This window comes from Globicephala melas, chromosome 16 (genome assembly GCF_963455315.2).
Source record: "Globicephala melas chromosome 16, mGloMel1.2, whole genome shotgun sequence".
Taxonomy (NCBI): domain Eukaryota; kingdom Metazoa; phylum Chordata; class Mammalia; order Artiodactyla; family Delphinidae; genus Globicephala; species Globicephala melas.
Genome location: NC_083329.1, coordinates 34,524,559 through 34,596,647, shown reverse-complemented (window position 1 = coordinate 34,596,647; position 72,089 = coordinate 34,524,559). Strand labels below are relative to the sequence as shown.

Genomic DNA, 72,089 nt, shown 5'->3' with positions numbered 1-72,089 from the left:
ATCAGAGCTCTGGGCAGCATCAGACAGCAAGGACGGAATCCACAGACAAATTGGTGATTCTAATGTCATGACAGAGAGCTCCAGGCCCCTCTCTGCCTTGATTTGGAAACAGTATTGATAGTCACCTGTGATTTGGGGCTAATTTTGAAGGAGATAAGCTTCAAAGGAGGATATCAGACTTTCTTCTACTAAGAACAGAGGAGCTAGAACAGCTAACTGGAAAAAAAACAGGTTGAGACGTGATTACAGTTTTTACGATTACAGTTTTCCAGGAATGAGCAAAGGTGTCCCCCAGCAACATTCGGCAGCAATGAGGCAGGTGGCTGGTGCGATGCAATGTGGGAGAAGAGGGAGGACCCTGAGAGAACGGTCACCCAACAAAGGCTGCGTCAGGTGGGACCCCGGTGTCAGGGGCGGGGGGCAGTGTGAGGACAGCAGGAAGGAGCGTGAAAGCAGCCCGGGGCCATGGAAGACACACTCTGTCTACATCCAGGGCTCGCCCTGGCCTCCGCTTGTCCCCATCTTCCACTGCAAAGGTCATAGAGATACTTAGAGCAGACCTAAACTACCACACAAGCAATATAATTTTTATATAAGTCAGACTCTCCTAACACAAATTAGCTAGAAAGATTGTGAGATTGCATTCCATGAAGATATAATAAGAAGAAGAACTGATTCTCACTGGTCATCAGGAAAGGTACTGGGTAGGGCAGTGGCTGTCAAACATTTTCAGTCACGGAAATCTTTATTAGAATAAAAGCTTACACAGAACCTCAATATTTAGACTAGAGAAAGATGAGCAGTTTGGAGGGAACCAGCAGCAAGATCCACTGGGCCTTGAATACAAGACCTTCCGTTGTATTTCCCCCCCACCCACTATGTTGGTCCTGAGGGGTCTCCTAGGAATAACTAGGACTGTGTAACATACAGTTTAAAAACTGCTAGGATGGGAGATGTGGTCTGGTGAAATAGACCCTAAAGCTACGTCCCCTCTTTCTTGTGAATCTTGGCTTTTAACACAGGATCCTGGACCCCAGCCACCCCTAGAATAGAAGAGGGGGTCCCTGTCCTTGGTCGAGACCACTGGCGCAGCTAATGGGTCACAAGTCTCCTGTGTGCCTCTCTCAGGCCGCTTGCTGATGTCCGTATGAGCACGTCCACAAGGGTTAATTGATGCCAGTGTTCCAAGGCTCTGCCATTTCTTGGCATTGGTTCCCAGGCTGCATAACACCCATCAGTGATGGGCGAACTGAAGTGGCATGGCTCCCGCCACTAACACCTCCTCAGCCCAGCTCATTTTGAACTACCTCCAAAGCATCCTCAGAGAGGAGTGCCTCTTCAGAGTCCCATGGTTCCAGGTGCCATAGATGCCATCACAAGGGTGACAGGAGAGCCAGGCTCTGCCCATGGAATAACCAGAGATGAAGGTGACAGACACCAGCCCAGACCCCAAATGACAAGGTCCAGATGAAGGACCCATAACCCCATACTCACGGTGGCTTGCTCAGCGTCAACTCTCCAGAGCCTGGCACAGGAGTTGGGACATGTAGATGCTCAGCAGATGCTTTGCTGAATGAGTAAAAACCCTGAGTCAGGAGACTAGGATTTGCTCTGGCTGTGTCACCAGTGAATGTGTGACTTAGGACAAGTCATTTCTCCTCGCGGGACCTCACTTGCCCAATTATAACACAGGCAATTATAAAACCATATAAGTTGTTCTGTGTGCTGCGAGTTTCTGAAGAAAAGTTTTTCACTAAAAAATGAACATCTTAACTCCTTAGGAATCCATTCACTTTTGTTATTTGGGTGTACATTTGGATTCTGCATACATTTATTTGAAAAAAAAAAGGGGGGTAGATCTTATTTTTAAAAGGTTGCAAAAAAAAAAAAAAAAAAAAAAGGTTGCAAACTACCAAATCAGACGATCTATAAGGATTCCATCAAGTGTTGACATTTTTTGAAACTTAATTTCCTGAATTATTCATTGCCTATTCCAAAGGGATGGTGACGTCAAACTGAAAAAAGTAAATTCAGTGTCTTCTTAGTTCCACCTCCAGATAAAATTGGGAGAGAGATGAAGGTAGGTTCCCATGTCCTCAGCACAGCCTCATCTGATGTCACTGCCCTTGGACACTATTGTGCAAAGCCAGTGAACAGAAACTGTTCTGTTCAAATCATTGTCAACTCATCTGCTGCAGAGCTACGCTAATGCCTCAGGATTAACAGGCTGAAAGGGACCATACAGTCACCTACTAACCTACTTGGTAACCAAGGCCCAGAGCATGAGGATGATTTGCCAAAGACCAGAAGCTAAACTCAGCTTTCCCAGTTCCCAGGCCAGGGCTCATCCCACTAAACAGTAGATCTCACCACTGACTGTACATGACGAGATCATCTGGAGGGCTGTGTAAAGGGCGGTACTCAGGCTCCACCCCCAGGGAATCAGATTTCATTTGTCTGGAGTGAGGTCCAGCAATCACTAATTTTTTTAAGATTTTTATCAAAGTATAACATATATAAAGAAAAGTGAATCAATTATAAATGTATGTGTTAATGAATTTTCACAAACACCCATGAACCCAGACCCCCAGACCAAGAAACGGAAGCTCTCTAGCACATAAAACTCCAACCAGAGATAATTGCTATCCTGATTTCCAACACATAGATTACTTCGGCCAGCTTTTGTATTTTGTGTAAATGAAATATACAGAATATTCTTTTTTGTGTCTGATTTCTTTTGCTCGGAATTATGCTTATAAGATTCATCCATATTGCTTGCTACGGTTGTAGTTTGTTCGTGCTCATGCAGTATAGTATTGCATTGTGTGAATATACTTCAGGTGGTGATCCGTTCTACTGTTGATGGACATTTGGGTGGTTTCCAGTTTGGGGCTATTATAAATAATGTACATTCTAGCACATATCTGTCGGTGAACATGAATGTGCATTTCTTTTGAGTATATACTTAAGAATGGAATTGCTGGATCATTGGATATGCCTATGTCCAGCTTAGTTACTGTGAGACAATTGTCTAAAGTGATTTATCAATATATACCCCCCTCCCTAAATTGTATGAGTTGTTCCACATCTTCACCCATACTTGGTATCATCAGTTTTACCGTGTGGTCATTCTGTTGGGTGTGTGAGGGTATTACATTCTTTTAAGTTCCCCCAGTGATTCTAAAGGACAGAAAAGGATCAGAACCCCTGCTTTATCCCTACCCTCATGACCACTTGGGGCTTTTATTATCTAACTCAGTGCTTCTATGATATTCTACAAGCCAACCTAAAATGTCAGGCCAGGCCACTAAAATAAAAAAAAAAACTTTTTTAAGCTCTCCCTAATTTGTACAAAAAACAAATTGGTGGATAAACCTTTACTTAAATTTAAGTTTTTCAGTAAATTTTTCTTATATTTTTGGTACCCAATGCTGCTTCCCGCTAGTGAATGCTAGCAATCAACAAAATAAACAAGTAAGAAATGAAACAATAACCTCTTCCAATCCCTCACATGGAATTCTGTAATATGTAATTTGGAAGTTTTTTTGGTAACCACAGGCATTTCCTGCTAAGTATACAAGTTTCTCTGTGCTAAAGAGCCCTTAATGTTCTTCACCCTTCTCTTTAGAATTCCATCTTCCTCACAGAGGAAAATGCAACCCCATGTACCGCATAATCCTCTCCCAACTCCAGTAACTGCACCAAGTGTAAACCCCTGACTCCAGTTGGGCCAATCAGACTCTCTCTTTCAGGAATTAGGAATTAAGACTTAAAGGATGAGTTGGTTATTTGCAGCCATACAGTTATGTGAAATTGAAACCAAAGTTGGTACCAAGTTACTTGAAAGCCACATAAAAGCTGGTGTGACACCAGCATGAGCAGAACTTAAGAGTTTATACCAACAAGAGAGCTTGAGAGGGAAATCCAATACGGGTGCACAAAATAATTTCAATTACGAAAATCCAATTTATTTTAGCTCTGTGGTACCATGGCAGGATTAAGGGAGATGGATGTCAACCAATTCTTATCATTAAATCAGAAAGGCATGGAGCCTGAAATAAAGAACCAGACTCAAGAAAAAAAACTCTTAGCATGTTAAGAAGAGTGATCCTGGGCTTCCCTGGTGGCACAGTGGTTGAGAGTCCACCTGCCGATGCAGGGGACACGGGTTCGTGCCCCGGTCTGGGAGGATCTCACATGCCGCGGAGCGGCTGGGCCTGTGAGCCATGGCCTCTGAGCCTGTGCAGTCCGGGGCCTGTGCTCTGCAACGGGAGAGGCCACAACAGTGAGAGGCCCGCGTACCGCAGGAAAAAAAAAAAAAAAAAGAAGAGTGATCCTGAAAAGGTCCTCTTGAATAAGGGATGATAAATGGAAATTAATGGTTCACACCCCACTGATGCTAAATTAACATGTATTACATATCATTGATTTTGGTATTTGATATCATTAAATATCAAATATCATGATTCTGTCATTTGCTGTGCTGTCTTTATGATCTATTTTAATGAACATAAGGTGATTCATAAGCTCTCATCAGCTAATCTATAATCATTGTCCATTTAGTATAATTTTCCTGTACAGTTCTAAATCCTTCTAATATGAATTCTCCAATCACAGGGCTATTTGGTACTAGACCTCCAAAGCTGGAGATGAACTGTTGGATTAACAGCAAAGTTATGAGGAAATCAGCAATGTTTCACTGAACAGATTATTGGTTTATTTTTGATAAGTGTCTCTATCAGTTACGATAGGCTAGGTTTTGCTGTGATAACGAAACTCCAACATATTAATGGCTTAAACAAACAAAGATCTATTTCTTGTTCACACCACCTTGGCCGTAGGTTGACAGAGGCATACGACTCATAGCAGCCCCAAGACCCTGGTGAACAGAGGCTCCGTCTTAGCCTGGACTTCCACAGAGACTGCACCACAGAATAGGGAATAAGGAGAGTCACACACTGATTTTAAATGCTTCCATTCACATTTATTTGGCCAAAATACGGTATACGGCCATGCCGATGAAAAGAAATGGAGAAGGAAAAGCTCACCATGGGCCTGGAAAGAGAACCAGAATATGTGCAACTAGGCTTAACAACTAACACAATGTGTGGGATTACGTTGTTAAACTGTGTGCTTTTCTTTCTTTCAAGTTTATTGAGAGATAATTGAAATACAGCACTGTATAAGTTTAAGGTGTACAGCATCATGATTTGACTTACGTACATCATGAAATGAATATCACAATAAGTTTAGTGAACATCCATCATCTCATATAGACACAAAGTAAAAGAAGAAAAACTTTTTTTCCTTTGATGAGAACTCTTTGGATTTACTCTTAACTTTTTAAAAAACTTTTATACAATTTTTAAAGGTTACTTTCCACTTACAATTATTACAAAATGTAGGCTGTATTCCCCACATTGTACAATACATCCTTGAGTCTATCTTTCGCCCAGTACCTAGTACCTCCCACTCCCCTACCCCTATATTGCCCCTGCCCACTGGCAACCACTAGTTTGTTCTCTGTATCTTATACTGTATGCTTGTAATACAGCTAGCTGTTCTGCTGGTAAAGTGGCTTTTCATTTGTATGATGGAATTAAGTCAATAATTCACAGGGCTCCCCAGGTACAGTGGCACCTGAGTTTATTTAAAAGCTGCTGGCCTAACCCATGGTGGGAATTTCAGTTAGATGGGAAGCTATTGGGGGTTGACTGAGGCCCACATGTGTCATATCCCACAGGCAACCTTGCCCACCAAACCTCAGGCCAGTCCTCTTTCCAGAGCCTGGTGTAAGTGGAATATTGTAAATCTGGCCTCTAGTTTGGGTTTTGGTGGGGATGGAACTGGGGAAATGGAGCAAAATGAATAGGCCACTCTGAGGGAAAAGAATCCAGCCTAGTGTTTGGGTTCTGTTTGACCTACAGCACCCTAGGTACCCCAACAGCTGGGGGAGGTGAATACCACAATGTTATGTCATGAACAGTTTCTAATGCTCGAAAAGCCACATTTCTTTTCTGAGCTGTCAAATGAGGAGGTTGGAAAACAACATTTTTTAGTATAAAACTCTTTCCAGAAATGTCATAGTCAGAATCCCAATGTATAAAATAGATACAAACTGGTACTAAAGAAGGGGTGAAGGACCAGCCCCACATCCCCTTAGACCTCTCAGCAAAAGGCAGTCCCTGAACCAACTTCATGTAGAACTTTTAGCGCTCCGGGGAACATGACGTTAAAATGCCATGATTACGTAGCCTCTAAGATCCTTTCCTGCGACTCTGTTGATCTAGCTTTGATGCCAGCACTTCCTGGTTGGAATCTAAAGAAACATCCAGCACTCACAGCCACCTTCCCTGGGCCCGGCCCACTCCCCGGGCCTTGACAACCGTTATTATTGCAGCTCCAAAGCTCTGTGCCCAGAGCTGCGAACAACACTGACATCTTCTGCCTCTGTTAGGGAGAGGGCAGGCTGTGCCCGTGAGTGAGAAACCTCACAAGCCCAAGCCCTCTGTTTCTTACCCGGGCTCCGTTTCCTCTTCTCTCCTCATCAAGTGCGGCTTTTTAATCATCCCAGTGCCACAAGGGTTGGGAAATTGCAGAGGAAGGAGGCTGTCATGCCACCAAGAACCCCTTGGTAGTTCTCCAGGGCATTAACAGGACTCCCGGAGACACTGGGAACGCCTTTGGAATGTTAAACAAAGAGGCTTTTGTTCTGCACAAAGAAGGGCTGGCCTTGCCTTGGGTGGGTGGGTGTGTCTGAACATCCCTTGGCCATCACAGCCCCAGGGCTTCCCTTGACTTACTGGTTGGTCACCTGTCAGGGTGTTTCTGGTGGACGAAGGACAGACTCATTTTAAGGCTCTTGTAACAACTAGAACACCCTTTCCAGACATCAGTCTGTGAAATGTTGTACTATTTGCCAATAAGCCCTGTCTTTATCTAGGTCATTTGCTTTGTCTTGAGCTGAGCCATTCTCTAGCCGCTTGCCCCTCAAAGAGTGGTCTGGATCCGTAAGCATCGCCTGGGAACTCGCTAGAAATTCAGAATCTCAGGCCCTACTCCAGACCAACTGGATCAGAACTCTCATTTTAACAAGATCCCCAGATCACTAATCTAGTCTAGGGAACTCTACGAGTGCGAGCAACTTGGTCAATGCTGACATCCCAGCTGTCTCGGAGAGGCACCCCGTGTGTCACAGAGACCACTGGTCCGGGAGTCCGGAGACCTGGCTTCCAGGTCTGCCTTGGCCACTGCCTCGCTGAGCGGCCTTGGCCAAGTCACTTATCCCCTCTGGGATTTTGGATGAACTGGGCTCCTGACTCCAAGTGCCTGCTCTGAGGACAGAAAACAGAAAGGCAGCTCTCTCCTGGCTGCTGATAACGAGGTTTTCTTGCCAAACACTTAACAGATCACGGTACCCAAGATCTAAGGACTACCAAAACGAGGAGCTTCCGAGGGCTACCACTGCCTTCTTGTTTTATTAACTGTCCCTCAGCATTTCATTGTTTTATTCCATGCAGTGTCTGTCTATGGCAACTCACTTCATTCAGTTAACTTGGGGGGATGGGGGAGGAGGGGTCTCTTTTGTAACCTCTTTGCACTTGAGTTCTCCCAGCTTACAAAATAGGAATGATCATACCTGCCCTGCCTATCCTATAGGACTGTAGTGAGGATCTACTGAGAAAGCACCTTGAAAAGTATGACGGGCTAACACACAATGCAAGTGGAAAGCCTTCCTGGGAAGGCCTTTTGTAATGTGAATTTTTTTAAACCTTTAAAATATGGACACACCTCCCAGTACATCATCTGCTAGGCATCGACCCTCGGGAGAAAACGCTATTAATCACCACAGCATTGTGAGTAATAGTGAAAAATTGTACATAACCCAGATGCCCAACGACAGGGAACTAGTTAAACTAGTATATGGTGGTACGCCCAGAACAGAATTCCGTGAGCCATTAAAAACCATGCTGAAGACAAGTACTGAAAGATGTGGAAATCTGTTGGTGATTTCGCACTGATGAATGAAAATATAAACAACTGAAAGCACACACGTTGTCTGTGAAAGCTGGTACACTCTGATTATGGGTAGGTTTACGTTTCTCATTTTGTTTATCTGTATTTTCCATAGTGAAGGTGCATTACAAAAGGAAAAAGTGTTTCTTTAGAAAGAAAGGCAGAGCATTCCTTACAAATTAGCTTCTAATTCGTACTCATCAGTGGAGGAAGCCCCCTGCGGCTGGGGGAGAGGGACCCAAAGGACAGGGTTCCACGTTGGCCACATTGCTGGCCTCACACCCACCAGGTGAGCAGACTTTGACACCCCAAAGCACCTGCAGCGGGTGAGGAGAGCTACCTCTTGCATTCAGGGACTCAGAGGGGAGGGGGAAGTAGGAAGGAAATCAGAAATTCTTCCTGGAGGACAGAAACGGAAACTCGCAGCCCTACCAAAAGAAGGGCAGCAGAGGTAGATGGTGTGCCTCCTGCAGGGCCAGCTGGCTCCACTCTAGAGCCAGGCCAGGGGCGTGCGGGCAGCGTCTGTCTTGTCTCCTTCAGCTGGAAGCAGGGGGCCAATTCACCTGCCAGGTGATTTGTTTTCAAGAGGAAAGAGGACTTTGATTCTATGATTCTTCCCTTTGAGTTCATTGAAAGTATGTTTGTCTTTCTCATTTAAAATCACTCCATCAGGTAGTGAGCTGCATGGACCTACAGTCTGTCATACAGAGTGAAGTCAGAAAGAGAAAAACAAATACAGTATGCTAACACATATATACGGAATCTAAAAAAAAAAAAAAAAAAAGGTTCTGAAGAACCTAGGGGCAGGACAGGAATAAAGATGTAGAGAATGGACTTGAGGACATTCTCAAGCGGGGGAAGGGTAAGCTGGGACGAAGTGAGAGAGTGGCATGGACTTATATACACTACCAAATGTAAAATAGATAGCTAGTGGGAAGCAGCCATTGTGACCACCTAGAGGGGTGGGAGGGAGACTCAAGAGGGAGGGAGGAGATATGGGGATATATGTATATGTGTAGCTGATTCACTTTGTTATAAAGCAGAAACTAACACACCATTGTAAAGCAATTATACTCCAATAAAGATATTAAAATTTAAAAAAAATATCACTCCAGGGCTTCCCTGGTGGCTCAGGGGTTGAGAGTCCGCCTGCCGATGCTGGGGACGCAGGTTCATGCCCCGGTCCAGGAAGACCCCACATGCCGCGGAGCGGCTGGGCCCGTGAGTCATGGCCGCTGAGCCTGCGCGTCCCGAGCCTGTGCTCCGCAACGAGAGAGGCCACGACAGTGAGAGGCCCGCGTACGCAAAAAAAAAAAAAAAATCACTCCATCTGGAACAGAAGAGAACTAACAGTGTTGGGAGCCCGCTTTGTCTTGTCCGTTATAAATAATAGTGGTGGCGGTGATGGTAGCAGCAGTGGTTCTGGTGGCAGTAAGAGCAGTAATTTGTGCCGGGTATTTTGCATGTATGATTTTATTTAAATCTTCATAACAACCCTGTGAGGTTGGTAGTAGTATTGGGCTGGCCAAAAATTTCGTTCTGGTTTTTCATAACATCCTACAGAAAAAAACCTGAACAAACTTTTTGGCCAACCCAATACAAAGGAAGAAACCAAGGCTCAGAGCAAGTAACTGGCCCAGAGTCACCCAGTGAGTAAGGGCTGGAAGCTGGATTCCAACTAGGTTTGTGAACTCCAGATATCCTTCTTTCTAACATTACACAGTAGAAAAGTAAAAGTGCTACCAGTCCCAGTTTTATTTAAGTTGGTTCTAGAATTGTCTGCAAGAGTCCAATTACACTCAACAAACTCAGGATGCTTTTCTTTTTTTTTTTTTAATTCAGTCTCTTCCTACGTCAATAGTTAATGAAACTCAAAATATTTTCTCTCCACTTCACAAAAGAGCCACTTCACTTTCCAGGAGATATCATTCTTCCACCTGGATAATGTACCAGCCAACATTCCCTGATTTGGCTATCACCGAGTGGGAAGTTTTCCCTGGTCTCTCCCCTGATAGAACACTATTTGCTGATGTGCAGAATTTGATATGACTGGTCCTCTCCAACTCTATCCAAGAGTATTGAGTTAGAAAAGGCTGGAAAGAAAGTTTATTTCTAAGCTTTTATAGAGTGATCTGATGTCCTTTTTTTCCCCAGGGATGAAACTGTGGCTAAGCAAGTTGAAAGACATTATATAGCAGAAACATTCTGCAGTGGCCTAGGTAACATGAATAAAACTGCATGTCCAGGAAACTCCCACCTCTGCTGAGCCAGAAATGTGGGGATTGTCAGGGGATTAGGAGAGAGGTGTCTCCCAAAATCTAAAGTCCTTATAGAGAAACTCCCAGTATCTAAGAAGGTACTTATTAATTCAGTGTATTTATCCATTAGGTGCCTTCTGTGTTCCAGGCATGGCTCTTGGCACTGGTAATTCAATAGGAAGCTTATTAGACAGAGTCTATACACTTATGGAGCTTAGAGAGAAAGAGGAATGCATCAGGAATATTCTCAGCTACAAGTAACAGAAAATCCAATAAGCAGTACGTTTTTAAAAAGTGGAGCTGGGCTTCCCTGGTGGCGCAGTGGTGAGAGTCCGCCTGCCGATGCAGGGGACGCGGGTTCGTGCCTCAGTCCGGGAAGATCCCACATGCCGCGGAGCGGCTGGGCCCGTGAGCCATGGCCGCTGGGCCTGCGCGTCCGGAACCTGTGCTCCGCAACAGGAGAGGCCACAACGGTGAGAGGCCCGTGTACCACATAAAAAAAAAAAAAAAAAAAGTGGAGTAATTTTTCTCCATAAAAAAGTCTTCAGGGGCTTCCCTGGTGGCGCAGTGGTTGAGAGTCTGCCTGCCGATGCAGGGGACATGGGTTCGTGCCCCGGTCCGGGAAGATCCCACATACAGCGGAGTGGCTGGGCCTGTGAGCCATGGCTGCGTACTGCAAAAAACAAAACAAGACAAAACAAAACAAAACAAAAAAAAGTCTTCAGCAGCTCAACAATACCATCAAAGTCCCTGTGTGTTCCCTTCCTTCCACCCCAAATGTTCAGCATGGTGGCTTTTTGTTTATCACCATGTCCCAAGATGGCAGCCACAACTCTAGATATTATACCTATTTTTAAGGCAAAAATAGAGGGTAGAGTCAACCATATCTGATTATTTTATTCAGAATGCAAAGGCTTTCCAGGAAGTCCCTCAGCGGATCTTTGCTTAGATTCCATTGGCCAAAATGATTAATTGAACCAGCCCTAGCTATAAGGGAGACTGGAAATGTATCTGGTGAATGGGATTACAGTGAAGGACTTTGACTAATCATGACTCAACTTCTGAGACTAGGCCATTGCCATCCTAAACAAAACCAGGGTAATCAGAAGAACTGAACAAAACCATGGCATATGGGGAGAGGGGAGGCATGGCAGGTAGCTGACTAAAACTGTCACAGTGAGTAAGACTCAAACCAACATGGGGAGACCCCATCAGAGTTTAACGTCTAAGGCTACAAACACTTGGCCATCCAAGCTGTACATCAGGCTGAAGACGTACCTTGGGATTCCAGGCACACTTTGCTCAGCAGGGAGTATGGAACCAGGGCCAGAAGCAGCAATAGCTGCTGTGGAATCAGTGGTGACAATGTTGTATGTTAGTGTTCTTGTGTGAACTGCTGTCTACATGTGTCCTGGGCTTATAACCTATCTCATTACTTGGATCTAGAGGTGTCTTTTCTCTCTGCTATTACTGCTAATTCCTTGGAATTAGATACCTAGAAGCTTCTTCTTAGACTATGGCTCTCTAAGTGCCCCTTTCTTTACTTAGGCACTTGTTCTCTTCAAAGAAAGAAATATGAACCTAAATTCACACCAAATGGGAATGGTTAAAAAAACTGATATATCTTTACCATGAAATACCATAGGCAATTAGAGAGAATGATGCAATTCTATATGTGCTGATGTGGAAAGATCTCCAAGGTGTTTTGTTAGATGAAAAAAAGCAAACTGTAAGACAACACCTGTAGCATGATAACATGTATATCTCAGATAACTTCCATGGTGTCTGTAAAATATGTCCATAAATGCTGTGACACAACTCCCTCCAGTCCCTCTCTCCTTGAGTGTGGGTCATATTTAAAGAGTCACTTCAAACGAATAGAATGAAGCAGAAGAAGTAGTACATGACTTCAGAGATGAAGTTATAAAAAGTACCATGGCTTCCACCTCCTCGTGTTATCTGAGATTGCTCACTCTGGGGGAAGTTAGTTGCCAGTCATAAGGACACTCAAGCAGCCTATGGAGTTATCCATGTGACAAGAAACTGAAGCCTCCTGCCAATAGCCATATGCGTGGGCCATCTTGGAAGAAGGTCCTACACACACAGTCTAGGCTTCAGATGATTGCAGCCCCTGCCAACATCCAAACCCACAAGAGACCTGAGCTAGAACCAGCCAGATAAGCTGCTCCTGAATTCCTGACCCATAGAAACCGTGAGATAATAAATGTTTGTTATTGCAAGCCACTAAATTTTAGCGTAATTTGTTGTGCCATGATAGATAACTAATAATGACCCCCTAATTTACATAAGTTATAATGAGACAAGTCCTTATTCTGTGTTAGTCACCATTTTAAAAGCATCAACATTAATCCTCACAACAACCCTCTAAAGTAGAGACCAATGTTATCCTTTCTTTTTAAGAAGAAACCAAGGCACAGAAGAGCAAAGTAATTTGCCCAATAATGTACAGCTCTCTGAACCAAGGCAATCTTAGAGTGACTACTTGTAACCTACTATACTATACTATACTGTAATATACTGTCCTATAATGTGTGTGTGTGTTGTGTTGCAGGTCTTTTGGTGTGGTGTGTGGTATGCACATAGAAAAAGTATGGAAGATACATATAAAACTGTTGACCACAGTTACTCCTAGGGACAGAGGTAGAATTGGAGAGAGAGAAGGAAAAAGGGAAATTCTCATTTTTTCTCAATTTTTTCTCTGTACTGTTTGAAGTTTTTTACAATAAAAATGTTTTAATGAAATATTGGTGTAATTAAAAATTTAACTGAGCTGGCTAACAGATGTATGCTGTTCAGAGAAATGAAGTGCTGGGACAAGAATGGGCACATGCAACCAAATACAAGTCATCAGCCATGGATCTGCTTAGGACTGACTCAGATGGGCACTTGCTGTGAATTTGCAGGGGGACGGGGGCACCCCCAGCTCCCCTTCCCCTCCAGCCCCTCCAGCCTAGGGCCTCCCCCTTTTCCCACAGTCCATGAGGCAGGTAGAAGGTACACCCTCCCTGATCCAAAGGATTCTCTCAAGACATGCCCAGAAGTCCTACCACCTCCACAACAGCTGCCCATGTGCTCATCAGGTTGTGTGACATGTGATGTCTTATCTGGAGACCACAAGTGGGACAGTTGGCCAGGAGCCAGGGAACCTATTCTCAGTCTGGGCCTGAACATGGTTCAGGAATAGACTCTGAGAGCAGAGTGTTTGGGGTTTCTACTCTTGTGACTGGGAAGGATTATGCAGCCGGCGTGCTCCCTGCCACTGTCCTTGTCACTGCGGGCAAGATATATTTAGCATCTGACCTGTGCCAGAGCTGTCAGTAGGACCTCACTGCCTTGGTAACTCCAGGGCACTGGTCACAACCTAATCCCATCTATTTTTATAAGCTCAGTTTGTGGAGTAGTGATAAGTGTTATCTTTCTGATGCAACACAGGATCAGATGGGCCTGCCCCAGTGGCCTGTTGGAGTCTGTGCACCAGGTGATGAATGGCCTTGACCTTCTGATATGTGAGAAGTCATACCACCACCTACCCCCCTCCCTGACGGCTGCAATGGGGTAGGAGTTTCAGCCAGCTTTAGAAACAGGGCTGTCACTCATGAGTGCCAGACACCTGATGAAAATGCCCAGGAAGAAGGCTTCTTCCACACCCCTAAAGAAAAAGAAACCAGGGCTTAGATACAAATTCTTATTACAAAAGTCTCCATTGCTTGAGCAGCAATCACAGCAGACCTCATTAATCAATCCCAGTGATCTTTTCCACCGAGTCCCCAAAATTTCCTTGGGAGACCATCCCTGGAAGCCTCTACCAATCAACACCAGTTCTTCCCTCTGAAGAAAACCGTGCACCACCCTTGGGCTGGAGGGACTGAGAAAAAACAGCAGTGGAGACTTGATTAGGAAAGAGGGTGAAACACTGCTGAGTTCAGAGGGTGGTGGTAGGATGAGAGAGCCTGGGTGCATCAGGCGGTAGGGAGGAATTAATGAGGCTGAAAGATGGAATTTGGACATTAATACCAGCTGGTGAAGACACTAGGTACAAGACAGCATTAGAAGGACTGTTTCTTTTCTCGTGTGACCCTGGGTAAATCCATTCGCTGCTCCAGTCCTCAGATGTCTTACCTGTAAAATGAGTGAGTTAGACCAGAAGACTTTATGACCACTTCTAACTCTGACATCCTATAATTCATGATATTTAGTATAGCACAGAATTTGGTGACTGCCAGCTACAGCGCCCCTTAATTTTCTCTTCAGGGACATGTGGAAGAGACTGCTGGTGACTCCTCAGTATCCTTTCCCCACTTCTTCATTAGTATGAGAACCCCAGTCTTTAGCTGAGCAATTGCCACTCAGCTAAAAGACTCGATTTTGCAGGTTCCCAGCAATGTAACTGTGTTCTATCCAATGAGATGTAAGTGGCAGCGTCATGTGGAACTTTGGGGAACTCTTCTTAAAAAGGAAGAGGCGGATGTGATGGATAGCACACTATCTGCCTTCAGGACAGAGACAGAAAGAGAAACAAACACTGGAACTAATATTTAAATGACAAAGACATACATGCCTTTGTCTTTCACCAGTTCTTCTGGATGTTTCATTCAGTCTTCTGGGAGAAAGAAAGCAATTGGAAAAACTTAACTTATTCCACAAACATCGGATACCCATTATATTCCAGATTCTGCTGAATTAATCAGATAAAAATTTGACCTCAAGATGCTTCCAACCCAACAAACACAGAATATTGACTTAATATTTAAAAATTATGTTTAACATTAAAATACAGATTTTTTTTCAGCTTCTATCAAATTATGGAAGAGTCAGCAACATGGAATCTATATTCCCACCTGACAACAATTTGCCGGAGCTGAATAGCTATGCCTGCTTTCACAGGGGTTGTGTTCTCCAGTTTATGACAATTGCCACCACTCACCAAACTACTTTTCCTTTCACCAAACTACTTTATCCATTCCATCATTTCCCACCTGGCCCTGTAGGGCATTGGGGGGTGTGATCCCTGATCTAGAAGCTAGAATGCAAAGGGGGTCATATGTTCCCAGCATCAGAAACAAACATCTATTGAGCACTTATATCAGAAGACTAAATTTGAAATATAGTAGTCTTTCAGATCTACTCTGTGTTGATATTTGGGAAGAGAGAGAAAGAAAAGAGGAGAGAAGAGATGAGGTGGAACAGTACAAAGAACAATAAGATCCTATTTCATCCTTTAAAGCGGGGAGGGAACACTACTTCCTGCTGTTTCTATTTGGCTGCCTGGGACACAGATGTGATCATGGATCTCTAACGTCCATCTTGGACCTCAGGGTGAGGGCTACACGCTAGGAATGAGAGATCAGAGATGTGGAAGGAGTCTGAGTGCCCGAAGACTTTATGGAACTACCACAACCAGTATTATGTGAGAGAATAAAACCTTGGGGGTGGGAAACATTTTTTTCTGTTTCCTGTCTCATGAAGCCAACCCTAATCATACTGATTACAGGCTCAAGTCCAAATCCCAGATCTGCCTGTGTGATCTTCCTGGGAGCCCCCAGTTTTCTGCAGGAGCAAAATCCAGCTGCTACCCAGTTGACAATCCCAAATACGTTACTCCCCCTTCAGCCTCCTGGGAGTCACAGGATCACTCCAGCCACTCCAAGGGGCCACCTAAACACAGGATTGGGAATCAGATCCTACCTGGCCATGTGTATCAATAAGGATGGTTTGGGCAACAGATAACAGAAAATCCAAGTCAACTATTTTAAACAATAAGGACATTTTGTTGTCTCCCTTGACAAGAAGTTCAGAAGTAGAACCGTTTCAGGGCTTGTTAACCCAGTGGCTCAGCAACACCATCATGCACTCGGGCTCTTTACATCCTTCCACCTTGCCATCCATCCACAGTGTATTGGCCTCTGTCCTCACTGTGACCCTTCTTGGTTGCAATTACTCCAAACATCCTGTCCTCATCCAACAAACTCCAAAGCCATGGAGACTAAGTAGCTTTTACTGTCATTTTTCTTGAAGATTGTGGAAAACTTTCCCAAAAGCCCCATCAACAGGCTTCCCTCATGCCTCATTGATTAGAGCTGTGTTATACACTCAGCCCCAAACCACTCACTGGCAAAGAGGGTAGAATTATTATGATTGGGTCAAACCAATCAAGATTTATTCTCTGGGGACAGGGAGGGGTAGGTAAGATCTTCCCTGACACCATGGCTGCCCGATAGCAAACAAAATTGGGGTTCTGCTAGGAAGGAAGCAGGAAATAGCCGTTAGATAGGCAATGAACAGTTCTACCAAACCATGTAAACTTGGGTCACTCATTTTCCCTCTCTGTGCCTCAATTCCCTTATCTGTAAAATGGGAAGAATGCACTAGAGTTCTAGAGCCCTCCAAGTTATCTTCCCAATTGATGATGAGTGTCTGGCTAGTGCTAGTGGCAGAATATGCTTCCAAACTGACTGACATTCAGAGATCACTGCAGCATCGAAGTAGCCTATGAACGGCTAGGAAGGGCTCATGAAGGTGATAAGGCTGTCGTGTCTTTTGTGACTGTAGCCTCCTTCTCCGGGGAGCCCCTTTATAGTAAGAAAACCCCCCTTAAACTCTCTCAGGCCACTGGCCTTTCCAAGGGAATGACGTTGTTCATCACTGACCAGACCTCACCCATCGGCCCAGTCATTCATTCATTCATTTGCCACTTTGGACCTACTGTATATTCTGAGCTCTGCATTGGGCCTCCACTCTGCTCTATCAGGGGACAAAGTGAAGAAGGATTTAGGGGTAGGGGGTCGGGGACAAATGGAAGCAGAGCTGTAAAATCCAGGGACAAGATTTTCCTCTGCCGGTCAAATTCTAGTTCACAACTCACTTCTCCCAGGAAGCTTACCAGGTTCCTCCAGCTTTCCGTTCAACATGGAGCATGTATACTCCTGGAGACACCCTCTGGTCTGCCAGGAGAATGAGAAGTCACAAAATAAATATGATGCATCTTTCTGAAGCATCAGATCATATGAAGTTTGGGAAAGAGGGTAGGTTAATACATGAAACTCGTCAATGGTTTAAAACATTAATTTAGGTTGAATTAACCATGGGCATATTAGAAAGAAAAGATGGTATGAATTTTTTGAAAGAAATAAGATTTCTAAGAATGTCAGCCTTCTTGAGCTTTGGCCCACAGATCACTTAGAGAGTGACAGACATTCATCCTCCTTGGTCACTATGGGAACCAGGAGAGGAGAGTCTGATACCCCATTCGTTCAAATCCCTGGCTCTGTCACTTACCAGCTTGATAGCTCAACATTTGGGGGCAAAGTATTTAACCTCTGGGAGCCTGTTTTCTCTTCTCTTAAAGGAACTCCATTGTTAAATGGAGGGGTTAACCACACTGACCTCACTAAATGAGTTTAAGGGCCAGAAGTGATAGTGCCTGGAAATGCTTAGCATACTCATTTTTATTGAGCAATAAGTGCTTCCTAGTCAAAAAACAACAAACAACCAATATGTGTTAAGCAGCTTCTATGTGCCAAGTACTGTGATAGCCATTAGGGAAATAAAGTTAAGAAGGCAGTATCCATCAATCAAGTGCCTATTCTGTACTGAGCAAGGTCTGAACCAGGTGCTTTCACATACTACAAAGACAAATAAAATGCAATCCCTGTATTTTAGGGGCAAGGCAGGTACGCTGAGAGTGCAGAATGCTCAGTGCTTGGAACTTCACTTCATTGGATCCTCATGACTGTGACAGTAATGACATAACCATGATAGTGTCTTAAACCTACTTCCTTTAATTTATAACAATGCACCCTGTGAATTCTTGGTAGATATATGTTACAATCAAATATCAGAAGCAAAAGGCTAGAGACAACGTGGACAACTACCAGTTACCAAAACCCTACCACCTCTAATTTACCTTAGCTGTCACCTCCAGCCTCCTAGATCATTATATCACTGGTTTTTTGTTTGTTTGTTTGTTTTGTTTTGGGGGTTTTTTTGCGGTACGCGGGCCCCTCACTGTTGTGGCCTCTCCCGTTGCAGAGCACAGGCTCCGGACACGCAGGCTCAGCGGCCATGGCTCACGGGCCCAGCCGCTCCGCGGCATGTGGGATCTTCCCAGACCGGGTCACGAACCCGCGTCCCCTGCATCGGCAGGCGGACTCTCAACCACTGTGCCACCAGGGAAGCCCTATATCACTGTTTTTTAAACTGAGGTATAGTGGATGTACAATATACAAGTTTCGGGTATACAACATAGTGATTCACAATCTGTGACGTTATATTCCATTTATAGTTACAAAATGTTGACTATATTCCTTGTGTTGTACAATATATCCTTGTAGCTTATTTATTTTATACATAGTAGTTTGTTCCTCTTAATCCCCAACCCCCATGGGGCCCCTCCCCCGCTATATCACTTTTGCGCTTTATATCACTTTTGCACTCAGACCACGTGCCACAGTTGGAATTCTGGCTGTGTCCCTTACCAGCTGAGTAACCTTGGGCAAGTCCCTTGACCTCCTCAGATTTCTTTCTTCTCATTTGTAAAATAGGAATAAAAATAGCTCCTTCCTCAAAGGACTGAGTGGTTCTTTCCTGTGTGTTAAGCAGGACAAAAATAGTTCCAACCTTATACAATTTAAGGAGATAATATACCTAAGCCCTTAGCACATTGCCTGGGACACAGAAAGTGTCACATAAATGAAGCAGCGGGGCTTCCCTGGTGGCACAGTGGTTAAGAATCCGCCTGCCAACGCAGGGGATACGGGTTCGAGCCCCGGTCCGGGAAGATCCCACATGCAACTAAGCCCGTGCGCCACAACTACTGAGCCTGCGCTCTAGAGCCCATGTGCCACAACTACTGAAGCCCACGCGCCTAGAGCCCGTGCTCCGCAACAAGAGAAGCCACCGCAGTGAGAAGCCCGCGCACGACAACGAAGGGTAGCCCCTGCTTGCCGCAACTAGAGAAAAGCCCGCGCGCAGCAACGAAGACCCAACGCAGCCAAAAATAAAATTAAATAAATAAATTTAAAAAATAAATAAAGTAGCGGCTGTTATAATAATCATTATTATTGCTCCTTACCGCTCTGCATAACCTTTTACCAGAGCTATAGCACACTGGCTCATTCTTCTACTTGGTGTGAGTCATCTCCTGTCATCTCCCCTGGGATAAGTATGAGAAAACCAGTGGGAGTCAGTGAAACACGGAAGCAAGTGAGTCCTCAGCTAGAATAATCCATCTTTGGGGATGATAAAAGAACCAGCCCTGACCGAGCAGGTGTGCTGCACCCTTCACTTGCCCCTTCAGAGCCCATCCTCAGGTCACTCTCTGAGAAAGCCACCAACACACATCCACAATGACTCTTCATGAGCCCCTTATTCTTCATCCAGAATCTAGAGGGGAAATTCTCCTCCGACATCACGAGATATGAGGCAGTTATGGTGTTTCCCTGGCTAGCTGACACTCAACAGGATGACATCATATTATATAATCATCCCTTACCCCCATGTTAGCCTATTTGAATTTCTTTTCAGGGTGTTTGCATGTGCATCTGTGTGTTTTCCATTTTCAGCCCAAGTGAGCAAACTGTCCTCTGGCTTATTGGAGTGCACATCAGATATTTTTGGTGCTGTATCTCTTCAGAAACAGGAAATAGTCCTTCTTTCTAGATAGAAAGGCAGACCATTACCATATGTTGGTTTCAGAGACCGTTGAGAATTAAGGAAGAAGCTACCAGGGTGGGAAAGCTCACGGCAGTGGTGTCTGGCACAAGTGAACTGACATCGGGCATCTTAACCTGAACCTCACGCTTTTCTCTTCTGCAAAATGAAGGCTTTGGACCCCCACGATCTTAAGCTTGTTTCATTTACCCATTAAACAAGTAACTATTGAGCTCCTGCTGTATGCCAGGCACTGGAGACACCACGATGTCTAAGACAGACTCGGTCCTGCTCTCACTAGAACTAGCTTACGTTCTAGTCACAAAGACGATAAACAAATCACTTCAGGCAGTGAGGACCACAAAAAAAATTAAGAAGGACGATGAGATAGACAGTGCTCTGTGTGCATCAGGGAGACTCACCTTCGATGGGGTGGTCAGACAAAGCTCCTATGGAAGCCACATTTAGGCTGAGAATTGAACAGGAAGGAGCCAGCCGTCGGGGAAGAGGTGTCACGCAGAGAGAACCGTTATAAAAGTTATAGAATTCTCCATGGGGAATCAATCTGGGTCTACAACACAGGTGCCACTGAGCTGGCCCAGATGAGGAAATGCTGTTTTTTCACACACGCTGTGATGACACAGACCTCCAGCCCCTAGGAGGGGGCATGACCTGATCACCTCCCTGCAAAGGTCTGAGAATGCCTACTACGTGCAAGGCTCAGCGCCTCTAAGTCAGAATCACTGCTCAGAGCCAACTGGCTGGGAGCGAGAGAAATGCACGCTGACCTTTCTGAGCAGCAATGACAATGATAAATGAAGGGAGATTTGGATGCTCGCCCTTGACTATAAGAGGAAACAGGCCGATTGTGAACTGGGGCTCATGTTCCAAAGCTTAAGTTTCACCAGCTATACAGTTTCCAGAGCTGTTTGCTCCCACAGAGCACGGCAGGAATTTGGACTTAAGGACTGACCTCCTGGACTTAAGGACTACTCAGCTCTTAGCCAAGATCTCTGAGCTGGGAAAGCTTGCAGCCGCGGCTCTGGGATGGGCTGCCCAGGTGGGCACACGGGTGACAGGCAACGTAAAGGGCCGTGCTGGGAATCAGAACACCTGGGTCACAGTCCCAGCAGAGTCCACAGGAGTCAGGAAACATCTCCAGCCATTATAATCGAAACAAGAGAGCATCCGCTGGGGGCCAGGCGTGGGGTGGGCTCCGCACACGGGGTATCTCATTTACCCCTCGGCACAACTCCTTAGGGTAAGTACTACCGTCGTCCCTACCAGACAGATGAGGCTGCAGGAGGTTTTGCAACTTGCCCAAGGTCACTTTCAGCGGCAGAGGTGGGATTCTAACTTGGGTCAAGCTAATTTCAAGTTACCTGTTCACTCTCTTAGCAATTCATCAGTTACAGGGGAAGAGTAATGATATGTGTCCTACCCACCTCGCGTAGTTGTTGGGAGACTCAGACAAGATGAGAGGGTGCTTTGTAAACATGGATGCCCTGTTCCTGTGTCTGCTGGTCCCAGGGCAGCTCCCAGCAGCCCCGCTGTCTGCACAGTTCCTGCCCACCCCACCTCCGCTCACCGATTTCCACCCTCCCACGCCTGGATGGATGCCCCCCTGCCTCAGTGCTGCATCCACCCCTGAAACTGCTGCCCACGCTGCCCCTGGGCAGTGGCACATCCCTGCCTTTCTCCAGAGCAGCAGCCCTGCCCCCGCCCTGCTGGGAAGTCTTGGCATGCAGCCAGCAGGATGGGGGCGGGTGTGTGGAAAATCTGAGGAGATGTTTTCCCTTCTTGGGAAGAAAGCCAGACTGCAGTTTGCTGGAATTCTATAAATTATGCACCCAGAGAAGATTTCATTTAGGAAGAAAAGAGAAAAAATATATTTTGTTATTTGCTTAGTGAGCTGGGTTGGCTGAAGCCAGGGCCAAACCGCACATAGTTGACCTAACTTGCTGTGTTTGCAGAGCAGCCCGTGTTCCAGGGGATGGCCGGGAAGACCACAGAACAGCCAGCAGTGCTCTGCAGGCCTTTTCCAGCCTGCTTTCCAGCTTGCTCCAGCCTGGGCCTGGGGCTTGGTTTCTTGGGCCTGGAAGGCTGGGGGGCTCAGAGGAAAGGTGGGCAATCATGATCTCTCTCTGCACACACCTTTCTCACGCCCTACCCCTTCAACCCTGTGAAGCTCAACCCCCAGGGGAGCTGACACCGCCTCCGGGAAGCCTTCCCAGGGCCCTGAAGCTGGGTCAGGCTCTTTCTTAGGGGCTCCCACAGCACCCAGTGCTCACCACACTGTATTATCAACCTGGCCACCAGCTAGTCTTCTGCAGGCTCTGAGGGCAGGGACCTGGTCAGTTTTGCTCCCTGCGGTATCCCCAGTGTGGCATTTCAGTGAAGAAATCAACGAAGCCCGCATAGGAAGGGTCACCCAGCTCAGCAACAAGAGTTCCCCCAGCAGAAGACAGGCATCCTGGGTGTTGTGTTGTGTTTTCTGTGCCATGTTTTCCTCCATCTGTTTTCCTGGCCTCATGTCCTACTCTTCTCAGGCTTCCACTACATGCTGCTTGCAATTTCCCACCATTCTAATTCTGCCCCCATCCTTTGCTGACCCCGGCCCCTCTGCACCCCAACCTTTCACCCTCAATCCCAGTCCAACCTGCTCTCATGGAGGAAGGCCTGCTCCACCCCGCCCAGTGCCGCCTCCCCCATTGTTAGAAACCCCTTATCTTGGGTCCCTACAACCCTACGATGCTTATCACTGGGCTGACCGCAAGGCCTCCAGTGATTTGTTTATATAGCTGTCCCAGCACCCCCAGACTCCAGGCTGCTGGGGAGCAGAGGCCTGTCCTAATCCTCTCCCTGTCCCTAGCACTAAACATGCAGCAGCTGTTCAATACATGCTTGCTGAATTAATTAACTAACACATGCAGAAGGTAATAATAGCATGTGTGTCACGGGGCAAAGTGTGATTAAGATCCCGGCCAACCCTGTGAGCTCAGAGAAGGGAGCGATTGCCGCGGGCTGGAGTGGGAGAACACCCTGTAGAAAGAACAACCGATGGAAGATAAATCCCCAAAGGCAGGATGGAGAACAGCCAGAGGGTAGCAGGGGAAAAGTGAGAAGAAGTCTGGGCTGTAAAAAACATAAATCAGATCGTGGCCTGCGCCCTCTTAAAATACTAGTGGCTTTTCCCTATATTTAGGGGAAAATCCAGACATCAAAGCGCATGAGGCCCTATGGATGAATCCAGTCCTCAAACTTTGGAAAAAGGGAAACTGAGTCCCAGAATGACATTTACAGGGATGCTATGATCACAGTATTTTTATTTAAGACACAGCTTTTTGTCTAAAAAAATATTTTTAGCAAATCATATGTAATATTTTTATTATGAATGTATTTGTCTTCAGTTTGAAATCCTTGGTACAATTTTCCAGAGTATTTTCCGTATGTGAACCACGTCCTGTGAACCTTCCCTTATAGAACACAGTGGAGATGTTTGTTTCTTCCATCATAACTCATTTGAAAGTTGCCCTATTTAATGGGTAAGAACCTGTTCTGGGGTTGTTTGTCTTTTCAATTGCTATGGGATCTTAATGTTACTTCAAACCAAGTCTCCTGAGAACCAGGGAAAGACAACTGGTTTGCTTTTTCCATCACTAGCTGCTGAGGCCCCTCTTTGTGCCGACACTGGGCCAGGAGTCACTTGGACGTGTCCCTGCCCACAAAGAACTTATGATCTGAGAGGAGAGAGGTGTGTACTCAATATCAGGTGATAAGATTTGACCCAAGCACTGCGCTCGCCACTTTACATACTTCACTTCTTACTTCCCCAATAATTATAAGAGGTAGACAGTATTACCCTCATTTTATAAATGAGAAAACTGCAGCTGAGAGAGAACAAAGGCTCACCCAAGTCTCACATCAAGTGAGTGGGAGAGTGGGGACCTGAGCCCAGGTGTGTGCTTTACCTCAGTGTAAAGCAAAACAGGTTTAGCTGTACAAAGGAAGAGAAGAAATTGCTGCAACAGTTCCAGGTAGGAGATGCTGTCCCACAATGCACTTAGCCCATCTGAAGGAAGTGATCATAAGTGTTAGTCAGAGCTAACAGTTGTTAATCATCTATGTGTACCACATGCTTTTGTATAACTCTGTTCCTCACAGTAACCCCCAAGGAAGGTAATGAAATGCCACAGCTGCAAAGTAGGTGCTGCAATTCCATTTTACAGTGGGGTCTTCAGAGATGTTCAGAGAGGCTAAAGAATTAGTTCTGGGTCACGCAGAGACAGAGCCAATATTCTAACTCTGTCTCAATGCAAAGTCTTTTTTTTTTAATGTTCCCAGCTTAGAAGAAGCAATGAGCATCTAACCATTCGGTTTACTATTTATGACTCCGGGAAGATCACTGAGAAAGGACCTCAGAAATTGTGCTCAGCAGAGAAGGGCTCAGGCTGAGGCAGGAGGAACTCATGGGAAATACATGGAAGAGTTTCCATCTCTAAAACGGCTGGTGAGAATGGGCCCAGGAGACTGGGACAGACAGATCTCCTGTTACCGCACTGCAGAGCAAGGCCCTTCCAGCTACTATCACCAGCCCTGAAATGGCATGGCCCCCAAATAGGGGCTGGGCCAAAGTCAGGTTACCCAAAGGCACAGCTGATCACCAAACCCATTCTGGATTCAGGGAAAGGTATATAGTCGAGTTTAGGAATGGAAAAAAAACCAGCAAGAGCCACCAAAGGACAATCCAAGATGGCGGCCTACAGAACTGCCAACAGGACAGTCAGAGAGACCAGGAAGCAGACTACCACAGCAAGCCTTGTCTGACCTGCCCAGGGCCTGACACAGAGCAAGCAGGAGTTTATAGCATAGTGGAGCGTCTTCATATCCCAAGCCAGCTAAACCACTTGGGAGAGTGGAGATGGAGACAGAGAGAAAAGGAGAAAGAGAGAAGAGAGAGAGCGATTAAAATGCTGCCTTTGACCCCACCAGTCATTGTACCCCTTGAGCACATGCCCCTGAGTGAATAGAGGTGGGAGGTCAGCTGTCCCTCAGGAGACGAGGTCCCCTCAGACCTCTCTTAGATAGGCGTCGAATGACATTAAGGGTGGTTGTTGTGTTTAAAGGTAGGTATTTTCATGCACTGCAACCTCTAAATGCAAACCAACACCACATTGTAAAGCAATTATACTCCAATAAAGATGTTAATAAATAAATACAAACCAACCAGTTCATCTGGTGCTCTTCCAAAGAAAGAGTGATATGTCCAAATACTAGAAAATAAGATCTCTGTGATGGATTAAGTGAAATTCTGCAAAGGGTTCCTTTCCTAATGTGGAGTCGTAGGGAATTTTGACCATGTCAGCTTTTAATCTTTTGTGCTGACTTTGGATTATCTCCAGGTGGTTGAGACTCTTCTGTCAATGTGTGTAGTACGATGAGGCATCTTCTGAAGGCCCGGGGCCCAGAGCCTGAGGTCTGACAGGAACTGATATTTAGTTCATGAAAAGTGGTTTTGTTTTTAAAATAAAGATAGCTAAATTCCTTACCAGTAGCAATTGTAGTGTGGCAGGTTAGCCCCACTGGGAATGTATCATGGAGGTTCTCCAGGAAAGAAAGAAAAGCATTTTTTCCCCTATTGCTCTCTCCTATCTCTCTTTACTCCAGGAGACCTAAGGTCCCCTGAGGGAAAGTTTAGGGATCTTTATTTTCTAAAGCAAAGCTCTGCTGAGCTATAGACAAGCTGAAACAAGATGGTGGCAGAGTCTTGAAGAAAAGGCAAGTAAAGTTCCTGGAGGGAGAGCATGGTAGACAGAGGAGTGGGGAGTATCTGAGAGACAGGGGTATATACCCTGCTGCCATGTGGTGTCCCAAAGAGGGTTGCCCTTGGGGGGGAGGTGACTGCCAGATGCCTCTGGAGGCTGACACTCAGCACAGTGACCTTAACCTTTGAAGAGGGTTCCTGTGGTCAGTAAAGGGCTAAAGATTTGCAAGGTGAAATAAGACCAGAACAGCTGGAAGTCCCTTCCAAGAAGAAGTCTTGGGCAAATGGCAGAAGACCACAGCACCAGACATCAGCATTGGGAAGCAAAGAAGCGATGCAACAGTGGAACCACCATGAGTTACAGCCCAGTGCCTCCTGCATTTTCCCAGAACCAGGAATCTTGTACCATCCAAAGGAAGGAATGGGGGAGCCCCACTAGCGACTGATATTGGGTTCCCCTCCACCTGAGGAGTGGAAAGAGGGTGCTCAAGCTGTTTGACTTTTATTTCAAAAAGTGAATGAATCTGTCGTTGCTTAGGCCTGAGTTCTCCATAATTTCTTCCCAAATATCATTATTACTGCAATAATAACAATACCTAACATCAGCAGAGGGCTTCTCCAGTTACACTTTCACAGTGTACACTTTCCTGAGTTCTGGATATTATTATCCTTTGGGGTGTGGATTCTAGAAAGGATTTGTAGCCTTCGATTTCATCCTCCAAAGTTGGGGTCTCTTTTTTTTTTTTTTTTTTTGCAGTACGTGGGCCTCTCACTGTTGTGGCCTCTCCCGTTGCGGAGCACAGGCTCTGGACGTGCAGGCTCAGCGGCCATGGCTCACGGGCTTAGTCTCTCCGCGACATGTGGGATCTTCCCGGACCGGGGCACGAACCCGTGTCCCCTGCATCGGCAGGCGGACTCTCAACCACTGCGCCACCAGGGAAGCCCAAAGGACCTCTTTCAGAACACTTTTGAGTGCTTCACTGATGCTTGCCATTATGCATTTCAACCTTTTAGAGAACTGAGTTTCTTTTAATAGCATCACTGGAACTCTCTCTGTGAACAAGAGCCACTAGATGGCCTCCCATGTGTCATAATGTGATGACCAACATGACTGACACAGACTAGGTGCTTAATAAATATTTGTTGAAAATAAAAATGAGTAACTGAATAAATTATTTGATTAAGCTAGGTTTTTTAAATTAACAGACTTTATATCTTAGAGCAGTTTTAGTTTACAGAAAGCACGGAGTTCTCATATACTCCCTCCCGCTTCTCCACCACAAACAGAGTTTTCTCTGTTATTAACATCTTGTGCTGGTGCAGTACATTTGTTATAATTCATTATGCAGTATTGATGCATGATTATTAATTTAAGTCCACAGTTTACAATTGGGTTCGTTCACTCCCTGTGTTGCATGGTTCCATGGGTTTTGACAAATGCATAATATCATGTATTTACTATTACAGTGTCATACAGAATAGTCTCACTGCCCTAAAAATCCCCTGTGCTTCACCTTAAAATTCCTCCTCCCTTTTCCCTAGCTCCAGGCGGTCACTGATCTTTTCACTGTCTCTACAGTTTTGCCTTTTCCAGAATGTCATATGGTTGAAATCATACAGTATGGAGCCTCTTCAGACTGGCTTCTTTCACTTAGCATTATGCATTTAAGATTCCTCCATGTCTTTTGTGGCTTGAGAGTGCATTTCTTTTTAACCCTGAATAATATTCCATTGTATGGATGTATCAAAGTTTATCTATTCACCTGTTGAAGGATATCTGGGTTGCTTCCAATTTTTAGCAATAATGAATTGAGCTGCTATAAACATTTGTTTGCAGGTTTTTGTGTGGACATAAGTTTTCAATTCATTTGGGTAAATACCTAGGAGCATGACTGCTGAATTTTATGGTAAAGACTATGTTTAGCTGTGTTAAGCCTGTTTTTCAAAAAGCTATTTCTAGGGCTTCCCTGGTGGCACAGTGGTTGAGAGTCCGCCTGCCGATGCAGGGGACACGGATTCGTGCCCCGGTCCGGGAAGATCCCACATGCCACGGAGCGGCTGGGCCCGTGAGCCATGGCCGCTGAGCCTGCGCATCCGGAGCCTGTGCTCCACAACGGGAGAGGCCACAACAGTGAGAGGCCCACCTACCGCAAAAAAAAAAGCTATTTCTAGCCAGCGTTATCTCATAAAACAGAGGAGGGAGAGGGTAGTAAGCTATGAGTTGACTTCCCCCAGTGTAGAACTATAAAACAGGTCTGCTTTTATTTGTACTAAAAAAAAATGTTTAGCTTCAGAGCGTATACCCAAGTTCTAGTAAATTTGGATTTAGTGAATAATACGAATTATGAATTAGTGAATATATCATTGCCCCCATGATTTCATTTTGGCCTTTTCAGTTTGGCTGCCAAGATATACTAGTCTGAGAAAGTCCCTATCCACCAGAATTTTACATGGTAGTGGGAGAAACAGTAAATAAACATACAGCCAAAACCCATTCAGGTGGAAGTACTGGAGAGGAAAAGACCACAAATGATCAGGCAAGAAAACAAATGAATTTTTCTATCAGCTTACATGGTGAATCTGCTGGGGCAGCCAAACTAGGATTTGGGGGAGTGGAGTAGGGGTCGGGCCAGGGTGGGTAATGCAGAGATAATTTGCTTCAAGGAGATATTACTAGAAGCTTTCTTGAAATATTTTCCAAGATGTTCAAGTGACCTTATAGCAGGGGAAGGCAGGTAGTAGTTAAGGGAGAAGATTCATGTTTGGGGCAAAGAAAAACTTTAAAACATGAAAACAGAAAGCAAGAAGTCTTTACGCCTTCTTCCTCCGATGTCAGCTGCCTTTCTCTGAACCTCTACATCACAGCTCTTCAGCTGGGTACATCCCTTTCCAAGGAAACTGGAAGGGTCTTACTTTTTTTTACTGCCCCTCATTTTTACTTTGCAGGTAGTTAAGTGCTCAAGAAGAGCTCACTACATCAAAACGGGGAGCTTTCACCAATATGAAAAAAGGAACTCCAGTTTTACCCTCAAAGTTCAACTACCACAAAAGCCCAACACAAAACCAGAAATAACCTCCTCTCGGTAATCAAGTGTTTTTAAGTGGTGTTGGAAAGAAACCAGCATATACATTTTCAGAGCTTCATAATCATTAACTATTCTCCACCATCCCAGAAAATGTGAACTTGGATGAGCTCCAAGCATCTTAGCAACAAGCCAACAGCTCCCAACCAGAGCCCTCAGCCTTCTGATGGGGCCAGAATCCCAGAGACAAAGCATTATTTATCGACATAAACTGTCTTGCTTCTGAAGCTGGAATCCCAAGAACCAAGCTAATGAGAAGACTCCGTGCCAGGATGTCATATTGAGTTAAGAAGGCCAACCCAGTCACAGTCCATTTCTCTGTGCTCAGCCCAGACCAGAGGAAACACAGGGTAAACATATACAGCGGCTTCTGAAAGGCCCCAACACTTGATGCTCGAGCACCAAGACAATCGCTGTCTTCAGCTGGGAGCGTGGGAAAGGGCACAGAACATGGAATGTTTTCTGAACGGAGGGGCAGGACCCTTCATGGAGTAGCAGGAGCTGCCAGCTGCAGGCCTCGGCAGCGCGACGCTCCCAAACTCCTGAGTATGGCAGTCAGGGCTCTTGCTTGATGAGCCTAATGGTGAGACCCAACCCCTCTTTTCTCCTTCTAATCCCACCACTACAAAAGGCTTCATCTAGGGCCCAACTGCCGGCACAGCTAGAAGAGGCAACCTCAGCATAGCAATAGGGGTCCCTCGGTTTCAGGAGGATAAGGCACCTCTCTGAAAACCCCGAGAAGAGGTGACATTTCTCTGCACCCCATCTGGAGTTACCTTTGGTTGTTTCCTAACTCTGAAACATCCTCATATTTTTCCTTCTACTATATGTTTTTTCCTTAATCTTGGGGCAACTTAGAAAGCCAAGCATAGAAGAGGGCTTCAATTTGTGTTAATAACAGCAAATGATCACTGAAATTTACTGAGCTCTATGCATAGCAATGCACTAAGCGCTTTACATCCATCACCTCAATCCTCACAAGAACTCTCTAATTTAGGAATATCAGGGACCCCATTTTACTGATGAGAAAAACAGAGGCTTAGAGAAACTAGGTTAGCAGTTCTCAGAGCGTGGTGCCTGGACCAGAAGCATTAACATCACCTGGGAATTTGTTAGAAATGAACATTCTCATGCCCCATCCCAGGCCTACTGAATCAGAAACTCTGGGGGGCGGGGCCAGCAATGAATTTCAACAAGCCCACGCGTGCGAAAACGTTGAGGACCCCTGGACCGGGTGACCTACCCAAAACCACACAGTCAGTGGGATCCAAATTCCGGCAGTTTGGCTCCAGAGCCCTGCTGCTAACCTCTGCGCTATGAATTTATCTGGACACAGACCTAAGGGGCCCCCCTCCTACCTACAATCACAAACTCCAGATGTAGAGAATCAGCATCTGTTAATAGATGCTTGGCCACTGAAAATGTCTGGTCAGATTCATAAGGGGGAGAAAAGGGAGAAGCAACCTGCCTTTTCTACATTAAGGTTTTCACTTCTCTCTGATTTAATAAGGCTCTGAAACATTCCTCACAGAAGCGAGGATTTCTTGCACCGTCAACACCCCGCCCTAGTCACAAGGGCACTCCCAGAGGCTACACTCCGGCCTTATGGAATCTTCATTTCACACCCAGAGAGCAGACAGAGCAACGCAGAGGAACGAAGTGGGGAGTAGCTGATATTAAACATGAAAAAAATTAAAAGCATCTGTATTAATTTCCTAGGGCCACCATAATAAAGTGCCACAGACCAGGGGGCTTAGAACAGTGGAAACGTACTGTTTCACAGTTCTGGAGGCTGGAAGTCTGAAATCAAGGTGCTGACAAGGCCCTGCTCCCTGTGAAACCTGTAGGAGAAGGATCTTTCCCTGCCTCTTCCAGCCTCTTGTGGCCCCGGTGTTCCTTGACTTGTGGCAGCATAATTCACTTAGCGTTCTTCCTGTGTGTCTTCACATCATCTTCCCCCTGTATGTTTCTGTGTCCAAACTTCCCCCTTTTAATAAGAATATTAGCTTTATTGAAGGGCCCACCCTACTCCAGTATGATTTCATCTTAACTAATTACACCTGCAGCGACACTATTTCCGAATAAGTTCACATTGTGACGTTCTGGGGGTTAATACTTCAACACATGAATGTTGGGAGTACACAATTCACCCATAACAGTATCTGTTTATGAGGGTAGGGGATTAGACTACAGAAGTTTTCATGCATAGTGTTTGCGGCAGGACCATTTCAGGGACTGGTAGACTGACATTAACAAGGCCATCTACCTGAGGGTAGTTTCCATCATGGCTGATGATCAGAACCATCTGGTACTTGTTAAAACCAGAAATTCCCAAGCTGCCTCCCAGACATCCTGAATCAGAAAGAGATTCAGAAAGTTGTGTGTTAACAAGCACCCCTGTGATTCTGATGTAACCAGCCCTTTGATGCCCTCAAATTTGGGAAGCACAGTTCTAGCCAACCCACATGGATGTTCAACATTCTGGCCCTTGTGACAGCCAAGTGCCTCTGAAGTGGTATCCAGACTCCCTCAACTCTCCAGCCACCAAGATGCCCGTGGTAAGTTCTAAGTTCAGATCAGTCACCTCAGGAACCCTTGCCCTGAGGACTACTCCAGAGTTTTCTTTACACTCAGGTCCCAGATTACCTACTTTGGTCCACAGTCAGAACCAAAAGTTCAGAGAAACTGAATTCTAAGCTAGATGATTTCACTGAGTGGAAGCCAAGTTGAACCAGGTCCCCTGGGATCCATCTTCACTAACCCAATAACTTCTCCTCTTCAAGTGCCTCTGCTCACTTGCCCCTTTCTCTCCATCAAAGGGCTTCCTCTGCCAGTACCTCAGCCTGTACAGTAGTCATCCTGGTTGCTTTCATCCCCAAGACTACATGGCCCTTCAACTCAGTTCCCCACAGCTCAATGGCTCAGTTTTTCAAGGTTCCAATTCCAAATTTCCAAAAGAATCCAAGTCCATCCTGGGTTACGTAATCTTACTTCACCCAGTTAACTGTGACTGAGTAGTAGGTCACACAGTACAAACGCAGCACCTCAGCCAGGCCTCTCATCAAGGGCTGTAGGTGAAAGCAAGGGTTCTATGGGTGGGCAGCACCCAAGGCATGTCTTCTACAGTAATACAAAAAAGTGAGTACCATTTTCTAAGCACCTAATAGATGACAGACACTGACCTACATGTAATTCTCACTTTAAACATTCAAGGTAATTATTACAGATACAGAAACTGAAGCTCACAGAACTGAGGTAATTTATCAAGGGTCACTCAGCTAGTCAGGGGTGGAGTAGGAATTCCAACTCAAGTCCACCAGATTTCACAGCGGTGTACTTTTCTTTCTGCCTTCCAGCCTAAGGCAACCAGACCAAGAGATGGAATCATTTCATCACATCAGGGGGAAAGAAATGGGTCAACAATCTCTACCCTGTCTATCTGGCTGGAAAGTGCATTGGGAAACCTCTACAAAGATAAATGTGAACCTTTGAACATGCCTGCTACCACCAGACCCCATCGTGGTGTTTGCTGCAGAGCATCTGTTCACCTCTGCCCTGTGGCTAGAATTGCATGGCCACAGCAGGGGTCTTAGCAGCTGTCCAAGACCCCCTGCAAAGAACTGCCCACTGCTTACAATCTGGTGGTATGGCCACATAAACAGAATCTGAATTCTCAGCCCAGAGCTTGGCAATCCAAGGTGAGTGCTATTTGAATTGCAGTAAACTTCTTGTTTTTTCACTAAGAAACTTAGCGTCCAATGCCAAAATGTTGGTCAGTTGTGTTCAAGTTTGGTGTAACAGAGCACGGACCATGGTCATAGGCAACTCTCAACTGTAATGCCACCCCCCAAACCACAAGAAAGGGGTCAGGCCCACCGAGGTTTTGCCCCAGAAAGGAGGTGGGTTTCACACTATGATGTGGAACAGGCCACTCTCGTTGGCACTTGCAATGGTTCTTTCTTTGCGTCAACTTGGTTGGGTTATGGTACCCAGCTGTTTGGTCAAACACTAGTCTAGATTTTGCTGTGATGGTATTTTGCAGATGTGACAAACATTTACAATCAGTGGACTTTAAGCAGAATATCCTCAATAATGTAGGTGAGATTCATCCAATCAATTTTTCTTTTGTCACTTGACAAAATTTTATTAGGGGCATGGAACTCTGCACATAGCAGAGTTGAAGGATATTAAATAAACAAAACTGGCCAGAGGGGAGGATTCTTAAAGATGGTAGAAGAGGCAGTTAGAACCAGAATTTGGACTCAATTACATGTATAATGAGGTCCCACTAAAAGACAAGGAAATTGATAATTAATGTAGGGTTTTCTGGAAATTAATATGACTGATAGGGTGGAATAATACACAAAATGGAAGGACTTAGAACTGTGTAATAGATGAGGGTCTTTGTAAATATTTTAGGATAGAGTTTCATCCAATCAATTGAAGGCCTTAAAAGCAAAAACTAAAGTTTCCCAGGGAAGGAGGAATTCTGCCTCAAGAAATCCAGCCTGAGTTTCCAGCCTGTTGGCCTGCTCTACAGATTTCAGACTCAATAATTCAGATCAGTATCAACTCTTATCTGAATTTCCAGCTTGCGAGCCTGTTATATTCTCTCCCTCTCTCTCCCTCCCTGACTGATAACAGTCCTTACCCACTGGACTGCTAATGGTGACCTGATGACATTTCCCTCACACTGACAGAGTAACTCCTGCAGCTGGAGCCCTAGGCCAGATAAAGAAAGGGAAGCAGACCATGCTCTGCAGTGCCCAGGTGCAGGTATCTTAGAGTGAGTCCCTCCTTCTTCCACAGGCTCCTGTCTCTCCCCCAGAGACTCAGGTAGCCTCAGAGAGCTCACTGAGGTTGGTATAGACCCTCACTACTCAAAGCATGGCCCACAGACCAGCTGTATGAGCGTCACCTGGGAGCTTATTATTTATTTATTTATTTTTGCTGTGTTGGGTCTTTGTTTCTGTGCGAGGGCTTTCTCTAGTTGCGGCTAGCGGGGGCGCTCTTCATCGCAGTGCGCGGGCCTCTCACTGTCGCGGCCTCTCGTTGTGGAGCACAGTCTCCGGACGCGCAGGCTCAGTAGTTGTAGCTCACGGGCACAGTTGCTCCGCGGCATGTGGGATCTCCCCAGACCAGGGCTCGAACTCGTGTCCCCTGCATCTGCAGGCAGATTCTCGACCACTGCGCCACCAGGGAAGTTGGGAGCTTATTAGAAATACAGAAGCTCAGGTCCCACCTCAGTCCAACTGAATCAGAATCTGCATTTTAACAAGATTCCTCGGTTATTCAAATACACGTAAAGTTTGAGAGGCACTGTGATTGAAGGCAGCCTGAAATTTCAGGACAAACACTGGACCAGGTGTTAAAGAGATATGGGTAGAGTTCCTGATTGGACTCTAGCCAGCTCTGAGTATGTGGGCAAACCTCGGAAGGAAACAGGCATGCTCAGAACTAACTAAAAAGAGCTTACGTTATTGGGGTTTCACTATGTACCAGGCACTGAACTAGGTATCTTGCGTGTATTAACTCTCCCAACCCTCCCATTGAACCTCTGAGAAAGGTACTCCCACTGTCTCCATTTTACAAATGGCAAAAATGAAATACAGAGACGTTAGGCAGCTCGTCCAAGGTCACACGGAAAGTAAATAGTTGAGTCAGGTTTGAACTCAGAAAGTCTGCCTCCAGAGCTATATACTGCCTTTCAGATTCCAAGCACAGAGTCTTTGCAGTGTTCTATCAGGTGTATAAGACAAGCTCTAGCATGGAACTAATTCTCTCTTGACTGTAGGGTTTGAAGAAAGCTTCATAAAAGAGGCAACTTTTGAGATGGTCTTTGAATGAGAGGTAGGAGTTTGGTAGGAGTTTTAAGTTGAGTGCCTTCCATGGGTAAGAAGGCTATTCCCATAACCTGGATGGGGTTTCCATGCAGCCGAGTACTCCTGTATCCGTGCTGTTTCCTCTGCCTGGAACATCTCAGCATCACCTCACCCCCTTTCACCTGATAATCTGGTTTCACTTGTTGAGTGTCATCCTTCAGATCGCAAGCTCCCAAGACGCTCAGGCAAGGTCAGGCTTCTCATTAAAACTCTCCTCACGTCAATTGCTTTTCCTTCATATCACTTAGACCAGCTTATAAATAAAGAGTTATTGTGAGAGTGTGCCTAATGAACGTGGGATTCTCCAACTAGTCTGTGAGCTTTTTGAGGGCAAGGACTATACCTAGTCCTCTTTTTTTACGGTATAACAACATAATGATCTGACATATGTATACATTGTGAAATGATTACCACAACCAAGTTAATCAACACAACAATCACCTCACGTAGTTACCATATTTTTGTGTGTGATGAGATTATGACCTACTCTCTTAGCAAATTTCAAGTATACAGTACAAACAGTATTATTAACTGTAATCACCACACTGTACACAGATCCCCAGAACTTATTCACCTCATAATTGAAAGTTTGTATCCTTTGACCAACATCTCCCCATTTCCCCCACCCCTAGCCTCTGGCAGCCACTGTTCCACTCTCTGGTTCTGAGTTCCACTTTTTTAGATTCCACATATAAGTGAGATCATACAGTATTTGTCTTTGTCTGACATATTTCATGTAGCATAATGCCCTCAAGGTTCACTCATGTTGTTGCAAAGAGAGGATTTTCTTCTTTTTATGTCTGAGTAATTTTCATTTGATATACATGCCACATTTTCTTTATCCATTTATCCATTGACACTTAGATTGCTTCCATATCTAGGCTATTGTGAATAATGTTGCAAGGAAGAGGGAATGCAGGTATTTCTTCAAGATGGTGATCTCATTTCCTTTGGATATCTGCCCAGAAGTGGGATTACTGGATTGTAGAGTAGGTCCATTTTTAATTTGTTGAGGAGTCTCCATATTGTTTTCCATAGTGGCTGCACCACTTTACATTCTCACTAATAGTGTACAAAGCTTCCCTTTTCTCCACACCCTCTCCAACGTTTGTTGTCTCTTGTCTTCATGATAACAGCCATCCTGATGGGTATGAAGTGATATCCCATTGTGATTTTGATTTGCATTTCCCTGATGATTAGTGATGTTGAAGACCTTTCATGTGCCTATTGGCCATTGGAATGTCTTCTTTGGAAAATTGTCTACTCGGGTCCTTTGATCATTTTTTAATTCGGTTATTTGGGTCTTCTGCTTTTGAGTTGTATGAATTCCTTATATATTTTGGATATTAAACCCTTATCAGATATGCTTTGCAAATATTTTCTCCCATTCCATAGGTTGTCTTTTCACTTTGTTGTTTCCTTTGCTATTCAGAAGCTTTTTAGTTTGATGTAGTCCCAGTTGCTTGTTTTTGCTTTTGTTGCCTGTGTTTTGGGTGTCATATCTAAAAAAAATCATTTCCAAGACCAATGTCAAGGAGCTTTTCCCCTATGTTTTCTTCTAGGAGTTTTATGGTTTCAGGTCTTAAATTTAAGTCTTTAATCCATTTCGAGTTAATTTTTGTGTATGGTGCAAGACAAGGGTCCAATTTCATTCTTTTGCATGTGGATATCCAGTTTTCCCAACACCATTTATTGAAGAGACTATACTTTCCCTATTGTGTATTCTTGGCACCCTTGTCAAAGATTAGTTGACCATACAGATGGAAACTAAACTTCACAGCATACACAAATATTGAATTATTACGCTACACACTGGAGACTAATCTAATGCCATATGTCAATTTTACCTCAATTAATAGAAAAGATTGGTTGACTATACAGATGTGGATTTATTTCTGGGCTCTCTATTGGACTGTACCTGTTTCTACTTTCTTGTGAATCTCTAGGGTCTAGCCCAGTGCCTGATGCACAGTCAGCACTCAGCACTCAGTAACTGTTAGATGCACGGGAGACGATCATCTGCGGCTGTCAATCACCACCGTCCCGCCCCTCCCCCCCACAGAAGTCAGAGAATGGGCTGCAACCCGAAGCAGGAAACCACCCTCCCCTTGATTAATAAATGACAAACAACAGGTCTGCCAAGTCTGCATACCTTGGGTTTATCCATTTCAGCTCATTCCTTCTTTGGAGCCACAATGAGCACAGATAAATAGTTGTTCATAATTTGAATGGCTGTTACTTGCACAAGGTTGTACTGTTACCTCCAAAGCATAGAAGACAAATCATGTATTTAAACTGAAAATGTGAAACATGTTCCAGCAACACTGTGGCTTCTCCAAAATTCCAGATCAAAAAGGAAAAAAACAAAGTCGAATTCTTCTTTTAGGCACTGTGAGGTTAGCTTAAACACCAGAAGCACTGACTTAAAGGGGCAAATTCTTCAGAATTATATAATAGATTTGACAAGTTCTTACAAGTAAATTCTCTTTCCAATATGAAAACCTCCTTTCAGAAGGTGGCCCCATTTTGATAAGCGATTAATTTAGTGGTAAATGAAAGGATCCTTTGCCATTCAGAGCTCTGCTTCGTGTGGTCAGCTTGGGAACCTATTGCAACACCTCCATCCCAGGCTACTTGGCTTCAATGGTGTTGAAATAAAGGGATCTCTTTTCCAAATCAGGTTGCCATTTATCAAAGCTGCAATTCTTCTTAGGGTCCAGTTCCATGTTCATTTGCTTGTTTACCAAGTCTCAGTTGGTCCTTTTAAACCCCAAATATAAATATGCCTCCAACTTTGATTTCCGGCCAAGGATTTCTAAAAGCAAGTCAGACTTCAGAATGTTATTCTTTCTTGTAGGGAGGCCTTATCAGATCCCATCACACAAACTGATTTTGTGAAAATAAACTCGCTTGAAAACCAATAAGAAGCCCAGCTTTTGGGACCAGTGACAGTGAAAACAAATCACTCATGTAGCTGTGAGGTCTACTGGCAGAGGTTTCTCTCACTCTTCAAACAGAGCAAAGAATCTGCTAAGAAACATTCAATTCTCCTGTAATTCTGGATTGCCCAAAGCAAATATAATTGGAAGCAGACATATCCAGTAGCCCAGCACAGTCATGTGGGTTGACTGTGGGTTCAATTTCAAAAGGAAAGAGTTCTCTGGACCAAGGAATGATCATGTTTACAGTCGCCCTTTGAGTCGTTTGAGTTTTGCTTGTTAGTTTGTTCATAAGAAGACAGAAATTTTAGGAAATTAGAGGAAGAATTTCTTCAATGCTGATTGTCAAGGTCCCCACTGAGAACTCTAAAGAGAAATGATTCATTTATCCCTCAGCTCAGTCTTCTGCTTTCTAGCCTCATGCATTAAGGAAAACAGAGAAGTTGAGTTTCCTCTGCTAGACAAGGTCTGGCCAAATGTTTACTATTGAAGGCCAAGTCCTGAGATCAGCGATATACCATTAATTTTCACAACAGCCTAGTAAGGCAAGTACAGGTATCAGTTGCATTTTATAGATGAGGGAGATGAGGCTCAAAAGGTAAATAGGTTACCCAGTTTGTAAAGACAGGCCTGGATTTAAATACTAGCCGGTCTGACTTCTGACCCTCAGCTGGTTTGCCTCCCCAGCCCTGGGCTGTTTAGCCCTGGCCTCGGGCCAGTGCCTTGGGCCTGTCCCCATGGAATTCTTCCTTCCCCACAGCCTTCTTTCTCCTCCTCCGTCCAGGCGAGGGGAGCCTGCTCCAGGCTTGTCCTCCAGTCCCCATTTTCTCAGGGCTGCCCATGATGACTCCCTGAGCAGATTACAAGCCCCGTGTCCCTTGGTTCCCATTTATCTCCAGGGCCTGAACAGCAAGCTGTTCATCAAGGCTCTGAAAACTGTTGGTGCCTGACTGATGATTATTGGGGTTCAGACCCCCTCTTCTACAGTGTCTTTCATCTCATCGAGGAAATACCCTCAACTCAAGTCTCCTTTTATTCCATCATCCAGGTCACAGATAAAAATATTCAGCCAAACGCATAGTCTCTTTACGTCACCCACCGAGAGAGACCAGTTCCACCTGTGCAAGAAGGCAGCCCAAGGGAGAAGGGAAAAGGGAGGAGAGACGGGGCTGGGGGGATAGTTCTCCCCTCCAGCAGTGAACCCCTTTCCCACTATTGCCATGTTGTATAAAGGCCCAGAAAAAGTAAAGAATCTGAATTGGAAAAAGAAAAACCATGAGGAATCTATCAAAACTACAGTTATTAACAACTTCTTACTCATTTATTTTCATTGCATTTTGTTTCTCTTTATCCTTAAGGACAGGACACAGTAAAACCAAATCAACCAGCTGAGCTCTGTCTGAGAGGCCAAAGAAAGTCTGACCTGTGACTTTTATGTATTAACAACGCCCACTCTCTACTAAAGAAATAGGTGAACAAAGAGCTCTAGGTTAAAGTACTAAAAACCCAAATGAGCAGAGTTACCTACATGACAAACACAACTGCCCAGCCTGGAAACCCCTTTGGAATGATACTGTCCAGAGACACTGTGGCTCATCGAAAAGAGCAGTGGACTTGATGGGCTATCCCAACCCTGCTCACTGACAAGCTGTGTGACTTTGGGGAAATAACTTACCCTCTCTGAACTTCAGTTTCCTTAACTATAAGATGGGAATCATTTGAGTTTTACTTTACAGGGTTGTTGTGAGGATTACATAAATTATTAGGTCACAAAAGGTCCTCAGTAAATATTAGTCAAATTCCAATCCTAATGGCCCCTTACACATACGCTGGAGGTGACCACTGCCCTCCAGTAGTTTTCTGGATATCCAAAGTTCCTCTGGGCAATTCATTACAATTTGCCTATACGTAGGACACCTACTACTTCTTCCTGTTGGTCTACCCACTGCCCCTACCCCACATAAGATTCCATTCTCTCATTTAACTAAACATAGCTGAGGGACAAGCAACTGAGTCTTTGCTAGAAACTAATTCTCAGTAAGTATGAACAGCCACAGGTAAAGCGCCTGGGTAGCTTGCCACTTGGCCATAGGTAGACTCGGGGTAACAAACCCAGCTGTGCTTGCCTTGCATCGCCTTCTCTTTACTTTCCTCCCCTGTGAACTGAGATGGTTGAGTCAGCTGGATGGCAGACTCCTATTCAGCCTTATCAGTCAGTGGGGCTCCAGCGTTTACTGGGGTCCGTAAATGCCACCACATGGACCTAAGAGATCCAAGTTTTCTCTTCCCACATCCTCAGTCTTCTCCTCTCACTCCCTCCAGCATCTCTCTTGGCTTGGCCCCCAAGACTAAGCATCTTTCCAGCCTAGTCCCCAATTTGGATGCCCTATCTACTCCAACATGAAGAAATCCTCAAATACAAACCATATGCAGGTTTTTAAAATTAAGCTCACTCCGATCTTACTCATTACAAAAAAGGTTGAGGTGACTTAGAATAAAAGCTATAAAATTAATAGTACATAGTTATCATTATGACACCAGATGAGAAACAGCTGATGTCACTAAGTGAGCTCTTACTAGGCCCAATGAAGCATTTCAAAGGTTCAGCTCAGGGTTTCGGGGTCTCTCTGTCCTCCTGGCCGACTGCAGGTTATAAATCAATTCTGCCCCATGCTGTCTCTATTCTCCACTTTTGCACTTTCCAGCTACTTCTAATAGTGTATCCAGCATGCCTGGGCTTTGTCTCTCTCTCCAGGAAAAGTATAGACTGGGACAATCAGAAGTTGCTTCTCTCCTGGGCCCTGCCTTCCTGGGAGAGCAAACAATGATTCTCTTGATGCTCTAGGTCTTTCTCTCTTGTGCTTTGGTCACCCACCTGTAGGGCACCTTAACAACTTTTGCAGCCCTCCCCTGGTTCCTATAGACCAGTGGTTCCCTAGCCTGGCTGCCCATAAGAATCATTTGGGGAGCTTAAAAAATGCTAGTGTTTAGGCCTCCACCCTATTGAGGTAGAAGCCCTGTTGGAGAGGCCTGGCCATCTGTATTTGTAAAGCTTCCGGGGTGATTCTAACACATAAGCAGGGTTGAAACCCACTTCTGTAGATTTTCACCTTTGGACCTCCAGCCTTACATTGTCTGCTGGTATTTCCAGGTTCCTAATATATTACAACTGAATATTCCTTGGAGATGAGGGGAAGGGGCATGGGGAAAGCAAGGACAATGTACTACTCTTACCCAAAGGTAATTTTTTTAAAAAAACAGCAATAGGAAATAATTTTCTTTTAAGGGAAACAAAATAATTACATGTGGCATAACACTTTTTTTCGAGCAGCCTTTAGTAGTTATTAAGAAAATACTGGCACATTTTATTTATTCATATACTACATTATAAAAATAACTCATTTTTATTTTCAGACACAATACAATAAGTCTAATTGAGAAAATTCTTGATTCTCACATGTAATTAGTGACAAAATAGTTTGGGAAAATCTAAACAAATTCTATCAAAAGTCCACCCCTGGGACGCCCTAAAGGTCATTAAAAAGGCAAAAGGTGCAGGGATCTCTCTTCTTTGGAAACTAAAAGGCATCTTTGCACAGATGCGATGACAGGCATTTCTTCAACAAATATATGTTGAATTCCTACCTGGTGTGAGGCGTTGCTCCAGGCCTGGTGTGTGGGGCTTTAACTTGAACCCCTACATCATGTCCTTCCACCTCAAGTCCCACAGGTTGATTATTCATAGCCTGTACTTCTTTCTTTAGATTGAAGTATAGTTGATCTACAATGTTGTGTTCATTTCTGATGTATAGCAAAGTGATTCAGTTACACATATATATATTCTTTTTTCATATTATTTTCCATTATAGGTTATTACAAGATACTGAGTACAGTTCCCTGTGCTATACAGTAGGACCTTGTTTATCTCTTTTGTATATAGCAGTTTGTATCTGCTAATTGCAAACGCCTAATTTATCCCTCCCCCCTCTTCCCCTTTGGTAACCATAAGTTTGTTTTCTATGTCTGTGAGTCTGTTTCTGTTTTGTTAATAAGTTCATTTGTATCATATTTTAGATTCCACATATAAGTGATATCACATGATATTTGTCTTTTTCTTTCAGACTTACTTCACTTAGTATGATAAACTCTAGGTCCATCCATGTTGCTGCAAATGGCATTATTTCATTCTTTTTTATGGCTGAGTAATAGTCCATTGTATGTATGTATACTGCATCTTCTTTATCCATTCATCTGTCCGTGGACATTTAGGTTGTGTCCATGTCTCAGCTATCGTAAATAGTGCTGCAATGAACACTGGGGTGCACGTACCTTTTTGAACTAGAGTTTTCTCCGATATATGCCCAGGAGTGGGATTGCTGGATCATATTGTAGCTCTATTTTTAGTTTTTTAAGGAACCTCTGTACTGTTCTCCATAGTGGCTATACCAGTTTACATTCCCACCAATAATGTAGGAGGATTCCCTTTTCTCCACACCCTCTCCAGTATTTATTATTTGTAGACTTTTTAATGGTGGCCAGTCTGACTGGTGTGAGGTGATACTGCATTATAGTTTTGATTTGCCTTTTGCTAATAATTAGCGATGTGTTTTAATTCTCACTGACAACATTTTTTTTATTGAGATGTGCCTATTGGTCATCTGTATGTCTTCTTGGGCGAAATGTCTGTTTAGGTCTTCTGCCCATTTTTTGATTGGATTATTTGTTTTTTTGTTATTGAGTTGTATGAGCTATTTGTATATTTTGGAAATTAAGCCCTGTTGGTTGCATCATTTGCAAATATTTTCTTCCAGTCTGTAGGTTGTCTTTCATTTTGTTTATGGTTTCCTTTGTTGTGCAAAAGCTTATACATTTGATTAAGTCCATTTGCTTATTTCTGTCATAGCCTGTACTTCTAATTGAATCACCTGACAACATATGAATCTTGTTTTCAATCATATTCTTTTTCTTCAATGGTCTCTACCTTCATCATCATCGAGTTTCCCATTGGTCTTAGTGTCTTTGATCTCCTTGTTTCTGAAAGTTCTCCTACGTTTCTTCTAGAGTTCTTATACACAGTTCAGCCATTTTTATATTTCCTAAAACTTATCAACTTTCTCGTCAATTATGTAAAGGAAAAATTCTTGAAGGCGGTCACAAGCTGATACAATCTGCCAGCCTAAATCAATAAACAGACTTAGTTTTGTCACCATCACTAGACATGCCACCTGAACTTAAGGGAAGTGCAAAAGCATTTTACATGTTTGTAGACTAACAACTCATTTACCTGCACCTAGGAAGCGAACTCTTCCTCCTTCAAGACTTTCCAAAAACTTCCAACACTAAAACTGAAATTTAACCATTTAGATCAGGAATCTCGCAGTGGTAGATGGCTGACTAATTCAGTTTGCATATGTGTTTTAATTTGCACTGAAAACATTTTTTTATTGACATGTAATTGACATACAACGTTGTATTAGTTTTAGGTGTACAACATAGTGATTTGATACATGAATATATTGAGAAATGATCAGAACACTGTTTAGTCGACATCCATCACCACACCCACTTACAAATTCTTTTTGTGTGTGACTACTATCACTTCCACCACCCACACACACACACAAACACACAAGAGTCTTTTGACATACACAAACCCTTTCTAACCCTCTACTCTTCTGTAGGCTAAGAACCAGGAAGATAATTTAATTGGAATTGTGTGTAAAGTAATAATAAGTAGGCTTGAATCAGGAAGTCTTTAAGGAAGGTGTCTCTTTATAATAGATAAACTTCAGTGCAAGTTCTTTGTTTTGACTGTTCAGAAATCATCAACCATTCGGTTATAGGCTCTTTAAAGAAGGCTGATAAGTATGTCTCCTGTCTAATAGAAGAGTTTGCAATGGAAATTCTGAGCATTGGATTTCGCATGAAGAATCAAAAACTCACTCACTAAGCCAAATAGAAAGCATGCCCACTGACCTTCAATTCTTGACCTTCACTGCCAACCATAAAATAAACAACTAGAAACAAACAGCCACAGATGTCATGCCCTTCCTTGGGTTGATTAGTGGCACCAAGAGCATTTGTGCAGCCAGCACTGTAGCATGAGCCACTTGTGTAAGCAGAAAGCCACTCGTCATTAACTAGACAACGATGGCCAAGCCAGCCCAGCTCGGAGCCTCTACTCATTCTGTACTCAGAGGCCACAGAATCAGCTCCCTCAGAGGGGCCGGGGCTGCCTTGCTCCCCTCACATCCAGTGAGGCCCACTGCCCATCCCAGCCTAGGTTTTTGTCCCTCCTCACCTGGGCTATTACAATGACTCCCCCAGCTGCACTTCCGCTTCCCATCTCTCTCTGCCTGAGCCATCCTTGTCAGACTTTCTAACCCTCTGCTCTCATTGCATTGCTTCCAGGTAAAGACGAACTTCAGTCTATCTCCCTCTTACCTGGAGAAAAAAAGATGACTTTCCCCAATCTCCATCATTCACTGCACCTTACCTTTCTGCAGGCCCCAGCCCAAGCAAGCATGTTTACCTCTTTGCTTTCCCACCACTCCATGGTTATTGCCACTTCCTGCCTTTGCTCTTGGTGCCCTTCTGGAACACCATCTCTATTCCCCTCTGTCTGTCCAAATTCCAGCCAGACTTCATATCTCTATTCAAGAAGCCATTCCCAACCACTCCACTCCTTCAGGGTATCATTCAACTTTCATTCAACTCCATACAACTCCCAACAATTTAAGCCCTCCTCTTTTTTTTCCCACTGTCCTGGGCATAAGCCCTGGCATAGAGCAGAGGTCCTAACATGAAACTTCTTTGGTGGGTCCCAATCAATTTCCATCTCTCTAAATACTAACATGTTTAATGAATACAACTGACCTTGTAAATGAAGACCCTAAGAAGGGGTAAGTTTCTCTTTGGAGAAACTGCAGTCTCCCTCTCACAACAATGCACTGCCCTTCAAGTTTCATGGAGAAAGTACCGACGGGCTAGGTTCCCTGACAGCTGGCAAAGGAAGGGCAAATCAACCTCCTCCCCTCTGCCAACCACCCCACACTTGCCAGACAGCATTTAAAATGCACTTCAGGGTGTCCATCTTTTCATTTGGAAAGGAAACAAGTCTTGACATTCTGTGTCTCCCATTTCATTAAGGACAGAGGTCATCCCAGGGAGGGGAAAGGCAGTTTCCAAGAGAGGGCTTGTGGAGGAGTGTGGTGGGAGAACTCCCTCAGCCCTTCTCTTTAGCCTGCTTCACCCTTTGAAGAGAACAAGCCTAGCTCTCAGAGCGAATTATTTTCAGCGCAGCCTCTGCCAGGACCGGGCTCTCCCTGGCTGGCTGAGGCAATACCCAGAAGGACTGAGTGATAGCTCAAGGTCAAGGTCAGTGACTCAAGGGCAAGGTCAGACAGGGTGTCCAGACAGGACTGGCTGGAGGAGGTGGCACTGAGACAGCTGGGAGAAAAGGGATTGCAGAGGGGACGAGGGAGAAGGCAGAGTGCATGTGTTAAACGAAAGCCCAAAAGTTTCCCTTCTCTCTCTCTCTCTCTCTCTCCCTCCCTCACACACACACACACACACACACACACACACACACACACACACACACACACTCCCGCACAGAAACACATTCTTTGCTTTCCCTCCCCTCCTCTACCTCCCCAAGGCATTTCTATAAATAAACAATAAGCCACCGTGCCTGCCTGCCACCCATTATTAACTCTTGCAGTGTTCAGACTGTAAGTGTATAAATCCTCACACTGTTCCCCACTTCAGGGTTTGTAAAGCCCTTTCCCACATGTAATCTTCACCTGATTCCTGCATCACACACCTTAAAGGGTCCTATAAGTCCCGTGCACAGAATCATGGGCACCCCACACCTGCACTCTCCAAGTTCTGAGCCTTAATACAACAAGCTTTAGGTTGTGCTACTCAGAAGAATCCCCTATGGTTCAGGCCACATATTTCTTAAACCATTATTTGCACACCCCTAATAATCAGAGCCACGATCTATTAAACATTTGCTCTGTTGCAGGCACTGCACTAAGTGGTTGACATGCATGATCTCATTTAAATTCTGTAACGATCCTGAGTTGTCAATATGACGGGCATTTTGTCGATGAGGGAAGGGGAGCTCTGATGTTATGTTACTTGACTGAGATCCTAACTGGAGAGTGTGGGTGCTGAGTTCTGAACCCAGATCTCTATGACTATAACACCTATGTTCTCAGTTCCTGCCCTGAGGTTCTCTTACTAAGAATCCTTTAGCACCCAAGGCAAACCTGTAAAACTCTCTGGAGGTTGGCCTTGATCCACTGCCCCATGACCTCCTCTCTGTGCCCCCCATAACCGACAACATCCTGCCCCAGCCCCCCTCCTAAGAGAGGAGCTGGAGGGCAGCTGGAACAAAGAACCAGGGTGAGGAAGGGCATGGGAGCAAAGACAGGTGGAAGAGCTGTGGCTGGGTTTGCCCTGTCACAGAGCACACAGCTGAGAGCTCTCTCCACACCAGCCATGCAGTAAAAGAGCAGTGAGTAAACATGGAAAGGAGGATGTTGACAGTCCTCAAGGAATTAAAGGGCTGAGATGTGAAAGAGTAAGTGGAGTTAAAGGCCTTAAAGATTCCCAGGGCCCCGGGGCAAGGATGCAATTGGAGGCCCCTTCTCTTCCCACCCTGACTTTGGCCTGCAGCACTGGGGACCTCATCCTTATGCAGTGGACACTCCAACCCACAAGACTTGTCCACGTGAACTCCCCCACCCCATCTTCCAAACAGCCACCTCCCAGAACCCAGGGTGCAGCCACTGGCGGTATAGACCGTCCCCAGGAAGACACGCTCGGAGCAGAGGCCAGCACGGGCCCTGGAGGTGGGCTCAGCTGGGGAAACCATTCCAGGGTCCAGGGGTGCCACGAGCATAGTCTAGATGGGGGATGTGCAGAGGCTCAGGTGGGCACATCCCCTTGGCCTCACGGATTGCTCACCCTATGGGAAGAGGTATAGCTAGAAGAGGGTCAGAGAAGGACCTTCTAAGGTGCAGGGACTGAGGGCAGAGGGGCCGAAGGTGGTATCATGCGCTTGTTAGTGGAGCACCAAAAGGCAAAACTGGGACAAGTGGAGTTAGAAGGAAAAATCTTCCCTAGGGAGCTTTCTTCCCTTCTCCACAAATTAGTATGCCCAGCTCTAAACTCATCTGCGTTACCAATTATACATAAAATGTCTGTGGATTCACCGTCACCTCCAACTCAGTCTATGCAAAAGTACAATCTTCCTCTCATACTTCACGAAATTCCCCACTGAGCTGGTGGTACCATCATTTTCTCATGTCCTAGTAAGTTAAAATACGGAATCATCTCCTCTGCCCTGCCTTCCTCAGCACCTGGTTCATCTCTGTCTGGGGCCCTTCAGCTAAAATTTAATAATAATAATAATACGCATGTAAAAATGAAACCTGTTTGTGATGAGAGGTCAGACTTTGGAAATTGGAAAAACAAAAAGCGCATTTGAGAAATAAGAGACTCTACCTTCCTATCATATCTTAAATCACAGGCGTCTAGTGACGGCATTCACCTGCAGTAGCCTCTTAAACATAATGACAGCTCAAGGGGCATTTAAATAACGTACTTCTAATATAAAGCTCTAAAAGAAAGCAATTTTATGATAATGACAGTTGTCATGAAAAGAGTTTAAACGTGCATGTAGAATATTTGTTGTCTGCTACCAACATGGTTGCTTTTAGGATTTGTGTCCAATTTTTTCAGTTGCCAGCCAAGACGTTGGTAGCAACAAAATGACAACTCCAGCTATATGCTAGGGTTGATTCTCCGTGACCTAAATGATCAGAGCCCAGAGTATCAGCCTCCACAGGGAAGAGAGTGTATCATAAATCCCAAAGCAGACGTGTAAACAAGTAGTTTATAGACTACTAACTAGGGGATACCCAAAGATTAATTTTCAAAGTTACAGCATCCAACAGTGTACACACTGAACATTTAAGTCTTTGCATGTCTCTGGTTATAACCATTTTTAGTTACTGTGAATCTGGTCAGCGTTGTAAATGGCCAGGATAAAATATCTGCTGGAGGAGCAGGTATAAGCCTGTGACTCACCAGCTAATCTGACTCAGTGGACCCATACCAGTCAGGAGCTGTTAATACCTAGATCCGGTAACAAAGCCTGAGCAGGGCTAAGGGGCTATAAGAAGTTTTAACAGCAAATGGCTAGGAGCCCCTGTGGCTGTCTTTATGACTGTATGCTTCGGTGGTATGTAGCACCTATATCTTTTGTTGCTATAATGGCAAATTTGGGGTATAAGCGTGGCCTGATCATTGTTTCCAAGCACACTGAAACTAGTTGATGATATAGTACAGTCGGAACTGATCCCAAGATGGGAGGTGCCTCTCTCTACCAGGGTTTGATGCACTCTTAATGTAGATGAGGGCTGGGAGACTCTGCTAGAAATCAGAAAGGCAGAGTGGTGTGGGTGCCTATAGTTGCAGGTGGTGGGACCATTTAGAATGTTAAGGGAGGGTGGTTACCATGTTACATAGGATTGGTCTTTCTGCCACCTAGAACCCCATGTGTAAGCACCAATAACCTAGAGAATAGCTGGTCCTTAACAGAAACACCTAAGGATTTAGCTTTTATTTTCATTTCTGCAGCAGCAATGAGAATGCAAAGAAAACTTCTACTCAACTTGACACAATCTGACATCTCAAAAGTTTAGGAAAAAACATATAAAAATGGCCCTGGTTCAGGAAGATCCTACCTGCCGCAGAGCAGCTAGGCCCGTGCGCCACAACTACTGAGCCTGCGCTCTAGAGCCCGCGCATAGAGCCAGTGCTCCAAGACGAGAGAGGCCACCACAATGAGAGGCCCGCGCATGGCAATGAAGAGTAGCCCCCACTCACCGCAACTAAAAAGAAAGCCCACGTACAGCAATGAAGACCCAACGCAGCCAAAAATAAATTAAAAAAAAAAAAAGTCCTTTGTCATGAATTCAAACCACATCTTAAAGGCTGGCAGAACAATGCTTTCAAAACCCAGACGTTCCCAAACAATTTATTATTCTCAAGGGTTACATAGGGAAGAGATCATCACTAACCCCCCCCCAAAAAATTGAAAGGAAAATAAAAGTTCTATTTAGCATGCAAATGGGAAAGTTCCTAGTGTGCTTATACATGTACTAACAAAACTTGTTTACAGTGTTTATTATAAAGTATTATTTACACATGAAATATATAATGTGTATACAAGAAATTTTTGCTTAAGAAATAAAATGTTAACTTTGTTTTTTTGGGCTACGTTGGATATTCGTTGCTGCGCGCAGGCTTTCTCTAGTAGCGGTGAGCGGGGGCTACTCTTCGCTGTGGTGCACAGGCTTCTCATTGTGGTGGCTTCTCTTGTTACGGAGCATGGCCTCTAGGCACACGGGCTTCAGTAGTTGTGGTGCACGGGGTTAGCTGCTCTGTGGCATGTGGGATCTTCCCAGACCAGGGCTCGAACCCGTGTCCCCTGTATTGGCAGGCAGATTCCTAACCACTGCGCCACCAGTAAGTCCCCTTAATAACTTTTTTGAATCCTTTTTTGTACGCCACCCCATTTCCATTTACATCCTCCCCAAGAAGTAACCACTATGCCAAATTCTACTTATTGTTCCTATGTTTCCCTTATTAGATATACATATCAATTTGCTATGAATTTGTAAAAAATCCATATATTCAGCTGTGTGTGGTCTCAAACCTTATGTAAATGAATCATACTGTAGATATTTTCTGTAACCTGCTTTTTTGCTCAACTTCATGTTTGTGGGATTCATTTGTGTTGGTAGGAGTAGCTGCCATACATTTTCACTTAAATAGAATTTATTTATCCAATGTACCCTCAGTGGATATTTGTGCTGGTTTCAGTTTTTGCTTTTACAAATAATACTGCTATAAACATACTTAACTATCTCCTGATACACACACTCAAGAGTTTCTCTGTAGGATATATACATATAGAAGTGGAACTGCTGTGCATCGCTGACATTACAATGCTAACTTGTTTCCAAAGTGGTCACACCAGTTTATAATCTCACCGGCAGGGTATGAGGCCCACCGTCCACAAGCTCACCAATATTTGCTGTTTACAATGTTTTCACTTTTGCCATTCAGGTGGATATGAAATAATATCTCGGTTTTAATTTGCATTTTCCTGATCATTAATGCAGTTGATAATCTTTTCACATGTTTATTGGCCATTCATGTTTCCTCTTCTGGGAAATGCCTACTCAGGTCTTTTTTGCCTGTTTTTCTATGGGTTATTTTCCTTATTAGGTATCGGAGTTCTGTACATATTCTAGATACTAAACGGAGAAGTTATAGCTTCTCCCACTTGGTAGCCCATCTTTTCATTTTCATTATATTGTCTTCTGATTTTAAAAAATTCTAAATTTTAATGTGGTTAAATTTATCAGTTGTTTCCTTTGGACTTGTGTTTCTTCTTTATCTTAGAAATCTTTACCAGCTCCAAGGTCCTAAAAACCTTCTATATTTTCTTCAAAAAATTTTAAAAGCTTTTCCTTTCCCCTTTAATTATTTAACCCCCTGGAACTGCTTTTGGTGCAAGGCATGAGGAAGGGTCCTAGTTTTATGTTTTTCCATGTGATTAACCATTTGTTCCAGCATCAGTTATTGTGAAGTCCTTTCTCTTCCCACTTAGCATCATTCCCAGCTCTGTCCTAAGTCTTCATATATGTGTGGGCTGGTTTCTAGGTGCTCTATTTTGTTCCACTAGAAATCTGTCCATCTCTGAGCTTACACCCCACACTGTTAGTTACTATAATTTTATAAGAAATCTTGGTATTTGCTACAGCAAGTCCCTCTCTTGCTCCCCCATCATGTTCTTTTTCTTTAGGACATTGTTGACTCTCATTGGGGCTCTTTTACTTCCACACAAATTTTAAAAGCAATTTGTGTAGTTCCTTAAAAACAAAAACAAAAAACTATTGGTATCTTGGTTTTGATTGGCATTGCTTAAAATAGTTGATAAGTATCTTCTTGATATTAAGCATTCCTAACAATGAATATGGAATAGTTATTCATTTGTACATCTCTTTATTGCCTTTCAAAGTATATTTCTAATTTTCACCATAAACATGTAGAAACTTTTGTTATGTTTACTCCAAGGAATTCCAAGGAATTTTTTATATTATTGCTGCTATTGTAAAATATTCCTTTTTTAAAAAATTACATGTTCTTTTTATTGCTTTATCTGTAGATATTCAGTTCACTTTTGCATGTTGATCATTGCTGAGTAACAAATTACCCTTAAATGTGGCTTAAAACCACAAACATTTATTATCTCATAGTTTCTTAAAGTCAATAATTTAGGAGGAACTTAGTTGGGCAGTTTTGGCTCAGGGTCTCTAAGGTCATAATCAAGATGTCATCCAGGGGTGCAGTCTTCTGAAAACTTGACTGGGACTGGAGGATCCATTTCCAAGGTCACTCACAGGGCTGTTGTTCAGAGGCCTCTGTTCCTCATCATGTGGGCCTACCCAGGAAGGATGTTCATACCAAGGCAACTGGCTTCTTCCAGCACGAGTGAATCAGAGAGAGAGAGAGAGAGAGAAGGGGGGAAGAGGGAAGGGAAGAGGGAGGGGAAGAGGGAGGGAGAGAAAGGGGAGTGGGAGAGGGAAGGAGAGAAAGGGGAGATAGAGGGGAAGAGGAAGGAAGAGAGAGGGGAGAAGGAGAAGAGGGGAGAGAGAGAGAAAGGACAACTAAGATGAAAGCCACAGTGTCTTTTATAACCTAATTTTGGAAGTGACATACCATAATTTCTGCTATGTTCTATTGGTTACACAGAGCAACTCTGGTACAATATGGGAGGAGACTACCAGAGAGTGAATCACAGAAGGTGGGGATCATTGGGGCTGTCTTGTAGGCTAACTACCACAATCTTATATCCAACAACTGCTAAATTCTCACACTTATTCTAATAATTTACTAGTAGATTCTTTTGGATTTTCTGTACAGGCAAATAAGGATAATTTTCTTTCTTTCCTTCCAATCCCATGTTTATTTCTTTCTTGCTTTACTTCACTGGCTCAGATTTCTGGCACAATGTTTGAAAGAGGTGGTAACAGAGGATCTTATCTTAAAAGTAGTGTCAACATTTACCATAGTATGATGTTTGTGGTAGGTTTTAATTGTTTTTATTTTTAGTCAATATCCTTTTTTCAAATTAAGGAAGTTTCCCTTTATACCTAGTTTGAGTAGTGTTTTTTTTATCATTAATGGTATAAAATTTTATAAACATTTTTTGGTATCTATTGAGCTGATCATGTTTTTATTCCTTTAATTTGTTTATGTGGCAAATTATAGTAATTTTTAGTCTACTGTTGAACCAATCTTGCATTCTTAAAATATCCCCAACTTGATTATAATACATTACCTTTTTATATATTTTGGATTCATTTTAATAATTTACTGTTTATAAATGTTTGCATCTATTCAATATTTATAAGTGAAATTGGTATCCTTTCCCATACTGTCTTTGTAAGGTTTCAGTGTCAAGGTTATGCTAACTTATATATGAGTCAGGGAATGTTCCCTCTTTTTTTTTTTTTTTTTTTGCGGTACGCGGGCCTCTCACTGCTGCGGCGTCTCCCGTTGCGGAGCAGAGGCTCCGGACGCGCAGGCTCAGCGGCCATGGCTCACGGGCCCAGCCGCTCCGCGGCATGTGGGATCCTCCCGGACCGGGGCATGAACCCGTGCCCCCTGCATCAGCAGGCGGACTCCCAACCACTGCGCCACCAGGGAAGCCCTGTTCCCTCTTTTTTTTTTATATACTGCAGAATATTTTATATAAGATTAGAAACAGTTGGTCCTTGAATGTTTGATACTACTTATCTGTAAAAAATATCTGGGCCAGGTATTTTGCTTATGAATGGATTTTAAACTACTAATCTTAAATGTTTATAGACTACCCAAGTTTTCTATTTCTTCTTGAGATCATTTTGAAACAATACATTTTTCTAGAAATGCATCTATTTTATCTGCTTTAAGATTTATTAGTATAAAGTTGTTCATAACGCCCTTATATTAACTTTTTAATTATGCATTACCTACGTTTATGACATTTTATTTAAGTCCCAATTTTTTTTAGTTTTCTCACTCTCGTCTTCATGCCTCTTGTCAAAGATTTGTCTTTTTATTTCACTGGGTGTGAATTCATGTTTGATGAAAATTCTTTGAGGCTTTATATTGAAGGTACACTCTTACACAGAGCACTTACATTTGCTTCTACCAAAAACCTGCGGGTACTACAACTAGGAGCCTTTCTTTTTTTTTTTTTTTTTTTTGCGGTACGCGGGCCTCTCACTGCTGTGGCCTCTCCCGCCGTGGAGCACAGGATCCGGACGCGCAGGCTCAGCGGCCATGGCTCACGGGCCCAGCCGCTCCGCGGCATGTGGGATCTTCCCAGACCGGGGCACGAACCCGCGTCCCCTGCATCGGCAGGCGGACTCTCAACCACTGCGCCACCAGGGAAGCCCAACCAGAAGCCATTTTTAAATAAATTTTCTGCTTCAGGTTTTTCAGAACACGGGAATGTGAATTCAGATTGCAAATCCCGATGAGGGCCAGAATGTGGTTATGAATTTTAGGAGGAGGTATTTTTTCCCTCTACCCAGAGGTAGAGGCATCTTTCTTAGTTGAATTTCTTTGTAAGAGGGTTTTATCCCCTTCGTACCAAGGGTGTATCTTTTCTTGGTTCTGGCTATACTAGATATTCGCTGTGACCCCACCCCCACCTTAATGCAGCTTCTTTCCTCATAGCAGCTGTAGATGTTAAAAAACAATGTTGGTCACCTGGGGATTAACAGGTGACTTCAGGACAGGTGCCAGCCACTTACCTCTCTAGAGTTCTGCTTTTGCTTTTCGTTTAGGGGGCAGAGGAAACCTTTAAGGCCCGCCTTACTTTCTTCCCAGCTTAGCAATGCTTTTATAAATGTAAGTAGAAAATATTTTATCTAGCACTTTTAGATGTTTTGTAGTGGGAGAGTTTTGGTGGGGAATAATCTAGACTTTTTATTTACTTTTTACATTTTCAAGGCCATTCTCATCTTGTTCATGTTGTACAGGGTATAACTTTGGGGTTGCTATGAAGCACTTCTTTAGGTATTAGAACAATCCCTGAAATGCTTCTAGAAGACAAAGGTGGAATAGGTTTCTATCCAGGTTAGGATCCTGGTTATACTCTTCAATTTTTACAATGCCAAAGTATACTTATGCCCTCTCCTTAGATTTCTAGAAGAAATTCACATAGGGTGAGGCAATGAACTGTATAAAGTTATGAGAGAAGAGCTTGCAGTAAACCAACATTCCTAATGAGAACTAGAAAAGCCATATAAAATATGACAACAACAAAAAAAATCTGAAAGCATTGAGCTGTTGTTGAGACAACCAGGGACTTGAAATAAGGAGAACCAGTACAGAGAGAATTAAAGATCGGATAGACCACCACTTCTGAATATGATAGAGTAACTTGAGGCAGACCATTACTAACATGAAGATCAACAAGAAAATCTAGGGGAAAATACCAACAAATTGTTTAAAAGCATTGGAAAGTTACTAAAACAACTAGATTTTATGGCTAAAATGAGCTAACACACTGCAGCTGTTTGTACCAGGATGTGTTTGCTGATTCTGGACAAGGGCAAGAAGCTGAAAATCTGAACTTTGCCTTGGAAGAAGACCAGTGGCATTGACAGAGGTATTGATGGCCTCAAGGAGCTGGAAAAAAAGAAAATTTAAGAGTTCAGACGTTAATATTCTGGTGAGAGGGTGTGCATAAAACTGAACCTGACACTCAGTTCATTTTCCACTCAGGATATTTGGCAAATTTCAAAGCTACAAAGGGCAGGAGGCTAAACAGCTTACCGCAAAAGCAAAGTGGAAATGTTGACAGTCTAGGGGTGCTGAGAAGACAAGGATTAGAGTTTAAAACCTGTCAGGAGGAGGAATCCTGCTGTATACACCAAACTCTCAGCCTCAGAGGGCCACAACTTAAGTGTAGGGGTGAACGAAAGATAAAAAATCTTTAACTTGACTGCAATCCTGCCTTCATTCAGCTCAATTCCTGAATGGATTAGGATGATTGGTCCTAACCCTATATGTCTAGCAGAGGAAAGGGTGAATACTCTCTGGAGAAAGATTGTACATCCAGTGAAATTCTCTTTCATCTATTTTTTCCATCTTTTCCTCTATTTTTAAAAAACTACAAATAATATCTATTTTCTTTTTGCACTCAATACTTGTCATTCAATCCAAAGTTACTAGGATGCCAAAAGACAAGACCACATGAATAAAAACCAAGAAGAAAATAGATAATATAATCAGACCCAAAGGAGACTTAGATATTAGAATTAGCAGACAATTATTTTAAAGTAACTATCAATATTTTCAAGAAAAATAGAGGAAAGGGTAGAAAAATAGATGAAAATATGGAGAAGTTCACAGGGAATTGGAAACTATCAAAAATAATTAAACGGAAATTTTAGAACTAAAAAAGATAATAACTGAAATTAAAAGCACAAGAATGGATTTAAAAGCAGGGTTCAACACAGCAAAAGAGAGGCTTAAGTGAACTAGTGAATAGAAAATATGTGAGTAAAGCCCAGAGAGAAAAATAATGGGAAATAGAGAAAAGAGGATGAAACACTGGGGCAGAGTAAAGGGGTATAACATAAGTGCAATCGGAGTCCCAGAAAGAGAAGAGATAGCAAACAAGACAGAAGAAATATTTAAAGAATTAGCAGATGATTTTCTAACCCCTACCTAGACTCCTGGCTAGAAATTTACACCTAGTGAAACTATCTTTCAAAAATGAAAGCTGGGGCTTCCCTGGTGGCGCAGTGGTTGGGAGTCCGCCTGCTGATGCAGGGGACACGGGTTCATGCCCCGGTCTGGGAAGATCCCACATGCCACGGAGCGGCTGGGCCCGTGAGCCATGGCCGCTGAGCCTGCGTGTCCAGAGCCTGTGCTCCGCAACGGGAGAGGCCACAACAGTGAGAGGCCCACGTACCGCAAAAAAAAAAAAAAGAAAGAAAGAAAGAAAGCTAAAGATGTCTTCAACAAACAAAAAGAGGGAATTCTGCATCTGCACCAATAACTATACTAAAAGAAATACTAAAAGGGCTTTTCCCTAAGGCTGAAGGAAAAGTGATCCAAGATGGAAACACAGAAATACAAGAAGAGAAGGAAAACAGAGAAGGTAAGTAAATGGATATGGATAAATATAAAATAACTGAAGAAAACAATGATGACAACATCTCATGGGGTTTAAAATATATTTAGAATTAAAATGCAAAATAGCAATGCAAAAGGTGTTCGGATGGCAAAGTATTTTAAGGTCCTAGCTTTATTTTTTTTTTAAAATTGGTAAAAATAATAATGTGTGTTGTAATTATTAGGGTAACCAACAAAAGAACAGTAAACAAGTTAATAAACTGGAAAAAAATGGAATCATTAAAAAATAGATTAGGGAGTTCCCTGGTGGTCCAGTGGTTAGGACTCTGTGCTTCCACTGCAGGGGGCACGGGTTCGATCCCTGGTCAGGGAACTAAGATCCTGCAAGCCACTGGTGCAGCCAAAAAATAAATAAATAAAATAAATTATAACCATTATAAATAAATAATAGATTAATCCAAAAGAAACCAAGAAATAAATGAAAAAGAACATAAAACAAGGGGGTCTAATAGAAAACAAATAATAAAATGGTAGACATAAACTCAACTTTATCCAAAATTGTATTAAATAGAAATGGACAAAATTACTAAAAGGCATATTGTGAATAAAGAGTTTTGAGAAGCAGTATAGTATAGAAGTGATGACCATGGACTCTTTAAGTCTGGGCTCCAATCTTAGCTTCAATACTTACTGACTAAATATTTGACATTGGCCAAGTCACAAATCTTGCCTGTGCCTCAGTTTCCTCATCTGTAAAATGAAACTAAGGAGAAAACCACCTGATAGAGCAGTTGTGAAAATTAAATGAGTTAATATATGTGTAAAGTACCCAGAACAATGTTTGGCATATAGTAACTGCTATATAAGCGTTAGCCATTGTTATTATTATTTAAGCCTCACAGCAACCCTGTAAATAATTAACTCATTTCACACAGAATTCAATTGAAGCTAGGATGGTAGTGCAACTTGCCCAAAATTACCCAGCAGGGGTGTTACTACAAAATTATAGAGATGTGTAAATGTCTCCAATAGTCACGCTCCATGATGTTTGTTCTGTTCATCACTATACACTCAATGCCAAGCACATAGTTAGTGTTCTAGAAATATTTTTTGGATGGGGAGTGACTCTTACTACTTACTATACCAAGCTCTTTCAGATACTCTCAGCCAGGAACACAGAATATTAATATTAGTACTAGCAGTCCTTATTTGAGAAAAGAATCTCAAAAATTGATATTCATCTTCAATAAGAAACACACTGTGAGAATGAATATTTGTGAGGAAACTTTTTACCACTGGGTATTAATTTTAGTAACAACTTACACTTATTTACCACCTATCATTGTTAAGTACTTCATCCGTATGACCTCATTTTATTCTCACAACCACTTCATGACGTTTGAATGTTATCCCCATTTTAAAGATAAGAACAATGACACCTGGAGATAAGTTGCCACTGAAACACTGGGCCTCAACCATTTAGGAAAGGCTGTACCAAGGGGACCTATGTGATGAAGTTCCAGTATTTCCTCTGTACAGCTTTGAGTTTCAGAAGTTGCACGTCCTCCAGCTCCTGGTTGGAATCGGGGTGGGGGGGGGTAGTGAAGGCGGGGGAGGATTCCTTACTTCTCTGAGCCAATCATAGAGTCCCATTCACCTGTCCAGGGACTGGCTTATGCACAGGCATGTGCCTTAATTCTAGTCAGTGAAACATAGTGAGGGGAGGGGAGCCTTTGGTGGAGGGTGGGATGAACTCCTGGGAAACGTCTATTCACTCATAAAAAATGACTCAAGAAAGATGGGCTGCTGCTTCTACTCAGTGGCGTTGTGTCTGCATATGATGCCTGGAAATTGTGGCAGCCTTCTTATAATTAGGAAGCAAGTCAGCACAGGCACAATCAAAAGTAATGAGGATGGGAGGACAAAAAATGAAAATAACCTGAGTTTAAAGCTACTAAATTAACCAACTTGGAAAACACCCTACCTTGGGACTCGAGATCACAAATTTTCTTTATTGTTTAAGCTCGTTGAGTCAGAGGATCATGTCCCTTGCAACCAAAGGCCTCCTCATTAACATACCACCATATAAAAAGATCAAAGAAGAGAAAAGCGAGTGGAAAGATTGGTAAAACTAAGAAGTCCGTGTTCAGCTTGTTTAGCAGGAGAGGATATGCTCAGGGGCAAGGGTGTTGGGAGAAGGGGTCGGGGGCCAGGCCGTACTGTCTCTGTAACTGTCAGCAAGTCTGAACTACTCTAGGCCTCCATTTCATCATCTGTAAAAAGAAGTGAGTGGACGGAATCCTCTGAACCACATATGACTTTCTCTGAGATGGAGAAGTTGAAGACACTTCAGTTCCCACAGCGTAAAGCAGGGGTCCTCAACTTTGATGCATATTGGAAACAGCTGGGAAGCTCTCAAAACTATCCAATACTCAGGCCACAACCCAGAATGACTACAAAAGAATCTGAGCGGGGTGGAGGGAGGCAGGCATCAGTCCTTATAAAGCTCTCTAGGTGATTCTGATATGTAGCCAAGGTTGAGGACCACTGGCTTAGAGGGATCCTATAAACCCAGTAGTGGGTGCCCACTCATTGGCAGAAAGAGGGACGGGTCCAGAGGCAGGAAATCAGCAAAACTGCATATAAGGTACTGCTCTGACTTTGGGATCCTTGCCCACAATCTAGAGGGTTTGTTTAGGCCACAACTCCCAGAAGCTGCTAAAACAAAACAAAAAAACAAAAAACCTCCGTGGGGAGCCTGGCGATGAAAGCTGAAAAGAAGGCTCTCTCTTTGGGGCCTGGAGGATCACCCAGACTTGGGCAGCTCTTTGGGACTCACAATGATGAAGATGCTCAGTCTGCTAACTGCACTAGGGATTTCCAGACCTTCAGTGTGGGGATAAACTAAAAGGAAAGCCATAAATCTAGAAGAGGGCCAAGTCCTTCCTTAAATAACTAAATTAAGCCTTATTTCTCGGGAACAGAATATCATGCACCCCAAATTCAAGCCATTCTCCGTGTTAAACTTTAAAAGCAGTGTTGCTTCTGCTATGAGGTGAGGTATCAGGATGTGAAATAGAGTTGATTCTGTTCAATAGGAAACACTCAGGAACAGCTTGCTCTTTGACCAGGCTCTCCTCCTTCAGTTCACGTGCAGCCCAGGACAAGCCAGTGGTGGGTGGAGCTGGCATAGGTGACCAGCAAGAGCTGACCAGAGTCATGCCTGCCTGGCAATCACTCCCTCTTTAAGAAAGACAAATATCATATGATATCACTTATATGTGGAATCTAAAATAATTGTACAAGTGAACTTATTTACAAAACAGAAGTAGAGTCAGGGATGTAGAAAACAAACTTAGGGTTACCAGGGGGGACAGGGGTAGGGAGGGATAAATTGGGAGACTGGGATTGACATATACACACTACAATATATAAAATAGATAACCAATAAGGACTTACTGTATAGCACAGGGAACTCTACTCAATACTCTGTAATAACCTATAGGGAATAGAATCTTAAAAAAGAGTGCATATATGTATATGTATAACTGATTCACTTTGCTGTACTGCAGAAACTAACACAACATTGTAAATCAACTATACTCCAATAAAAAATATTTTTAATTTTAAAAAAAAGGAAGGGGGCAGCTAGGAAAGGAAGGTCTTCAGGGGAGACTTCAAGGAAGAAGTGGAAAGGAAAACACCAGGCAAAATGTCACTATCTACAAAAACAAAAACTTTTATTTAAAAAAAGCAGAAGAATAAAAAATATTTTTAAAAAGAAAAAGGAGAAAACAATCACTGTCCGGCCTGGAAGTCACTGTTCCAGGCCAACTCAACCTGCCACGGGACCTTGAACAAGTCACTTTCCCTCTCTGAATCTGAGTTTATTTAATAAAGGCAGACATTTGCATCCCATGGTCTTCAAGGTCCCTGTCAGACCCATATTTAATTTTTCTCCAACCTGTGGGAAGAGGGCTCTCTTCACCCAACCATCAGCATGAACAGAGAGCCAGAGAACATTTCATGAGTAAGTTTCAGAGTAAATTTCAGAGTTAGTTTCATGAACTCCAGCGCCTACAGAAGTCAGGCAGACAGCACAGAAGAATGCAGCAGGGGTGACAAAACAAGCAAGTACCTCTGTACCATTTTTCTAGATTCCACGTATATGCGTTAATATACCTATTTGCAGGGCAGGAATAGAGACATAGACATAGAGAACGAACATGTGGACACTGGGGGAGGGGAGAAAGGGAAGGGGGGACGAACTGGGAGATTAGAATTGACATATATACACTACCATGTGTAAAATAGATAACTAGCAGGAACATGCTATAAAGCACAGGCAGCTCAGCTCGGGGCTCTATGAAGACCTAGGTGGGATGGGGGTGGCGGTGGTGGGAGGGAGGTCCAAGAGGGAGGGGATATATGTATACATATAGCTGATTCACTTCACTATACAGCGGAAACTAACACAACATTGTAAACATTGTAAAGCAACATTGTAAAGCAATTATACTTTTATAAAGTATACTATTATAAAAAATACTATAATTTTTTTAAAATTATACTTTTAAAAAAGCAAATATAGCCCATCTATAAAGGAGGCAGCTGCTACTCAACTCCAGGTAACTGTCACCATGAGGAAAGACCTTGCAACTTTTTCAGAAGAAAGGAAATCTAGATTTTTTTTTTTTAATGTAGCCTGCTGATGGTCTGCTCTTGGAAATAAATTCTCTTTAAAAAAAAACAGAGAAAGAAACCAAAAAACAGTATCAAAAAAATAATCTGCAGCCAGATACAGCCTGTAGGACTATAGTCTACAACTTCTGATCAAGAGGCTGTTGCGATATGATTAAATTTGTTTTTCATAATTGGGCCTTTCTAGGTCGGTCATTTATTCCCCCTTAAGTTACACTGTGCAGAAGACATTTTTGGCATTTTAGGCAAGAACTGAAACTACAACTTTGGTTCCTAGATCTGCTGCCTCATACCCCAAGGAGCTGAGCTCCCCCTCAGTCTGGGACTGATGCCCACTGCCCCTCCCTACACCCTCCATGCAGCTCCAAGCTTTGCCCCTGCAGGAGGGAGCCGGATCTCAGGAGGTAGAAGCCACTTCCCACACCATCCCTTCCCCCATTTCAAAGACTCTCGAGAGGTGGTCCCCAAGATAAACCTGACCCAGCAGAGAGTACACGTTATAGGCAGTCAGCACAGATGGGGACAGTCAGGGGGACAGTCCCAGCAGCTCAAGTCACTGCCCCTGGACCCCAGCCCCAATGGTCAGGAGGTGGAAATTCTCACTAATGAGACTGGGACCACATGAATACTTTCAGGTGGATCCAATTCCTGGTCCAAACTAACCCTGCTCAGTTGTTCTTAAAGAAAACAGGAGAATATCAGTTGATGGTTTCTTATTTAACTAACTGTGGCTTTGAGAAAGAAAACATACTCAGATCTTATAGCAAACATTTTTATTTTTAAAGTGAGAAGTTCACAGAGGATAGCTATAGGAGAGTGAAATATTTAGAGCAGAAAAATTGTGGGTGCTAGCCAAACTTCAAATATTGTCATAGCAGAGTTATTCCACTAGTACGCTTCCAGCATGGCAGATCATGTGTTAAAATTAACTGCATTCTCGGAACACCTCAGTGGACGTGCACAATGATAGAAGCAAACATTCAGAGGCTCCTGTTCTGAAGATTTTACAGAATGGATTTAGGCACACTCCAAAACAAGTATATTACAACACACCCCAAACAATTCACATCCATTAAAAAAAAAAATGTTGACTTTAAAGATATTGGTAGGAAGACTCAAAATAACCAGAAGAATATAGGCAAGAAACAGAAATGGCTACTTTTATGTGCAAGGTACTGGATTCTTAAATTGAGAATCAGTGCCAATCCTCACTTCCAACATCACATCGAAAAAGTGTGGCAGAAAAATGAGTCACCTTCAATATGAAGGACGCGAGTTGTATACATTGACAACACTCTTGAAGATACAACAGTTTTGCAGGAGGAATGCCAGCGTACAGAGTGGGCCTTCTTAGGAGGCCAAACGCTCACAGGTTATCCGATGACCCTTCACACACTCGGGTTAAGCAACTACAACATTCTGGTTTAATCAAGGCACTGGCAAAGAGTGATCCTTGACATGACACAGAGTCCCTACAAGTTGTTGGCCAATGATGATGGCATGGGATTTTTGGTCAGGCAGCATCTATACTGAGAACCCAAGCATGGCACCTTGATCACAAGCAAGGTCGCTTATCCCATTAGGACTGCAAAGCCAGATTTGCTTAAGCTTTCCCCAAATCATGATTTTTGTTAAGTCACGTTTGAACAGAATCAATCTTGATTCCCCAGAATTATAATTCACTTTCCCCAGTACCACCCAACACTCCTAAAGTTTGTTTGGGTTTTTCTCTACAAGAATACATAGAATGGATGTTTTTCTCCCCTCTACAAATTACTTCCCTGGGAGAGAACTGTAAAACCAACTTAAAACCACAAAATAACCTTACATTTTCTCACCGACAGTTAAGTATCAGACCTCTCGCTCCTACTCTGACCTGAGCTGCAGAGCCCTTTGGGTATACTTTTCAGACATTCCTCATACCATTAACACAGCTTTCTGTCACCATCCACTGTCCTTCCTCAACCTTTTCTTGCCCAACGTGAAAGCCAGTGAATTGAGAGGGAAGGAGAAATGGGCATTGACAATGTATTACTTTTATAAAAATAGGGTTACCAGGCTGTTACTTGACCCTCCACAGCAAAATGGGGCAGCGTCATCCATATAGAACCCCACACTAAATTCTCAAGGGGCTATCTTTTTTGTAGCCAGGTCTCAAAAGTTCCAAGCTAAACCTACTGAAGGAAAGTAGCAATGCCTTCCTAATATTAAGCAACACAGACCTAGAATTACATGGGCAATAAGGTCAAGACCAGCCGCTAGGTTGCTTCATTCATCGGTAAGAGGACAAGTTCTCCATCCTCCCCCAGCTCTGCCATTCTGGGAAGAGCCCGCTGGCCAGCCTCGGGCTGCCGAAGACTGTCGACTCCAGCTCAGCCTTGGGGGACGCCTGGTGGAAGGTGCAGTCCTGGGCTGCCCTCTGCGTCTGCACTCCATCAGGTTTCCACTGCGCGTGGACAATTCTGTAATTCTGACCCTCATTGTTGTCCCAGAAGACCCGCCCGTTAGCATGGTATGAGATGCAGAACTCAATTTTCTCCTTCGTTGGGATGACGGAGGGTAGGTCAATGGCAAACGAGAAGGTGTCACTCTCGGAGCCACCATACACGTTTTTCATGTAGACACAGTCCACATCCGTGTAGCTCTGCCAGGTATCAAAAGTGATCCGGATCTGAACCTTCTTCTCAAAGCTCATGTTTTTCACCTTCACAGTCCCCATCACCGTTCGCTCCTGCAAAGAGCAGTTCTCCAGGCAGACAGAGTTCTTCTGGAAGTGGTTCCGAAAACTTAAGTAATCAGCTGAAGGTTGAGGGAAATCTAAAATCAAGTTTTTCTCCTCGTGGAGTTTTAAGCCTGAGGAGATATCGTTCAGGTCCAAGAGGTCAAACTGGAGATCCCACACTGGCTCTTCCGGAAGGTCCGAGAAGACGTGGATGGCAGTGAGGGAGAGGCCCTTGGAGTCCGCAAACACCACCCGCTTCTTGGCTTGGTTGTGTGAAGGCTTCCAGTCGTTCTGTGTTTTGGCTTCCTGTTTTATGTTGAGACACGGCTTCAGTGGCTTTAATTTGTTCACGAAATTTCTTCGTTGGAAGTCATCATAAGGGCCCAGGAAGCTCTTCAGAGGTGGGGAATGAGCCAGGCAGAGCCTCATAGCCACATCCACGGGCATGACCGAACTTGTCAAAGGCCGTGGATCTAAAACCTGGATCATTCTGGAATACAAAAAGAAGAGAGGTTATCATCTGCACCTGGAATGCACTTCGCCTGGTCCCAAATATATCTGTACTATTTTTGTTAGCTAAGTTATAGCCAGCACAGTAAGTTTCAAGGAGGTGCTCTCATATGTAGTGAAGGAATACAGTATTAGGTGATGACAGCTGCATCTTATGTTTGGCTCTACCCTTGACTGGCTATAGGCCATGGGTTAAAACACTTGGGGTCTCAGTTTCTCCATCTGAGACATAAAAGATTTGGATGCGATCATCTCTAATACAGCTCTAAAACCATTTGGTCTGTTCTGGACCAGTGGTTCTCAAACCTGTCTGTTCACAATGGCCTAGGGAGTTGGTTTTCTTCCTCTTTCTTTAATGCTGAATCCTAGGACTTAGAGCCACTAATGCAGAACCTCTGCGAACGGGGACAAGGAGGTAAATATGTTCTTAAAGCTTCCCAGGTGATCTAATGACCAGATAGGTTCTAGAACCAAAGTGCTCCCTCAACTGCGTTCCCTCAACTGCTTTGATGATTTTGCTATTGAACTGATTACACTTCTCTGGAATAGTAATCCACTTGAAAAGAAAAAAACAGCAATAAAAATTCTCATGGAATGGTTTCGAGAGTGAGGGGCTAGAAAGAGTGAACCAGAGGATTATCTTTGCACTTTCATTATCATGCTCTTCATCATTTTACACAAATAACCCACTGAAGTGCAAGTCAGCAATTGGTGAACTTAAAAAAAAACTTTACCTAATCTGTGTTTCACAAAGAAAGACATCCATGTCAAGTCCACATTTAAGTGGAAAAAGTTGATGACCTGAAAATGGGGCTGTTTTCAACATATGCTATATATATGAACTTATAAATGTTGAAAAGTGTAATAGGAAGCACAACAAAAAGATAACAATTATCTCTGGGTGATAGGTGATCTATTTTTGCCTTTGTACTTTTTTGGTATTTTCTAATGTTTCGGCAATGGATATTTATAACCAGAAAGATAATAAAGCTATTTAAAATTTAAACATAACTATGCCCCGCAATACTAAATCAAGACGTATCCATCAAGAAGGATATTTTTTCTGGCCTTTAGCCCTGAGTACATTGCCAAGCTTAGGGACATTCTTCCCCTATCCTAGCCTTCAGATAAGAGGTGTGTGTATACTGTATGTGACATTTCTCAGTCTGGCTTTAGTAACTTTCTTCCCAGCAGCTCTAAGCACAAAGGCAAATGGTCATTATCATAGGATGGATAATAAAAGAACATTCAGAGAATTTACTTTATTAGATTTGGGATTTTTCTGGGAGACCTACAAACTTAGAACAAACAAATGAAAGAGAAAGTTATATTTGTGGCTCTAATAATAGTGAACAGGCAGGATTTTTAGAGAGGTCTGCTAAGTTATGTCTAGAGGAGCTATTTAAGTGGTTTTGCAGGGGGCGGGGGTGTTTGGGAGGTTTGTTTTGTATTTTCATATTTTGCACTTGTAGAAAGACAGTTTAAGGATACGGAGATTTCCCTGGAATTTAAGTCCTGACCCAGAGTTTAAAAATAATCGTTTGCTCAAACTCTGAGACTGAGTTTTCTATGGCAAACCGTCATAAGAAGAACGGAAGAGGACCAAGGAATGCGAACATCGTCCTGTAGTTATTCCCAAAGCTAAACTACCCAACCAGCAATCTCAGAGTGCTATTCCCACGAGTTAAGCGGCCCGAGTCCTTGAGACATTTGTGCAGGACCAAGAGATACGGTCGGAATCCATGAGGGAATCAGAACTCAAGCTGACTCACGTTAAGACAGTTTCTGGTTTAAGATGCCGTTTACCAAAATCAGCTCTGCCTAAGAAGCACAGAGCAAATCTCCACACCTCCGAGGCCTCCCCGGTGCCAGATTCCAAGTCAGCAGCCAGTCAACCCGCCCTCCCCTGGGGTCTTCATGTGCGGTGATGACAGAAGGAAAACGCAGCCCAACCTCCCTGCAGCTGCGCGCTCCCTGTGCTCCGGGGCGGGGAATCTACAGGGAACCTACCTGGTGCAGCTCATTAGGCAGAGGGGCGGCGGGACTCCGCTGCCTACGCGAGTTCGCACCCGGCTCCCAGCAGCCCCGGCTTGGCTGCAGCTCTGGCGGATTGCGGGTGCAGCGCCCGAGAGGCCGCTTATCTGCTCGGGACCACGTGAGGCGACGGCTGGGACCAATCGCCGAGCCGCGAGCTCGACGGCGCGACCAACCAGGTCTCAGCTGGGGCGCGAGCCCTCGCCCGGGACGTGACGGCGGTAACGCAGGGCTCGCGGGGCTCTGGGGCCGCTCGGAGAACCCCGGCCAGCTGGTCTGAGTCGCGTTAACAGGAGCCCCGGGCGAAGCGCCGTGGAGGCAGCACCGTAGCGCAAGTAGCGGGTGCAGGCCAGGAGGGAATGCAGCAAACCTGCCCCAGGCCGGGCGCCAGCACAGCGGGGCTGCGGGGAAGGAGATGCCTTTCACTTCTAGAGGCTTCTGTATACAGTTAATCTGAGCGCAGAACGTTGCGGCTTGTTCCAAATGTGTGTGTGTGTGGATATAGATAGATATAGATATAGATGATATAGATACACACAAATATATTTCAAACAGATATATTTGAAATGTTTATCTTGTTCACTGATCGGTGTATCGGCTCATGTTCTCCCTTTCCTTGCCCTGAGCAAGCAGAAGTTGGCTTTATATTTTGGGGTTAGGGTGAACCCACAAATGCACCACACAGTAGACTGCTTCTCTAACTAATGTTGTTAATAAATCATGTTAGCCCTGTTATAAGACAGTGAGAAGGCATTCACTTAAAAGGCACTTTGTATTTCGATCTATTCTTCAGTTTTTCTCCCTGGAAGAGAAAACTAAAGCCAGAAATGGCCTGTTTTGCTTGTGTGGCAGGTCAGCCACAGAGCCAGTGGTCAACCCAAATCCCTCGACCCGGTTCTGACGTCCTCTGGCAGTGATGCGAAAACCAAAATGTTAAAATATCACACTGTAAGTTTCATGATTCTCCCGGGCCAGTTACTCTCGCTGAGGTTTTGGAATTTTGTTCAGGTTGGGGAGGTTTTAGACCATCAGTTAAAACCATAAAATTAAATTTCTAAGTCTAGTATAAATTATTTTTATAAAACCCATGTCCTCGTTCTGCTCTCAACTTAGTTATCCGGTAGTCCATTAAAATGTACAAAATGTACAACGTAAAATGTACAAAAATCCCTGTGTCTTTTAAATCACTGTCAAACAGTGGAATTGTTAAAATGGTGTGATTAAAGAAAAAGAAACTCACGCTGAATATCACTGGGGAAGGTACATAATGCTTGGGCTTGATTCTTTTAAAGGAAACATCCAACTAAGAGCAGATCTAGCCTCTCAGCCCAACCAAAAGTAGCTGAAGGGGCACAGTCTTTGGAGTTGACACTTTCAAATCTAGGCAAGTTCTAGCCTCAACTCCCTCACCTGTAAAATGGAGATAGTGAAGTTGTTCTTAGGATTAAATGATATTGTGCAGATGAGAAAACTCAGTGTAGTTTCTCAGTATGTGTTCAACTATCCTATGTTGAGCTAAGGAGTGTATATTACCAATTAAAGTTATGGCGAAACATAAAATAAGAAGAATAAATTGCGATCCCGTTTTAGGGGTAAGATGTGCACTCATAGAAAAGAGAATATGCTCAACCCAAATGTTAACAGTGCTTAATTTTGGACAGTGATATTATGAGTAATTAAAATTTTCTTTGTCATTGCTTCTCTGTATTTTTTACTTTTTCTGCAAAGTACATGGACTTTTTCTGTAACTGAGAAATCATCTTTAAATGACTTAAGACTTTCAGATTCAACTAACATGTATAGCCTACCTGCTAGGTGCCAAGAACTGTGTTGGAAGCTTTGACATGCTTACACCATCTACTCGCGTCCTTTTGAGTTTGGGTTTCTTTCCATTCAAGCTACTTTCTCTTCTGCCCCCTGGTGCTGACTGATGCCATAAAAGCCACCTCTCCAAACTCCTTAAAATAGAAATCAGGGATACAGGGATCTCTGCAAAGAAGAGTCAACACTCAATAAACTTCTAAACTACATGATCCAGGCCTCCCACTTCTTTCCTCCTCCCAGATTTATTGAGATGTAATTGACATATGACATTATGTAGGTTTAGAGTGTACAAGGTATTGATCTGATATATTGCAAAATGATGCTATGTTATGTTACCACCATAACACTAGCTAAAGCCTCCATCAAGTCACATAATTACCATTTCCTTTTTATGGTAAGAACATTGAAGATATATTCTCTTAGCAACTTTCAAGTGTATAATAATACAGTATTATTAACCATGTGGTACATTAGATGCCTAGAAGTTTATACTCTTTGACCATCTCCCCATTTTCCCCACACCCCCAACCCCTGGTAACCACCATTCTACCCTCTGTTTCTATGAGTTCAGCTTTTTTAGATTCCATATATATGTGAGATCATATGAGATTTGTTTTTCTCTGCCTGACTTATTTCACCTAGCAGAATCAGGCCCCTCATTTCTATGTCCTTCCTGGCTTTTACTGCCCTTCATCATGGGATGAGAGGGACTGGAATGGAATCAGTGTTCTTAGTCATGGTGGATTAGGAATTGTGGGGAGTTTTCTTCTTATTTGTAGGTTTCCTCCAACTGTTGTTTAACAGCATCCAAACATTGCTTTGTCCTACCCATCTTAATAATAAATCTATTGATGAGAGCTTCTTGATCTGTGCCGTGTTTCTAGCCATGCCAGGGGTTGCAAGGACTCATAAGCCAGAGCCCCTTGACCTTGAGAATGCTACAATCTTTATTATAGGAAACCAAATTTAAACTCATGAAATACCCAGGGAACATTTTAAGGTGCTGCAAAGCAAGGAGCTGATGATGTGTGACTTATACAAATGGGTCTCTTCCAGCATCTGTCCAACACGTTACCAGACATGCCCTTGTGGGAAAAACACCCTGGGGGCAGGGAGTCCCAGGTTGTCAACTCATTTTCTCCAACCTAGCCCTTTTTTTCAGTGCCCAATCAAGAAAGGGCTTGAATATTCAACTCTACAGTTATTAATATTAAAATGTCAGTACTCAGTAGTAACAGAATGAACCTTATAACTGATCTTTAAGCCCTGCCCTGTAGAAATAGTGAGGTTGAGAACTGCTCGTTTTGATGAAAAGAACTGAGATTTCTATTTCTGAAATAAAGAAAGGAGCCAGTTCACATGTCTCCAGGAATAGTAAGCTCTCTCTTACACTAACTCCTTCTGCCTTCTTTAGCCACATTGGATGGGAACACCAATATTAGGTGAAGGAGAGTAATTTTTTAAAAAAACAAAGACACTTACATAAGCTTACTTTGGGCCAGGCGCTGTTTTAAGCACTTTACAAATAAATATTAACTCATGTAATATTTATAAGAATCCAAGTAGGTCAAAACCATGATGTTTATCCACATTTCAAGATGAGGAAACTGAGGAGGTCTGGGAGTTTAAGTAACTTGTCCAAGATCATATAGCTAGTAGATGGCAAGATCAGGTTTCAAAACCTTCTAGAGTCCACGCTCCAAGTGTATGAGTTGCTCTGAAAAGAACAAGCACCACACTGGTACCCACCAAGACCATAAGAGCTTCAGAAAGGGGAGGGCTCCCTGAGGAATGCATATGAAAGCTTTAAGGAGGAAGTGAGACTTGGGAATTGGCAAGAATTTACCTATGGCGGAGTATCATCTTTAGGGCATTGAGATGATAAGAATCCAGCTGTATGGCTCAACCAACGAGAGAGAAAATGAGATCACAATTGAAATGGTACCAGCAGCCCACCATTCTATTCAAAGAACATATTCCCAGAGGATAAGAGAAGGAATTAAAAGTGTTGCTGAGTAGACTATACTATTGGCCATTCTGGTTGCACTGAAAGAATTTTCAGTATCATTTTCACTGCCTGGATTTTTTTCGTTTAAAAAAAATCTACTTTTTTTTTTTTTTTTTTTTTGCGGTACGTGGGCCTCTCACTGTTGTGGCCTCTCCCATTGCGGAGCACAAGCTCCGGACGCACAGGCTCAGCGGCCATGGCTCACGGGCCCAGCCGCTCCGCAGCATGTGGGATCTTCCCGGACCGGGGCACGAACCCGTGTCCCCTGCATCGGCAGGCGGACTCTCAACCACTGCACCACCAGAGAAGCCCCAAATCTCTACTTTTAAAACATCCCTGTAAGAGAACAATCTGGGTGCAGTTGTGAATGCACAGTTGTTGCTACCAAGAGTAAGTGGTTAAAGAAAGTGCAAGACACTACCTGAGGCATGTAGAGTATCTCAGGTGAGGTGAAGAGGAAGGAGAAGGGAGGGGGAACAAAAAAGGATGATACACTTAACCTCTAATAATCTATTGGGAAGATGGACACAGAGGTTAAAAGACCAGTAACCATACCAGGTTGGCTGAGTGGCAAATGGGTCGTGTGAACATAATGCACCTTTGCTATATGTGCTTCAGGACGTTAGAGAAAGGAGAGGCCTCCAGGGGCCAGGATGGCCAATGAGGACCAGGATATGCAGGGTAACAGCAAGGAGAGTGGTTTGCTAGAGGTGAGGATTCAGGCTGGGGGAATAGCAGGGAAGGATCAAAGGAGAGAGACCCTTTAAGTTTATATATTTTTTTTAAATTCCCTGGACTATCTTGAACAAAATTAGAGATCTGAGTGATACAAAAGGAAATTAGCAAAGAATTAAATAATAATCTGACTGGAGGGGTGAAACCATTCTCTAACATTGCTAGTTACATCTTCAAGTTTCTGCAGTTTCTCCATATTCATTGAAGGATTAGGGTGAAGAAAAGTAGAAGTTAGAAAGGACCTATGAAGAAAACTTTAAACCACTATAGAAGAGCTTTTTTTTAAAAAGGTTTTAATGTGAATATTATGGAGGATGCGAGAGGGAATAAACAGGAACTACCCAAAATGTACTAAAGTTCATATGAAACATCAGCATAGGAAAAATCAAATTGGGAAGAAGGAATATTTTGAAAAAGAATAATGAGGATGTACTAGCCCTATCAGAGTAAAATTTATTATAAATTTAGAGTGTTTTAAAAAATTAGTATTCGTGTATGAATAAAGAGTCAGATCAGTGAGATTAGAGTCCATGCATAGACCTTCTTACATAAGAGAATTTATTTTATGATACAGGTGGGCATGTCTAATAATGGAAGAGGAAAAAATGGTTTATTCAATAAATGGGCAACTGGCTGTCCATTGGGTGGGGGGGTGGAATGGAGAGATGTGTACAGGAAACTGTTTTCAATTCATGCCTCTGTGGAGAGGGATGAAGGTGCTTTGATGACATGGCAACGTACACCAACAGGCACCTCCACAGGGAATTCTGCAAGGGTACTGCTGGTTCAACATGCTCTGGGCACTGTAATTTTTGTGACTTGGAGAGTTTTCTTTTTAACTCGGGGCTATGGGAAAGAGAAAAAGTATTGGGACAATCAGTGAATCCAGTCAGTAAGAGAGAAATGACACAACAAACACTCTAAAATTCTGTCCTTCTCCAACTCCAGTTCCTTCTCCCTGGAGAAGACCCTTCCTGGGCATGGCTGACTGCGTTTGTCATGCCGGGTGGGTCTGATGCTCTGTGCTTGTTCTCATGGCTCTGTCTGGGCCAAGATACCCTCCTTTAGTGTCAGTCCCATATTTTGCTAAATCTTAGCATTCTGAATCATTGTGAATTTTCATTCTGATTCTTTGTTACAAACTTAAAGCCTGTGAGACGCAGGTTCTTTCTAACCACTCTACTCAGCAGGCTAATTTGTCTAAAGACAGGTATTTTTCTGCTGTGTAAACTGGCTTTTGGACTCCGCTGCCAACTATGGCTATTAGAGGAGTTTTGGCAGAAGGAATCCAAACTGAATACAGATCCCTCATTTATAAGGTACCACACTTCCTTTCTTATGTGACAAAATTAAACTTCTCTACCCATCCACTCCCCACGCACACACACAAACACATCACATCACCACCCCCCCCCAGCTCTGGATATAACTATTCATGACTACTTGTTCCAATAGATGTTTAAAACTCTTCAGACCCTTCTTTTAAGCTATGCTATAGTATCTCCCTGAACCATGGAGAGAAAAAGCAAATTCAGTCTAAGACACGGACGGCTTTGTGTCTATCAGAGAACTCTTTCTGTTTACTTGCTACATGCCCTCTCTGACTTGGTGGAAAGTTCCAACTGGGGGAAGTTGGGGAAGGTGAATAATTTTCCACATCCTACTGAGACAACTCATTTCACTAGGGCTTTAATATTTGTCTGAAGTATAATAAATCCT

General features: G+C 43.6%; 1 protein-coding gene across 1 annotated transcript; it reads right to left on the bottom strand.

Annotated features, from left to right (window-relative positions):
- Positions 1-61,306: 61,306 nt before the first annotated feature.
- On the bottom strand, positions 61,307-65,938 carry PPP1R3C (protein phosphatase 1 regulatory subunit 3C). The gene is made up of 2 exons (XM_030865562.2): positions 65,780-65,938; positions 61,307-63,749 (listed from the first exon to the last, which is right to left on the bottom strand). Exons 1-2 carry the CDS (start codon positions 65,791-65,793, stop codon positions 62,810-62,812), a joined length of 954 nt encoding a protein of 317 aa, XP_030721422.2. The 5' UTR covers positions 65,794-65,938; the 3' UTR covers positions 61,307-62,809.
- Positions 65,939-72,089: the final 6,151 nt, after the last annotated feature.